This window comes from Akebia trifoliata, chromosome 14 (genome assembly GCF_017979445.1).
Source record: "Akebia trifoliata isolate Shusen 1 chromosome 14, ASM1797944v1, whole genome shotgun sequence".
Taxonomy (NCBI): Eukaryota; Viridiplantae; Streptophyta; class Magnoliopsida; order Ranunculales; family Lardizabalaceae; genus Akebia; species Akebia trifoliata.
Window position 1 is genome coordinate 29,622,450 of NC_141388.1, and position 60,019 is coordinate 29,682,468.

The 60,019-nt window shown below is 34.6% G+C and overlaps 2 protein-coding genes across 2 annotated transcripts; both read left to right on the forward strand.

Annotated features, from left to right (window-relative positions):
- The first annotated feature begins 3,551 nt into the window (after nt 1-3,551).
- Nucleotides 3,552-38,974, forward strand: OEP80 (outer envelope protein of 80 kDa). The gene is made up of 16 exons (XM_086423956.1): nt 3,552-4,335; nt 13,441-13,534; nt 13,702-13,784; nt 13,922-14,019; nt 14,127-14,196; nt 21,270-21,363; nt 27,245-27,326; nt 27,468-27,503; nt 33,163-33,316; nt 33,410-33,550; nt 35,385-35,455; nt 35,602-35,680; nt 35,794-35,909; nt 36,115-36,262; nt 38,185-38,254; nt 38,512-38,974. Exons 1-16 carry the CDS (start codon nt 3,748-3,750, stop codon nt 38,664-38,666), a joined length of 2,079 nt encoding a protein of 692 aa, XP_086280082.1. The 5' UTR covers nt 3,552-3,747; the 3' UTR covers nt 38,667-38,974.
- Nucleotides 38,975-43,959: 4,985 nt separating this feature from the next.
- LOC147386692 (uncharacterized) lies at nt 43,960-44,280 on the forward strand. The gene has a single exon (XM_086424599.1). The coding sequence runs from the start codon at nt 43,960-43,962 to the stop codon at nt 44,278-44,280; it is 321 nt and encodes a 106-aa protein (XP_086280725.1).
- The last annotated feature ends 15,739 nt before the right edge of the window (nt 44,281-60,019 follow it).

Consider the following 60,019-nt stretch of genomic DNA (forward strand, 5'->3'; position numbering starts at 1 on the left):
TTTTTATTATACCAAAATTCCATTTTGATCTCTTACCAAAGATGAAGAATTTCTTTTAAAACTAGTTTTTGTTTTGTGTTACAAATCATGTCCCTTCAAATTTCAAGAGTAGATTGACGATCTGACATCCCTAGTGAAGAACAATGTCATCCCCATGAGTAGCATTGATGATGCTGTGAGGAGGGTATTGAGGGTTAAGTTCATAATGGGTCTCTTTGAGAATCCATTGGCTGATCTTAGCCTCGTTGATCAAATAGGAAGCCAGGTCAGTTGATCCAACTCCCTAGTATCTACATTTGGAAATTTGATCTCTTAAGTTCCACTTGGGTGGACTCAGGACTCACAAAGCTAGGGTAAGTCATTCAAACTAGTAATGCAAGCACGCATGCACATATACACTAAAATTTAAAGTCACATTTACTTGAGATCTTTGAGAAAAACATAATTTAGGGAACACAAACTGCTTTGGGTCAAAAGTGGTTTGATATCCAATTGATCTTAATTTTCACAAGCTGTGTCATTCAATGCAAGTTTGATGGGGAACAAAAATATCAATTTCATGTATAAAAAAAATTCCAAATGAGACAGACTTAAAACACAAAAAAAAGAAAAAAGGATTAAATTAAGACAACTTGAGTTACTAGAAGAAAGAAAGAAAATATCAATTTACCATCAATCACAAAATCATCCAAACATTAAAACCCATTAATGGGAAGACTAAAATGGTGAGACCTAAACTACCTAGATGAGAACTGAATCAAAATAACATGTTCTCTTCCATTGAAACCCAACAAAAGAAAGAATGAGCAAATAAAGACAGCTAAAGTTACCAATAACAGAGAAAAAACAAGAAATACTTTGCTATTCTTAAAAGAGAGATTTAGATCATGTGTATTATTTCTAAGGTTCAATACGTAGAGTGTTTTGTGCCTTATAGAATCTCTAAATATGTCACAACTTGATCATCTTCCTTGCATAAACCTAACTAAATACCTCCCCTAAGTGCAATCAATACCCCTAAACAACAAAATTTCTAATTCGAGACTGTTCAACAAGACAAACAAATAAATTTTTGATTTGCATAGCATATCCTGACACCCAAAAACCCATACCCAACAGACCTGGTTTTAATACATAACACATTTTCTACAAAGAAGTGTGAAGAGCAGAACGTATAAACATTTGACCCTTAGTGTTAAAGAGTAATTGAAACTACAGAAATGTAGATTAAAAGAACTACCAGAGAGGAAAAGAAATATAAATAGGAAGGGATTTGAAAACAAATTTGATAAATCTGACGCACTAAAACAAACAATTTTACAAACAAGAAATTACTTACTTGGTTAGTCCAATTGGGGATATTCACAGAAGATTCAAAGGAAAACAAGAATAGGGACCGCTAAAACAAATAATTAAATCGAAATTAGGATTTAATTAAAAAAAAAGTGAAACCCTAAATCTAAGTCTTTTAAACTGAAATTAAACTATAAACTCATCTGCAATCTGATTCCATCCAAAACGAGGTTGAAATCAAAGCTGAAGTATCCTAATCTCAACTAATGTTGTATACTAATATATATAATCAGTAATTTAGGTTTTATGGATTTAGAATTCTAAAGTTGAAAACCCTATGATTGATGCTTTGAAACTAAAGAGAGAGACTCACCAGGATTTTAAACCTTCAACATCTGATCGGATACGCACAATTGAAATTCATAAATTATGGAAGGCAAGAATGATTGATGCTTTAAAATAATAAAACTAGGTTTGCTATAAATAAAAAAAAATGAAAAAAACACAATCAATGTTTCAAAACCAAGTTTGCTAGAAAAAAAATGAAAAAAAATCCACAATCGATGTTTCAAAACCAGGTTTGCTAGAAAAAAAAATGAAAAAACTCACAATCTATGAGATCTGAAACAATGAAGAAACCAAAATCGATGACAATTACGAGTGGTTTGTAGTTGTGTGAGATCTGAAACACGAAAAATCCTTTGAAATCCTCTAAGTCAAAGAGAGAGGGAGATGGTAGAAACCCTCAATGACGACTTTGAGTAAGTCTCAAAGAAGACGATCGCAACTTAAAAGGAAGAGAGAGATTGGGGGAAGTCTCGAAGACTTCAAAGATGATCATACCTTCGTAACTTAGAAGGGAGAGAGATATGGGGGATGTCTCGAAGACAGAGATGCGGGAGGACTTGAAGACGATCGTAGCTTCACGGGTTTTTTTTTGGTTTGTTATTTTCCTGTAGTGTATAGTGGTGCCTATTTTGGCCGTCGCGAAAAATATGTCGTCTTTTTTTTTTTTTAATAACAAAGAACATATAGCAGCCTTGGTAAAATTTCATTTTCTTGTAGTATATAGTGGTGCCTATTTTGGCCACTGCGAAAAATATGTCGTTAAAAGCTTGTGTTTTTGTAGTATTTGATAGATTTTAATATGTTTTATCTTCATTATTGAAACCCATTTCCTCTTTCCAATTTCGTAATTACCAAACTCTGTTAACACAAAATCAAGCTCTAGTACATAAACTTTAAATGAATTTTAATTTTAAATTAGGGAGTTGGCTGTTCATTTTCAAATCAATCAATTTTTTTAATTTAATTTGAATTTTTTTATAAATCCTATCTAGTACATGAACTCTAAAGGGCTATAATGTTATCAAATTAAGAGTAGATCCTCTAGAACAGTTTTTTTTTTTCCTTGTAGTTTTCTACCGTGATTTTCTTATAAACTTAATTCGATCACTCTCAAACTCAACACTAAAATCCTCTAATTTTATGAGCATAGATCATGTGTAAGAGGAAAAAAAAATCTTTTATGAGAAAGTTTCTATTGGGAATTCAACTTTTGCTAATGCCACCCCAAGATATATGCTATTCTTTGATAATTTACATATGAATTAGATGACATTAGCAAAAGTTGGTGTGGCAATAAAATCTCTCATTCTTAAAAGTTAAAACTAGGATATCAAAGCTTTTGAAAATGAATTGTCATTGAATTCTTAAATTTAAATGGTGCAATATAGTGTTTTATTGATGTGTTGATATCTCAACACTCGACACTCGAACCTATTACCAGGAAGTTCATGAAAAACAAGTACTACAAAGATCTCCTCTATATCATGATTTTAAACCTCGTTCGAGACCGAGATGACTTGTCCGATACGTCTCGATATCGTCCATCAACAAGATGGACAGACAAGTCAACATACCATATGGGATTTAAAATCATGATTCATTTTTGTCATTGTTGAACAAGATGATTCAAATGTACTAGAAAACTCGTCCGAGACGACTTATTCTCGTTCATGGGCAAGACGAGACATCAAAATGAGTTTTAAAACCATGCTCCCTATCGAATCTTAGATAGTCATACTATTATTAAACTAATGCTAATCGTAATTATGTGACAAAATATCAAATTTCCCCCTTCTTATCTTTAAAAAAAAATATAAAAATAACAATAATTACCACAGAGTGCAAAAGTTGATTTGGTAAATTATTTGGAACCATGATTGCAGGATGCCATTTCTATTTCTGCGACAAGGTTGATTGATATCTTGATGGAAGCTATGCATGTACGCCACGTGTATTCAGATTCTCAATTTGGGGCCTTCCCGCTTCTAGCTTGCAAGTTGCAACAATTTATTGCTTTTTCAATGTTTAAGAGCACAGCACATTCGAAAATGGCGGAAAACTAGGGTTTATCCCTCCACACATCAAAACCCTAGAAATTTTCCCTTTATGAGACCTCAAAATCAGTCGATAATGGCGAAAAATGAAGACATTCGATTCATCTCGTCTTCAATTAAGATCTCGCCTTACTCTATCCATCATCCTCTGTCCATCTTCTCCAACCTCCCCTTTTGTTCCCAAACCCTAACTTCAAATCTCAACAAAACCAGAGAAACAATAAATCGTTTTGTTTTATCAATTATAAATCGTGGAAAATCTCAACACGTCCTCAGCAAATCTTCTCTTCTATGTTCATCTTCTCTGGCTCTGGTTCGATCAGAGGAATCGAATCAGAATGTATCATTGGAAGGTAAAGATCATCAATTGAAGGGCTCGAAAACGAGTCGGCATGGAAGAGAATTTGAAGAGAGGGTTTTGATTAGTGAGGTTTTGATCCGAAACAAGGATGGCGAGGAGCTTGAAAGGAAGGACCTTGAAGAGGAGGCAGCAGCGGCATTGAAGGCTTGTCGTCCTAATTCAGCTCTTACTGTGCGTGAAGTCCAAGAGGACGTTCATCGGATAATGGAACGTGGATACTTCTGCTCGTGTATGCCTGTCGCAGTTGACACACGAGATGGAATTCAGTTGGTTTTTCAGGTATAATGGTTTTATTGTTAATCTTGTTTACAATATTCTCGATGAGTTATAAATCAAAAAAGAACATTTGGTAGATTGTGGTAACTTAGAGTTTGATATGACCCTAAATGATACACCAAAATCACCTAGGCATTAATGGTGTGGTATGTTAAGATCTTATCTCTTTGGAGGTATTAGCACTCCACCGAACTCCATGGTCGATGGCCCACTTTGGTACCCTTCTCTCTAATTACTCCCCCCCACCCCCAAAGAAAAAAATAAAATAAAATGGCCTTTTAGGTCTTAAAGCTGAAATGTGGCGCTGATTCTGATACCAACCTAACCAATACAGCAAATGGGCCTAGGTGTTAATGGTGTGGACAGTTAAGCCCCTATCTCTTTGGGGTTGTAGTAGAGTTTGTCAAGAATGTATAAAATTCTACCCAATTTTGAACTATGGTATGCGTAGTTACTTATCTCATAGGCTTTATTAATCTATTCAACTGCGTTGGTGCGTCCTTTTTTTTTTTTTTCTTTTCGTTAAAAAACTCTAGCATTCCTCTCCTCTCCTTCCATATACACCAACAAATAGAAAAACGAATTATGCCTGTTTTTTTGATAAGTGAGAATCATGCTTAGTAGGATTCTAAATTTAACATTAAACGCATTGAAGGCCAACTAACAAAATGGTTAGACACAGAAGTGCGCACAGTCCAACACATATGAAACAAAAAAGAAGAAGAAACAAAATAGGGACCAAAAGAGATTTTATGCAATGGAGGAGAAGGTGGTTAACGTTTTCACCATCAACTTAGCATACATAAATTGATAATGATCTTGCCACAAGAAATTAAATGATCAATAGTTAGAATTTTGTCAAGGGCAGATGTCTAAACCGAAAAAAGTTACTTTAGAAAGAATTTTCTAACCCCAAATGACAGAAATAGGGAAAGATTGATGCATTGGAGGAGAAACCAAAAAGTAGAATAACTTGAATATGAAATGAATCTTTGACTAGAAGAAGAGGTAAGCCTTAACTTTCATTATCTATTTTTTGTAGACTTCTCAATCGCGTTGAAGGAATTTGTTTTCTTCTCATTCTAAATACATATGGTGAAAGTAAGCATCCTCCTAGGAATATTTCCTTCAGAATTGTTATTGTTTAGAAGCAAAAGAGAGATTTAGAGGAGAAGCATTGAGAGAGACTCAATAGAAAAATATATTCTTTGAGTCTCCTCTTTTATATTTATTTAAGAGAATTAGGGCTACACTAAGTGGGATGCTTGGAACTGGAAAAGACCAGTTTGCCCCCACACGTCCTATACATACCAATAACACTCCCCCTCAAGTTGGAAAGTCCAACTTGGAAAAAAAAAAACTAAAGGAAATAAACTAAATAAACTATACAAAAGAAACTATTAAAAAAAAGAAAATAAAAGAAACTAAAGAAAAAAAATAACACTCTCCCTCAAGCTGTAACATAAATATAAAGTAAATCTAGCTTGGAGCAAATAAGATTGAGGCAACTACAGTTAAGTGCCTTAGTGAATATATCTGCCAACTGATTTTCAGACTTCATGAACAGTGTACTAATTTCCCCACATAAAACCTTGTCTCTAATAAAGTGAGAATCTGTTTCAATGTGCTTTGTTTGCTCGTGAAACACTATATTGAAAGCTATTTGAATTGTAACTTGATTATCACAATATAATCGCATAGGAGTAGCTATCTTAACACTCAATTCTCTGAGAAAATTCTTAATCCATGTTAGTTCACATTTCATAAAGTCATTGCTCTATATTCTACCTCTGCACTAGACCTTGCAACTACATTTTACTTCTTACTTCTCCAGGAAATCAAGTTTCCTCCCAAAAAAGTGCAATACCCAAATGTAGACATCCTATCAAATAGAGAACTTGCCCAGTCAGCATCACAATACCCCTTTAAGTCCAAATGATCTTTGGACTTATATCACAAACCACGTCCTGGAGATCGTTTAAGAAATCGAAGATTCCAAATAACATCTTCCCAATGTGGAACCCCTGGCATTTCTATAAACTGACTTACTACACTTACTGTAAAAGAAATATTTGGACGAGTGATAGTCAAATAATTAAGTTTACCAATTGATCTTTTGTATTTTCCTGGATCGTCAAACAACTCTCCACTGTCTACGATCAACTTTAAATTAGGGTCCATTGGGGTGTCCATAGGTTTACTTCCTAACATATTTGTCTCATCAAGCAAATCAAGAACATACTTTCTTTGAGTTAGGTTAATACTTTTCTTGGATTTTGCAACTTCTATCCCTAAGAAATTATGTAACTTGCTAAGATCTTTTGTTTGAAACTGTGTTTAAAGGAAGGCTTTCAGCTCTTTTATTTCATTAGTGTCATTACGTGTGATGACTATATCATCAACGTAAACTACCAGAATGATAGTCCCTGAAGAGTTGATTCGAACAAACACAAAATGATTTGTTTGACACTGTTTCAACCCAAATTAAACTATTACCTCATTGAATCTCCCAACCCAAGCTCGTGGATTAGGCCATAAATGGCTTTTTTCAACTTACACATCATGTCAGACTCCCCCTGAGCAACAAAACTAGGAGGTTGCTCCATGTACACTTCCTCCTCCAAATCACCATTAAAATGTTTGTGGAGGTAAGGAAAATAAATGACTTGAAGAAAACATAAGATAATGAGGAGATTGACCATCAAGAACATACATAGGCATACGATTAATCAAATAACATGCTGTAAAAATCACATCCCCCAGTAAGGTTTGGGAACTTGCATCTGAAACATCAGAGAACGTGCAACTTTAAGAAGGTGTTGATTTTTACGTTCATCAACACCATTTTGTTGAGGGGTGCGTGTACCAGAAGTTTGATGAATAATATCAAAAGATGAAAGATAGTCATTCAAAGGCCTAGAATCCTATTCTTTAGCATTATTACTACGGAACAACTTGATTTGCATATCAAACTCAGTTTGAATTTCAGTATGAAGCAATTTAACAATAGAAAATAACTTAGAATGATCTTTCATTAAATAAAATCATGTCATTCTTGAAAAATCATCTACAAAAGTAACAAAATACCGAAACTTACAATGGGAAACAATCCTATAAGGATCCCAAATATCAGAATGAAATAGATTAAACTGACTCGATACTCTAATAACAGACCTAAATTGTTAAGAAACACGATGATGTTTAGCCAACTGACATGACTCACAATCTAAAATAGAAATATGTCTCAAAGTGAGAACCATCTTTTTTAAAGAGGAGTAAAGGATGACCAAGTTGACAATGCCATTGTTGCGGAGTGGTTGTGGTATGAAGAGCAGGCGAACCTCCACCACCATCTAAATAATAGAGACCTCCAGATTCATTTCCCCCACCAATTGTCTTCTTCGTCTTTAGATCCTGAAATACACAATATGACGGGTAAAATGTCACGGAACAATGAAGAGATTGAGTTATCTTACTGATGGACATTAAACTGAAATTTAAGGACATATAGTATAGAAGATAAAGAAAGAGTAGAACAGGGAACGACAATTCCAATGCCATAAACCTTATAATTAGTACCATTAGCAAGAGTGACAAACTGAGACGAAGATGAAGAATGTTGAATGGATGAAAACACACCTGATGACCTAGTCATGTGATCTGATGCTCCTGAATATATGACCCAAGGGGATGAAGATGAAGCAAGACAGGATATACTTAAGTGAGCTAGAGTCGCAGTGCTGGAGGACAAGGCACCAGGTTGAGGAGGATAAAGTAACTTGGAATACTCATCATGATAGATAGTAACCATATCTGCATGGGAAGCCACCTGATGAGGAGGATCAACAAAACCACCACCATTAATATCATTAGAAATAGCTTGATTGGCCCAATTTGTGGGCTGACCATGTAAATCCCAACAGAAGTCCATAGAGTGATCATCAAGTCCACAATGAGTACACTTCTTGCGTGCACCAAGACCACGACTACTAGAATCACGACTCCCTCTACGGCCTCCGCCACGGTTACCACTACACCCATGACCACTACCACAACCAATACTGCGGCCACGACCACGATTTGTATTTTCAGAAACAGTCAATGTTAATCAGTCAGATTTAGACACCAATGATGTAGCACCAGAATCGTCAATAGAAGCTCTCTGAAGGCGAGAAAAAACTTCAGTAAGTAAAAGCAACTCTTTACTGGTCAAAATCTGAGATTTAATATAATTATACTAAAATTTCAAACCAGAAAGAAAATGAACAACATCTATCTCTTTCCGTTGTCGACCTAGTACGGCCAAATAAGTAGTAAGGGGTTGATATACACTGAACTCGTTTTGTATATTTTGAAGGTGAGAGTAATATGCTGGTAAACTTTGGTCACCTTGTTGAATGGAAAAGAATTTTTCAGCCAACTGATAAATCCAAGATATATTATTCACTCAAGAATACATCTTGCCAACCTGAATCCAAATCTCCTTCGCAGAACATAGGAACATCAAGTTGACACAAATGGTGGAATCTATACAATTCCACAATCACGTCATAATCTGAGCATTTTCTTGAACCCACTTAGAATAGTAAGGATCGTCGGCCTTAGGAGGATCATCTTTCAGATACTTCAACTTTCCCTTGGCAGTGAGGAACATCTCAACAGATTTCGACCAAGGGATAAAATTATCTCCATTTAATTTGATCGAGGTTATCTGAAGATTAAAGAACTCAGGAGGAGATAGAACGTTGGACTTCATCTCCAACATAAATCACTCTAAAGTAGACAGATTGCACCAAATAAACCAAATCTAAAATACCAATCAGATTTGTTTTTTTTATAGCAGATCTGATCATAAACCTGATCGCAATAAGCAGATGCACAAACTAGATCCTCCTAGGGAAAAAACATACCACCAAACCACAACTTGCATCACCAAACTACAAAACACCAACTTCAAACATACTCTGAGTATTCACCAACTAGAAAATTAAAACTCTAGGTTGTAATCAGAAGCCTAAGATTTTAATACCAAGTAGATCGAAAAAGAAGAGTAAGAAAAAGAAGAAAGGGAAATAGGAAGAGAAGAGAAGGTTCTTAAACTTCAAGATCTAAATCTTGCTTTGATACCATGTTATTGTTTAGAAGAGAAAAATAGATTTAGAGGAGAAGCATTGAGAGAGACTCAATAGAAAAACATATTCTATGAGCTTCCTCTCTTTTATTTATATAGAGAATTAGGGTTATACTAAGTGGGACGTGTGGAACTAGAAAAGACCAGTTTGCTCTCACACGTCCTATACATATGAATAATAAGAACCAAAGGTGAAGATTGACCAACTACCAAACAACTCTAAAACTAACTGAGGGATGGCCCAACAAATGTTGAAAAGAGAAGAAAAATGAGACCAAATACCGAAGACTTCTTCACGATGGATGAAGAGATGATTTATGATTTTGCTACTAGCCCTGCCCATGACATAAAAATACATGACGATAGGATTACTAAATGATTAATCATTAGAATTTTGTCTAAGGTTGTGTGAGAAAAACAAGGATGCTACTTTCAAAGGAATTTTTGACCCCCAGAGGAAGGATCATGAGATTTTGGACTTATGAGAATGATTAAACACAACATAAGAAAGTTTGGATGAAAAAGTTCATCCCTACTTTTCTTTCACATTGGAGAGTTCTCATTCCTAGGGATAACAACAAAAAGGTAATAAATTGGGACTTCGAAGGAACATCTCTAATTCATAGGTACTTCCTATATTGAACCTTTCTTCTGATCCACAACTTATATGACCCATTTCCTAAAATCTTCCAACCATTCTAAATATCTTTCCACACCCCGCACCCATATGGGCTTCTTGAATGCTTGACTCTCATCTTGAGTGGTACATTCCTACTTTTTCACTACTAATCGTCTTGCAAGGGATTTCACACCCCTTTTCGTATGTCTAAAGCGATTTTCTTAACATAGTTATGATCGGCAGTTGAAGTCTCCTTATTCTTGATGGGGACATCCTAGATGGTGGGCCTAGCATATTTGGGATATGGTTTAGTTTTATTTTATTTTAGGGTTTTGGAGAGTCTATTTTAGTGATTAGTGATATTATTTAGGCTTATTTTTATGTTTTATTAGTCCACGGTCTTAGCATAGATGTCCGGGGGTAGTTTGATAACTTTATTATGTCTTTTTTTTATATTTTATTTTATTACACTTATCAAAAAACAAAACTTTATTATGTCTTTTTATGAATTTTATTTAGACTGAAAATTTAAAAGAGATGATGTTACAGAAATTAGTGTAGTTTTTGTAATATTCATCTTTAAGTTAAAGGTAGTTTAGGTATTCTACTTTTTAGATTTTTTTCTTTAGTATTTAAAGACATCCTTATGTTATTTTATAGCAGATTATTGAATAAAAAAATCACAGAAGCTTCTGTTTTTCTTCTTTGAATGTTGGTGCTTTTAACTTGGTGATGCCATAAGAATCATTGGGGTGATTACATGGTAAATCTATTTTTTTTTTTTTTTTTTGTCGTTTTTAATTTCCTTATTCTCTTTGTTTAAGCACCTACACAGACAATTTTTTTGTTTCAGTCTTGAATCCCACCCATAAATCTCTACGTTCTTGATTTTCAAGAAATCTTGATTTTTTGACTGTCTTGAACTTTCAACCTAAAAACCTAAATCCCTAGTCTTGATTGTAAAAAGTCCTTAATAAACTCTGCAAGCCAACTGCTTTGGGTTTACTCTAAACCTTTATAGTAACCTTATCGTAGCCCAAATCCTTAACCCAAATCGAAACCAGGTTCAGTTACCCGTTATTTCATCTTTGTCCCTCCCATACTGCATCAATGCCCAGTCCTCTTTCTAACTTGGGAGTACAAACTTTGTCCCATTTGAGTAGGTGCTATTTATGTTACTATACACTGTCATTCCACAAAACATTCTTGCAAAGCCTTTTGATACTCTTTTCCACAGATGCTGGCAAGGAGAACAAACACATGAAGTAAATAGGAGTGCATCAAAGCAACTATTTGACATCATTATGCTACCCCTTTAGATAAATATCTAAAATTTCAAGATGGAAGTCTTCTAATCCCCTCTTTGGTAATCGGATCCTTGATATAATTAGATCTATTGGGGGCTCTTAAAGGGACACATAGCTTACAACACAACACCTCAGCCCAAGAACTTAAACCTCCAGGATTGCCTACACCAAACAACATAATCTCATTGAGGATAACTCACAACCCATAAACTGCCTCAATTTTCTTTTTTATTAATTAAATAGGTTATTTTAGCAATTATAGTTTAATAATATTAAAGATTTATTATGAGTTGTTGTAGTTATTGAGGAAAAATGTATTTAATTGTGTGGGAGATGAGGCTGGATGATGGAGACATCAAAGTTTGAAGAGTAGAATTTTTATTTTTTTGGTTTATTTTCAGCTGGGAACTGTATTGTTAGAATATTACAACCTTGGGTTTATTTACAATTATAAGAATTATAGCGGCCTATGACAAATTTGTTTTAGTTGTAAGGGGTAATACTAATTTAAGAGTGGAGTATGTTTCCATTTATCATTTGTTAGGGTCTTTGGAAGGAAAGAAATATAAGAACTTTTAAAGAAAGGGACAACAAATTCTGAAGCTCATTCTATCTGTTCTCGGGCTTTTGTTCTTTTAGGGGAAGGTATTTAAAGAATTTAGTGGGATCTTTTTTGAGGATTTTGTAGAAAGGTGGGAGATTGTTTGTAACTTGGAGGTGGACTACGAAGTTTTTTTTTCTTTCTTCTTTGATAAGTTGTATTTCTTGGGGTCATTTCGACCCCGTTCTTTTATCCTTTTTTAATAAGATCTTTGACTTATAAAAAAAAAAAACTAATTTAAGAGTTTTATTTTTGTTTTTTTAGAAACCCACGGCTAAGTATATTTAGCATTTGATTTTTATAAATCCTTTTGGCTGGTATGTGGAGATCAAATCCTTATTTGATTTGGTTTCTATTTTTATAGTCTAATCTTGTTAGGGTTCTAAGATTAAGTTCCTTAATTTGGTGTTTTAGTTTTATCAAGATTCTTATATTCTTTGTGTATAGATTGTATTAAGATTTATTACAGAGATATTTATGACTAAAGATGGTTTTCTTTGAGAATTTTCTGGGTGAAGTCTCTTTATAGAGTTTCTTAGTCTGATTCCAAGAAACAACTCAGTGTGATTCTAAGTTTCATCCTTTTATCCCTTCTCTTTCTTTTATTTTCTTCTTTCTTGAATCTTATTTTCTTTGTATCTTAGTTATATTTTTCGGATTTTCAAGAAATCTTGAATTCTTGATTGTCTTGAACTTTTAACCTAATCAATAACCTACAATTCTCAACCCTTAACCCCTTCCTTTATCTTATATCTTATAAACCTAAATCCCTAATTGTAATTGCAAAAAGTTGTAATTAAACCCCACAACCCAAACCCTTTTGGGTTTTACCCTCAACCTTTATGGTAACCATATCGTAGCCCAAATCCTTAACCCAAAGCCAAACCAAGTTCACCTACCTCTTATTTCATCTTATTTCCTCACCATCCTACATCACTGCATTGGGTGAATCTCTTTAAAATAATGATAGATATTATTTCCTTAATAATATACAAGTTTAAAAAGTTAGAAAAAATGGAAACCCATTGGGAAGAAAATATATGATGTGACTTGCGCATATTACCATGTAGGTACCAGATGCTATGATCCAACTCATTTAAAACATACTATTTTATTTAAAAATAGTTAAAAATAAAGAATATTAAATAATTATTATTTATGTACGAGCGTGCGCTCTCATGCTTGCTGTCCAATGCAATATTTTCATTGAATTTATAATCCTCGTAGAAGTAGATTCTACTGCCACATGAAAGGAGGATGGTATATCGCATGTTTATGACCTCCTTGGGTGTAGAGCACTTGTTTGTACATACAATGACATGATTATGAACATTTACATACATTGTTTACATTATCTCAACTTGAGGTAAACTTCAAGCATCTACTAGAAACTTATTGTTCCCTCGGTTTACACTGACATAAAATTTGTTTTGGTTTGCTGTGGTACAAGGTTGAACCAAACCAAGAGTTCCAAGGGTTGGTATGTGAAGGAGCAAATGTTCTTCCGTCAAAGTTTTTAGAGGATGCATTTCGTGATGGATATGGTAGACCCTTTATCGTTGCCCTTTCATTTAAGAGCTTTATTTTTTAATGAAAATCAAGTGGTAAATAATGTTTCTACCTTTCGCTTTGCTATGATAGCTTGCCATGCATTAATAACGCTCGTAGGAAGCTCTCATTGAGTTAAAACTATTGGTGTCAAGTTGTGCAGGAAAAGTTGTCAACATCCGACGTTTGAATGAAGTGATACATTCCATTGACGAGTGGTATAGAGAGCGTGGCCTATTTGGTTTGGTTGGTGCTTCATTAAATACAACAATAAATTGTCTATTTGTAATTTTAGAATTCCCAAATTAATTTCTTATGGTTGAATTGGTTCATAATGACACATCTATCTTATTAACAAACATTTCTTTTGCCAATCATTACAGGTTTCAGATCTTGAAATGCTTTCAGGTGGAATCATTAGGCTACAAGTTTCAGAAGCTGAGGTCAATAATATCGCGATACGTTTCCTTGATAGGAGGACGTAAGAATCCTATATTCAAATTACACATTTATAGTCGACAACAATTGAAAACTATGCAAGTTTGGTCTTTTTAGACTTGTTAACTTATATATTAAATGTCCTTTCAGTGGTGAACCAACTATAGGGAAAACAAGGCCAGAAACCATACTTCGGCAATTGACGACCAAGAAGGGACAGGTATGTTATTTAAACCTAGATATTTTGTGCTTACAACTTTCAGGTATTGATAGATGCACCAGTTGAATTATTGAACCAAAATAGTCCATGTTTAATAAAGAGAGCTTCTATGGCCTCACCAACTTTTGTGAACGCCACACCAAGATGTGTGTAATTCTTTGGTGATTTACATATGAATTGGGGCAGCGTTAGCAAAAGTTGGTTTGGCAATTGAATCTCTCTTAATAAATGAGAATGCATATGATCTCTCTTATCTTATGTTCCTATTTCATAAATAGTTATCTCTTTCCTATTTGTGAAAGAAGTGTTTATCATCTATGCGAGGTGTCTCCTTGGGATTTGTGTTCTGCTTATCTGTGCTGTTGTGCCTTGGTTGCATACAAGTCCACCACCTTATCCTATGCTCACCATCTCCCTAACTTCAGAATCACTCACTTAATTGCAAGTCCTCCCAGCATCAAGAAACAGTGGTAGCTCAGACCTAGCTGCTGATCTCCTCCCTTTAACCATGGAATTGCAAGCAGTTCAAATCAAGTTTTTGAGGTTCTTATGTTTTCTAAGGAATCATGAGCTACTCAAACTAGGCTTTCCTAGCTAATGACACCTAGGATTATTTAAATCGCATTATCACTGGTCTGAGGTATTAGCTCGGATTTATGTGTGCCCCCTAATAGTATAGCTCCGACTTAAGTGTGCTTTGATGAGCAATGTAGCTCGGACCTAAATGCAGACCAACAAGCAATGTAGTTCAGACCTAATTTAAAGATCTTGTCGACAATATGCATCTTGAGGAGCGTGAGACCAAAAAAGGTGCCATATTCTTTTGTATTGTCTGTGGGATCTTCGATGAATTATTCTGTTCTCTCTTCTTCCTCTTTATTGACCCCCTTTTCTAACCATGACAAATACTAGAAGCCGAACCCCCATCTGCTTAGGCAACCCATAATAATATGCCTCATGTAGTGCAAGAGTAGATGCAGAGTATTCAAGAACAACTGCAGAAGCAACAAGACGATCACCTGATGTAAATGTTTGTTCTCTGCTAGGAACATAGGAGACTCCAGTCGCGTTTGGATGGACTGGCGCCACACAACTCCATTTGCTCTCCTAGAAGGAATAATGACGAGGGCAATGTCCCCAGAGTATTTATCAGATGGATACAAGAACCCTCCATGAAATGCAGCCTCGTTGATGAGCCATTGGATGGGGCAAAGTCTAGATTGAACAAATCGGTGACACTTGAAGAAGTGCAGGGGGCAGTGAAAAATGGCCAGACATCGGCCGCAGAGTACATCACTCGAGATGAAATTGAGTCCATGCTAAAAAACGAGTGGAAGAGTTTGATGCTGTAAAATGGTATTTGGGAGATCAAGAAGGACCTAGAGGCAGTCTAGTGTTGTTATAAAAAAAAGCTAGGCTCAGGAGAGGCTTCAGATGAACATCCTTCTGCAATAAGAGAATAGCAGTTACAACCCAAATCCTTTACACCTACGATGTGGATTGAGGAGTTCCTTTCAAACTGATCAAACTGGTTGATATAAGAGATGGTGTGGAGCCTTGAGTGAGTGACATCAGCTTAATGCTGTCCGAGATGAAAAAGAAGAGTTGATCGACTTCTTGAAAACCAATTGTGAGGTGTTTTCCCGGTCTTTCGAGGACATGCTTGGGATGGATCCCAAGGTAGCCTGTAATCGACTAAATGTTGACCAAAGCTTCACCCATCAAACTAAAAAGACGGTTGTTGACCCTAGAACACCGAAAAGAATTAAATGAGAAAATCAACAAGTTGCTGAAGGCCAACTTTATCCTAAAGGTACAATGTTCGAGTTGGATTGCAAACATCGTTGCTGTTCCAAAGAAGAATGGGAAAAGCTACGCGTATGTCAACTTCACCAGCTTGAACAAAAGATTCCCAAAGGATAACTTCTCGCTCCCAAGGATAAATCAGTTTGTCAATGCCACCTCAGGCCACTAATTTCAATATTTCGTTATGCATCGAACGATCAAGAGAAAAACTTCACAGAAAGAGGAACATATTGCTAATGTATCATACCATTTGGACTTAAAAATGTGGGTGCCACATACCAAATGCTAGCAGTCACAATGTTCCGGGAGCAGATCATAAAAATCATGGAGGTGTACATTGACAATGCCTTGGTTAAAAGCCTCAAATGAGGAATTCGCATTGACCACCGAACTTTCAAGATTTTGAAGAAGTACAAGGTGAGATTGAATCTTGCGAAGTGTGCCTTTGCTATTTAGTCACAAAAGGTGGAATTGAAGAAAATCTGAACCATTGACATGCCCTCATCAAAAACCCAGAAGGATGTTCAATGACTAGGATGACAGATTGTAGCCTTCAATCGATTCAAGGAAAGGTCCTCGGACAAGTGCAAGCCATTTTTCTAGCTCTTGCGGTAGGCCGTGGCATGCTTTCCAAGCCTGAAAGAGTTAACTATCCAATCAACCTATATTCCAGATTGTTGGAAGGAGAGGTCCTTCAATTGTACCTAGTCGTGCATTCAATTGTATCTAGTTATGGTTTTAGACCCATAGCTCAGTTGGTTTGACATGTTGCATACCAACTCTGAGGTCGTGGATTCAAGTCCTGCTTACCCATACAAAAATTGTACCTAGTTGTGGCCTCTTCACAATATCAACTTGGTCCTCATTTGTACTGAGAGCAAAGTAAAAAAACTTATTTACTTCGTCAACAAGACATTTTTAAACATCGAGACCGTATTTTCAAAGATAGAGAAGGAAGTGCTTGCCCATGACCACTGCTTGGAAGCTCATGGCTAACTTTCAAGCCCACTCCATTTAGGTACCCACTCCATTTAGGTGCTCATCAAGTATCCCCTTTAAGTCTGTCCTTGGAAAGTTCAATTTATCTGGAAGAATGGTGAAATGGTCTATAAAAGTCAACAAGTTTGACATCCAGCTCCAACCTCCAACCTCCCAACTTCCAACCTCCAACCAAAAAGTGTGCTTAAAAGGTAGACAGTTGTGGACTTATTTTATATATCCCTGTGGAAGTTGGACATGTCAATATTGATAACAACTGAGATGAGCCATTTCTTGGATCAACCAACATAACATGTCCCTGGGTTCAGGATTCCTTTTGAAGGTCGTTTGTTGATGGATCCTCTTAACAATATAGGGTCAATTGCTGGTGTTGTGCTAGTTAACCTTGGCAACACCATGATTGAGACAACAATAAGACCACGGTTCAAAGTCTCTAACAATAAGGCAATTAGGGGTCAAAACCTCAAACATTAAGGCAATTTACGAGGCGATGATCGTAGGACTAATGATTGCCTTAGACCTTGAACTGATTGAGCTGGTCATCTACAATGACTTTCAATTGTTGGTTAATCAAGTTATCGGAGTCTACAAGGTTGGAGACAACATACTGGCTACCTACCTCAAAGATCATACAAGGTCAGTTCAGTGAGTTCACCGGGTCTTGATTTTCCAAATTCCAAGGATGGAAAATCTTTATGCAAATGCCTTAGCTTCCCTTGCCTTGATGATTGAGACCTCCAAGTCACACTATACTAGTCTAATCACAAAAACAAAGTCGAGTATATGCTAGGATGAAATGACAATCAAAAGATTCATGAAGGATCTAGTCTGAGTTGGGTTGATCCTATCAAGGTCTATCTCCGAGAAGAAAGATTGCTAAAGAACATAAAAATAAGGAAACTGAAGTACAAGACACTTTGATACATCTTGCACAGTGGGGAGCATTGTATAGATGATCATTTGGAGGACTATGCCTTCGATGTCCTATACCGAACAAAGCTCTTCAACTCATACATGAGATCCACATAGGAGAGTGCGAGAGACACTTAGGAAGTCAGTCGTTGGCATACAAGGTCTTCTCCTAGGGATATTTCTGATCTTATCTGTGGAAAGATACCCTCCAATTTGTTAGGAAGTGCGGTAAGTGCCAAAGACACACCTTGATAATAAATTATCTTCCGAAAGAATAAAATTCACCAAGTAACCCATGCCTGTTTGAATCGTGGGGATAGATATAGTTGGACTACTGCCTGTAACATCTGGATAAAGGAAGTTCTTGCATGTGGCAACATATTACTTCACTAATTGGATTGATGTCGCCCCCTTGCTAAGATTTGGGATGTGTAATTTGAAGTTTTGGAGTAGCATTATTATCATCTTCGGATGCCTTGGAAGCTTGGATTACTATCTCGAATAATGACATGCAGCTTGAGAGCAATGCGGTCAGCAATTTCTGCAGAATTATGGGGATCAAACATCTCTTAAAAGCTAAGCTGTGGGAACTTGGAGAATGATGATCTCATTATCACATATCTTGAATTTGCATAAAACAAGCAAGAACAAGGGCTTTAATGTGGTTAACTTCCTTCAACAACAACTAAAACAATCCTAAGATCGAAAAGTTCGGAGAATAACCTTTAAACCAAGGGATCTTGTCCTTAGAAATGTATTTGAAATGACTAAGGAGAGAAACAACAGAAAGTAGGGGGAAAACTTGGAAGGGCCATCTGTTGTGGAACAGGTTGGAGATGTTGCAGTCTATCACCTGAAGACTCTAAATGGAGATGTGCTACGAAGATCATGGAAGGCTAAGAACATTAAAAAATACTATCAGTAAAAGGGCTTGCCAGTTTTATCCACCAATTTTTTATTTTTTACCTTTCACTCAATGACCAATAACAAACTAGTATGCAAGTCTTTCCTCGTACAAAGAAAATTAGAGTTGGTAGGACTTACCCTCATTTCAGAAATGTAGTTGGATGATAACGAGTTCTATGGCTATTGTTTTGGGCCAGCCCATAACAGCACCTTAAAAATCGCCTAGGCTGCAACATGTAACAAAAGGGATCAGACATCACAAATCCTTTCTCTAAGTGAAAAGGCCTTGCTCCATCGACCATAGATGATAGAAAAGATCGAGGACATGAAGCATCAAGACTTTAAAGAAAAGAGACCAAACCCTGCTTAAAATTACAGTGGATACGCAATATCATCATTGGGGATGATGATATTGTTCAAGTTTAAGATTTTACCAAAAGCTAATAACCAAATGAAAGAAGCTATCTTGGATGGAACTTTAGGCCCTCTAACCATAGAGGCAGGAAACTCTAATGTATAAACATTGGAAACGAATTGATTGAAGGATTTATCTATGCCTAGCTAAAAAAAAAAAGATTTATCTAGATCTCTTACCCAACTATCTAAACATACCCAATGGTCCTCTTCCTAAGGATTGAAGGTCTTGATCCAACTTCAAAGTTCAAACTTTAGCTATTGTGGTTTGCCAAGACTAGAGTACTAAATCCTGACATATTTCCATGAATTATATCGAAATATTTTCATTCCACAATTATTGAAACAAAATTTAACCAACGTCCCTGTTTTTTTTTTTTTTGGGGTGTATTTCGGTGAAAATAACTATTCCTTTCATGAAATATTTTGGTGAATAATGAATTTCTACCAAAATAATCATGTTTTTGGTATAGGGGAAGATTTTGGTGGAAATATTTCGGTCACCTATAAATTTTAACCGAAATATTCTTAGCTGTAATATTTGTTCTAGTTGATAAAATTTACTAAAATAACAAAACTTCAAAATTGCTTATAAAAATAATTTGTAAAGTATACATAATCGTAATAGTCACGAATAAAAAAAGTGCACATAATATTGAATTGTTAGTAATCAATAAAAAAAATCAATTATTAGTATAATAAATTAAGATTAGTTAGGTATCTATATCATCTTATTTTGATGTGTTTTAGGCATGTTAGTATGTTCATATAATCATGCACATACAATCAACCCTGTTCTAACTAGTTGGATTTTTAAAAGTAAATTATTAGAAAACATATTTAAAAAATAAAGTATAATAATGCGTGAATATGGTACTTTATAGTTTGTTCATTAACCAAATATGTTATATTAAGGTATCTTTAGTTAATTTGACTTTATTATTCTCATTTCTATGTAGAACAATTTGTGTGTGTGTGTGTGTGTGCATGCGCTATCTTTTAGTGGAATGTTGTTGGTCTTCATCTTCACACTTTATATGTTTATTTATTATATTTTTATATATATTTTAATTTCCTACCAATATTCCTCAACATTTTTGTCATTTCCACAATATTTCCATTATTTTCGTGAAAATTATGTTAATTTTTACACTGATCAAAATATTTCCATTTCTTGGCTGATTGAAATAGACATCCAAATTGAAATGGAATACCTTGCCAGGGATCAAGTCAAGATTCAAATGTAACTCACTTTCAGTGAATTGAACAGAACCAACTTCTGGCTCATCTGGGTTGGATAAAATGCTTTATATAATTTTATTTATGCATTTACATTTATTTAACCTAATAGAAAGCCCATTAGGTGATTTCTAGCCATTGCATTTGAGCATCCTTACGTTAGGCATTTGGAACATCTATTTTTCCCTTGGGCATGCGCATGTTCATCAAGTCCATGGTAAAACAGTGCTTATATCGTTTTCTATTTTTGCTGAGTAAAGATAATTTATTAATAACAAAAAAAGAATAGGGAAATCGAGATTACCACCCGAAGAATACAAAAGAACAAAAGAAAAAAAAGAAAAAAAGGCTAACAACTCCCAAGGAAGCCCGACACAAACTGCCTTTCTTCCAGATTACAAACCTATCCCATCTCACGAGTAAATCCTCAAACAATGCTCATATCTAACACCTATATAATATGTACGTGTGTGTTTATTTGGTAATTTGTGCACAGACGTGTATTTATATTTAAATGTTTCTAATAGATTTCCTAATATTTTAGGGGATTTTTTGTGGATCGTGAGATCTATCCCAAGTCTTATACCATGATTCAGAGTTAAGCATGCTCCAAGCGAACTGTATTATATTTGCATGTTTTATCAGTACTGTATTATAAATATTTCAATTTTGAACACATGCTATGTTAATATGAAGGATTGAAAACTTAAAACTCATCAGAAACCATTTGGTTTGGATCAGTAACATCATTGTTTGTTTTAGTTAGGGTTCATGCGATATAAATTCTCCTCATGTAGGTCTACAGTTTACTTCAAGGGAAAAGAGATGTTGAGACTGTGTTAACTATGGGAATTATGGAAGATGTTAGCATCATTCCCCAGCCAGCAGGAGGTAAAGCGGATTTATTAATATATCATTAATGTGATAGTGCTATTTTCAAATCTTGTTTTTGCACTCTTAAGACAAATATTACCCAAAAATGAAAAATAGATGCATTTTTAGACGTGATAAGCTTGTTATCAAGATCACACTCATTATCAAAGCCTTGTATCAATATTTTTTTTATAAGATGCTTCTTCTAAAATCCTGAAAAAATCTTTACAATTGTTCCCCAAGTGGATTTTTCGTTTGTCTTCTATGCTCTATTATTGGCCATTTTGTCGTTTGTGAAACTGTAGTTTTCTAGGTTTAAAATCCTTATTGTCTCCTGCTTACAAGTTTTAAACTCTCGTTTCGGGGGAATGTTTTGGCCAAGGAAAAAATTAAAGCATCCACTGATACCAAATGAAATAGTCACTAAAATTGACATTTTAATGATAGATAATGTAAAAGAAAAATAATTTAGGTCATGAAATGACTTTAAAGTATGAACATATTTTTTCACTTCGATACACGCTATTAAACAACACCAATATGCTGTGATTGTGAATACACTAAGTTAGATTGCATAAAGTATGTTTAATGCTTCCATTTTCAATAAGCTATCAGATACCCATAGGCTTATGGATATGACATATGATTTTAATTAAAAGATCGTAGGTTTTTTACTTTTTGGATTTCATTTGAGAGTTGCTCCTTATAATATAATCCTTTATGCAAAAGAGAAAAAATAGAGATTTGGAAGGACTGAAATATGTTTTTGCAGATACTGTGTTTTTATGTTGAGATTCTTGATTTCATTCCTTTTTTTTTTTGATAGGTATAGGGTTACTAGTTAGCAAATGAAGTTGGGTTCAAGGGGGTTTGAACCTAGGACATGGGAACAACACTCCATTTGAACCACTGTTTTTTTCCTAGGACTTCCATTGTTTTTTCTGATTTTTTCTTTTCTGCATTTGGTTTGTCTTGAAATGTATCGGTCGAAACATTCCAACACATGCTGATACAAATCGAAACATTCTGATTCAAACTGGCGCCAACCAAAACATTTAATTCTAGGAATGTTCTGTATTGGAAAGTTAAAAAATTATTATGTGATGGCCGATACATTCCGATACTATACAATATTTTGAACCATGCTTACAAATTTTTTTTTTTTTCACGTTGCTACATGCAATTAGACATCCATATGTTGTGAATACACAAAGTTAGATTGCATTAAACTTTAATGTTTTAACTTTCTATAAGCTATAAAATACTCAGATTAATGATAAGGGGTCTCCAGAAAAGAAAAGAAAAGAAAAAGAAAAAGAAAAAGAAAAAGAGATTCAAAATGACTGAAATATCTTTTGTAGAGATTGCATTATTCTAGGAATCATTTGATTCTATGTATTTTTAGAGGTTCCATTGCTTTTTCTGAATAGATACATATTTTGTCTTTTTCTGAATGGTTTGTGTTGAAATGTTTCAGTTGAAACATTCTGATACAAACCGGCAACAACCAAAACATTTAATTTGTTGAATATTTCGTACTGGAATGTTAAAAAACCTAGACATATTGGTCGATACATTCTGATACGACATTTTGAACCATGCTTGCATATTCATTTCTTATGAATTATTATATTTATGATTCTTGCAGAAGTTACTTCTGTTGTCATGTCATCCTATGAACTCGTGTATATGGTTTTTGAGTCTATCATGTGTTGATATTGTGCTGTAGCAATTATGGAAAAAATACTTATTAATTTTGATCGAGAAAAGAACAAAGGAGGCCAGGAACTAAACTCATCTCCCGAAGGTTGAGTTGGATCAACAGGTTTAAGTCCAGTCACATGCTCTAGAAGCACAACTCCAAACATGGGTGCTCCGGCTCATGAAAATGATGGGATGTTACCTCCTTCCGGCTCAAGAAAATGTTACCTGATTCTCACCTTCAACAACGTTTGAGAAATAGGGGTGCTCTGCTGATGGGAATAAGATTCATTCATTGTGTCCCATACTTCCTTGGCCGACTCCATAACTATGAATGCCTTACTAATGTTATATTCTTGGATTCCTAATCAATGTAGGTCGAATCATCCATATCAGGTTGTCAAATGGTTCCACTCACCTAGACCATTCTCTATTGCCAGTCTATAAAATATGAGCTGATCGGTCCCGCTCCAAGTCGTTTGTTTCATCAAACCTCACGGCAGTGATCTGAATTTTTTCCATCATGGGCAGCAACATTTTGCTTTCAGAAATCATTTTTGTGCCTTTCATCATCACAAATACCCAAAATTGATTACACAATTGTTGCACCTGTCGGTCATACTATCAGGCCATCACATAAGAGGCACAACCGTTCCAAAATGGACAAATACCATGGATATAAATCAAACATAGCATCAAACTGCTTAAATACCATGGATATTTAACAATTAATCACAATCACGTTTCCAAGTCACATGTCTCATAGTCACAAAAATGATGGGAAAATTGATACAGCTCTCTCAAATCACATCCGAATCACTTAAACCATGGTTTTAAATGTCGGTTTTGTGTCTGTTTCATGAATGATACTGAGATGACTCATCCCATTCATGAACGATATTGCGATGACTTGTCTCAGGCAATTTTGAAGATTTTTTTTTCCAAATCTTGGTTTTGACATCTCGTCTCGTTCATGAATGTGACACTAAGATGACTGGGGTGAGGCATCTCAGTCTTGTATGAATTTTAAAACCATGCGTAAAATCATATTCACTAGAAAGCTTGATGCAGGACGGGAGGGAACAACATGTAATATAGGAGTAGGCAATCTGGTTTGGGTTTGGTTAAGGATTTGGGCGACGATAGGTTGACCTAAGGTTTAGGGTGAACCCAAAAGGGTTTGAGTTGCGGGGTTTAATTGCAACGTTTTGTGATTAGGGTTAGGATTTATATTTATAGGGTAAAGAAAAGGGTTAAAGATTGAAGTTTATAGGTTAACGATTAAATTAAGAGTTCAAGACCATCAAGAACTCTTGAAAATCCACAAAACATAAAGAAGATAGGAGAGAGATAAAATTCAAGAAAGAAGAAGATAAAAGAAAGAGAATCAAACCTTGGAATCACATTAAGGCGGTACTTGTAGTCACACCAAGAAACTCCATAAAGAAAACTCTTTGAGAAAACTCTTAAGGAAAATCATCTTTATTTGTAAAAATTTCTCCCAATAAATCCTAATACAATTTATATAGAAAGAAAATTTATCTAAGAGTTCTTATAAAACTCTTAACTCTTAATATCGAAACCTATCCATGGGAATGCTATATGATCCTAATCATCTTTGCTGGTCAATTTCACTATTGATACCCTAATTTTTGGAATTGATGTGTGTTCTGGTCTCCTATGCATCTCAAGTCTGAAGCCTCATTTGGACTTTATTTAATACTTTTAAATTTTTTTTTTTTTGATAGGTAAAGTGAAATTTTTTTAATATTAATGAAAAATAGATATTCTAAGGCCAAGGAGGGCACCAATAGGTACTAGAACCAAAAAACGTAAAAAAAACAACTCAGACAATACATATATTGTGCCACCTAGACAACAAATCCTCGACAAATATCCTTCTGACTCCTTGAAAAGCTTGCTACATGAGAAGAGGAGCCCTAAGATTGACAACAACACCATCTACAATGAGTGCTCTTTCCCTTCAAATACTTCATTGTTTTGGTCCAACCAAATTCCCCAACACATGGAAGAAGGATTTAAGGACCAAAGAATTCTCTCCCTTATGCTGTCAGCTTTTGAATAATTTTGTAATAAAGTGCGGGAAACACCAAGGAGAATTGAAAAAATTCAAGAAATAAGATCACACTTCTTTGGCCAAGGGGCAATGTATTATTAAATGACTAGTTGATTTCTCATAAGATTTGCAAAAGAAACTTAAATTAATTAAAAGATGATGCCCCTAGAACTAACTTGATCTAAAGTAAGAATTTTACCCAAGGCCGCCGACCAAATAAAGAAACCAATTTTAGAAGGTAACTTTGGTCCCCAAAATTTTGATAGAAGGGAAGGAAGCATAATAATTGGTAACAAAAGAGTTGAAAACTAACTTATAGAGAATAGTCTGTCCTTGCTGCCTTCCCTCTCCTGTTTAACCTCCAATGAGGGGCTAGGAGGTTTTGAGATAAGTAATACAGAAGAGTGGTCTCCTCTTGGTTCTTCCAATCATTAAGGTCTCTTCTAAACCCAAGATTCCAAGACATCATATCATCAAATAGAAACACGAAGCCTTTGACTGGGTCCTCTTTCTTAAGAGATAGAGTACATATTGGGAAAATGGTCCTCCCAAATCTCCCCCTTGAGCCTTCCCTCAGCCTGAATCTGTCGTTTTTTGAAACTCTTGCCACTAAACCCCTCTTGGTCTAATTTTTCGTTCTTTAGGTAGTGCTTCTATTGTCAAAGGGAACACCAAGGCAATGATGTGGGGCCCTAGGTGGCACCCACTTTATGTAGAAAATATAAACAAGGAATTTGGTAAATAAACTATCGCTTAATAATTAACCAATAGTTAATTATTAATGTCACTTTAACTATTGGTTAGTTGTTTTTAATTGAATATTGCAATATTTTACTTGAATATTGTTGTTTAATGTCACTTTAATTTTTAGTAAATTTAGTTGAAGTGCACTTGAATATTGTTGGTATATGTAGTTTTTATTTTTCTTACATGTTAGTGTTGAGTGTATATTTTCCTCCACTTTCAGGTGTGTCATACCCTAGTTTATCCCTGTGACCCTCTTATATTCATAGTTGGAGTTCTCCATCAGATTGGTCTTTTGGAGTAGTTGGTTGGTTAACATGGTATCAAAGCGCTAGGTTTGTATAGGTCGCGGGTTCGAATCTTTCCACCGTTACGGGTGAGGGGGAGTGTTGAGTGTATATTTTCCTCTACTCTTAGGTGTGTCATACCCCAGTTAAGCCTTGTGACCCTCTTATATTCATAGTACTCCCCTTATCCATTAGATCAGTCTTTTGGAGTAGTTGGTTGGTTAACAGTTAGTTGTTAGTTGACTAGCCACTTACTTGGTGTTATCTTGATAAAAGTATATTTATTGCTAGTTTAAAAAACTGAAACATTTTTTTTGTCGCATCAGCCTTGTTTAATAACTTTACTTATTGCTAGTTTGTACACATCTTTCTCACCTTCTCTAGCCACCGACATATTATATAGATCATCACATGCTTTGTATATAATTTTTTCTTCACCCACTATCTTCGCTTTCTTTTTAGCATTTTAATTTGATTTTTATTCACTATAATATTTCTTCCCTAATGTGCTTAGCAATTTTTTTTTTTCTTTTCCCTAATGAGTATCTGGACCTCATCATTCCACATTATTTCCTGTAATCCCATGTCTGTAACTTCTCCCCTGATTTCCCACGAATTTCTTTGCTACTCTTTTAATTCATTTATCTACTTCATCTTACATCACTCGTCCATGCCTCTTAAGTTTGACATTTCTTTCTTATCAATTTATTTAGAAAAGAAAATGCTTTTTCTCCTTTTAGATTCCACTACCTTCTTTCGTTTTCAATTTTTGAACTTGAACATTTAAAACCACTGCCTATTTGTGTGGTCAGACCCTTTCTTAGAATTATACTACAGTCTTTGCATATTGATTCCTTATTTCTTCTAAATGACTGCATGAAGCATGTTATGCATTTCTGAACTCTGGCAAACAATACCTGTGCTTGTTACTTTCTATTTCAGTTTTCATTGTGCTTCATTTTGTGTATTTACAGCTTCAATCTCTATTGAGGTGTGTATATGAGCAAATACGTGCGTGGATGCATTTATTCAGGCATTGGTGCATTGCATATATGGTTTTTAAAAGTCAGGTCTTGCTTGAACCTTGCAGATACTGGAAAGGTTGATTTGATAATGAATTGTGTTGAGCGAGTTAGTGGAGGTTTCTCTGCTGGCGGTGGAATTTCGAGTGGGTATGTCATGTTATTGTCTAGAATGATAGTACTGACTGCTTAATTATCCCACCAAATTTTAATTTATATTTAATTTTAAATTTCTATTATGATATTCATTTGGTATCACTTTTGCGATACTAATACTACGTTGATTTGCAGGATAACTAGCGGTCCTCTATCAGGACTTGTTGGAAGGTAAATATTATTGAATCTTAGTACATAGCTATATTTGAAGTTTGTTTTGAGTGCACTAATAAATTCATTGTTTGTGTTTCTGGTTTGTACATTCCGATGCATTCTATTTACTTTTAGAAAGCATGCATATCCTTTGTTCTAGAATTTAATGATTGCAGAGCTATTTACAGCTGATTTGGTCACTTTGATTCTTTCTATATACATTGAACAAGGAAGTCTTGTTTTTGGGAAGTCATGTGTTAAAAATAGAATTTTTTTTTTAAATTTAAGTCATTAGTAAGTGTTACTTGCAATTATAAATTTATAATTCCTTTGGAAATCTTTCAAAGTAAATGCATGTAAGGATTTGTGTGGTACCTTGAATGGTCAAGTCAACTTTTAGATGCCTTTTCAAGAATTTTAATGCGTTTTTAAGTCTTTCATCAAAGTGTACTGTGTCAATGGTCTTTAGAAATCTTTTGAAATTATAAGGTCTTCAAAGTGGATCTGAAAGCCAACTTTCTTTTTCTATAGCACTCTCTCGAATGGGTTGAGAATCTTTTGTGAGCACCCCATGAAATTGTAGTCTCTTCATTTTGATTGGCTGGAAGGTTGCTTTTTTGGAATTTTGGAAACCTACACTGTGATGGTCTTTACGATTTACCATGATTAGAAGCAGACCACAATGGAAGAACCCACTATCCCTAAAAATTAAACAATGGTGCAAAGAGAGGATATTCATAAGAAAGAATATAAGCTTATCGGAAATGAAAAAGAAGAATAGCAAAGAATATAAGCTTGCAAAAATGTGTTGTGTTACAACTTGAGCTCATTGCTACAAAAATAAATAATTAGTTTTGTAGACTTGAGAGCCGACAAATGATAATCTAATGCATGCTGATATTAAGGCCAAAGGAGAACACATTAGCTACACCGGTTTATTGTTGAAATGGCACCAATATGCAGTTCCACATGCCCAGTTTCAACCATTGGAGATGTGGGTCAGATTGTAGGTGCTAAACATGGACAATAAATCCAGGCCATACATGTAGAACGGATGGCATTTAAGTAAAATAATGTCACCGTTTAAATGTAGAGGCCAGTTTCTAGCCAGATCCAGAAAAAAGAAATGTTGAAAAGGAGATCAAACCAGAAAAAGCTTCTTTGGATAAGAAAACAAATGGAACAACTTGGAAGTAGTGGCCATGGATGATTCAAACCAATGTTTTTAGACGTTGAGGCATGAGTTGTGAGGCAAGGCACTCGATTGGCCAATGCCTTGGGGCGTAAAGCGTAGGCCTCATACATGTGATATTTTTCAATAGAAATATAAGATATAAAATAATTATTATTAAACAATTGAAAGATTAGGATAGCAACCACATATTCCTAAATTTCAAATACACAAACGAAATCTAAGTATTAATAGTTGAATAGTGGAAAGTTTCTATTATAATTAACTCTTTTATGTTTGTTGTAAAAATACAATTAAATATATTTTTTTAATAACTTCTATATAATTTTCTATACGACCAAAACTTTTTTATAAATCAAATAAACTAAGCAATTTTCTTTGCTTGCAACAAATAAATGGTAGGAAAGATGAAGTTTAAAAATTCTTGCTTAATTAATAAACAAAGAAGTAAAGAAGAAATATATTACAAAAGAATAGATGAAAAATATATTATTTAAAATAAAGAAAGAAAAAAAAAAAACTAGAAAGATAAATGTAAGGCGTGAAGCTCAGCCAAAAGGTGTATGCCTCATTCACGCCTTGCGCTAAGGTGCTGCCTTTTACAAACCTTTTGGTTTGAGGTGAAAGCTTTGGCTGCTTTAATGTTTCAACCTTGCACCTCAGGGCACTTTCAATGAGCCTCATTGCAAGGCGTTAGCTTCATACGCCTCTAAAAACATTGATTCAAACTATCATTGCCTAGGCATGAAAATCTGTGAAGCACCCAAGGTGCTTTGATTTCCTATGAATTGGGCATTTGAGATACAAGATTGCATTCGGACCAAGGGCAAGCCACGAAATGCATTGTATTGTGGAACAAAGTTGGGTGAGCAATCATTATGGTAGAAGTGGAAAACAAATGTTCATCATTAGGTGGACAATGAGGTTGTCTACAACAACTATTGGTGCTCGTGCACTTGAATTCCCATTTTGAAGGGAGTTGCAACCATCTAGCAATCTACGTAGTAAGTAATCAACATATTGATGGAATAGGCTCTCAGAAGTCTTATGTCCTCAATGCAACATTATATAGTCATTTTTTTGTAAGCGAAGGGAGGTGGATAATGATTGCGTCTCTCCCTCAAGTAAGGGATTTATTCTCAAGAGGGTTATGTACATGTTTTGTTGTCAATTTACGCTAAAATTAGATTGCCAACTAACTTGATCATCAGTGGCCTTCATGGATTTTTTTTTGTATGATATCTTCGGAGGAGGTTGGGTTGGGCAGTTGATTCATATATAGTAAACTCTAGGTGCAATTAATGTTGGACACAAATCAAGTCAATAGTAACGGGTTCCAACATATATATATATATTTTAATTATTTAGGTTACTACTTGTTTGGGTTTAGAGTTACTTTTTATCCCTTTTTAATTTTATTGAGATTAGTTTTAGATTAGATTAGATTATTTTATTTATTTTTATATGTCTTTAATTATTTTAGAAGCCATCTATGACTTTAGGTACTATCATGTCAATTTTCTTTAGACCATATTTTGAAGGGCCAAAACTTGTCGTATTAGATTGGTTTTTATGTTGTTTGAATGTTTATTGAGTTATTTATCCAACGATTTACAGAAAGCTTTTGAAAATGTTCATAGGAATTTTCTGAGGTATCCTATGAGGCAAATGTGCTTTGGAGTAAAATGGATAGCTTTGGTGATGAAATATGTATCCTTTATCTCATTTTCCATCTTGGTGAATGGGAGTCCAGTTGGTTACTTAAAAACTTATAAGAGTAAAAACAATGTGACTCTATCCTTGTTTCTTTTCAACAAACAGTTGCTTTGTGTGCTCTAAGAGGCTTTGGAGGAAGTGAGAAGGGTCCAATTTGTCCATTAACCTAAGAAAGAACAAGATTTTTGGAGTTGGTTTGGTTGCTTATTTGACAATCTGGGTGGAGTTTCTGGGATGTCATATTGAATCCTTCCCAACTTCCTACGTGGTGCCCCCCTGGGGGTTGCTCACAGATCCGCTCTCATTTCGGACCTGATCATAAGTAGGTTAGGAAAAGATTGGGATTTTGGAAAGCTAGATATCTTTCTAACAGTGGAACAATAATCCTGATTAAAGTACTCCTTCCAACATCTCATATCATGTCCTCTCATTGTCCATGATTCCTAAAAGGGTGGAATAGCAATCAAATAAAGTGGTGAGAGACTTTCTTTGGAATGATTGAGTTGGCAATCAAAAAATTTCACCTTGCTCATTGGAACAGACTGTTCCAACCAAAAAGGGGGTTGTGGGTTTAGGCATTTGAAGGTTCAAGGTGATGAATGCCGCCTTGTTAGGGACTTGGCTTTGTAAATTTGGGGTCGAGCCTGAGTATCTATGGAGAAAAGTAATTAAGGGCAAGTATGAGGAGAATGCAATGGGATGGGAGAGTCTTTCACTTGTTCTGTCCTATAGATGCTGTGGTATTTCTAGGTTGTCTCTGGATGATTTCACAGGTATATTCGTTTTAATATCGGAAGAGGGAATCAAGTTTGGGTGGACCAATGTTATGATATGTCGTTGCAAGAGGCTTTTCCAAGGCTATTCTTGATCTCCTCTAAGAAAGGGTTGCTAGTTTCCAGCTTCATGGATCACGATGGCGGGAACATGTCTTGGAATCTTGATTTTAGGAGATGTTTTAATGACTGGGAGATTCAATAAGTGGTTGCCCTCACCAACCTCCTATCCTTCTATGCTCTATCTTATCAGGCAAAAGATCTTTAAGTTTGGGTGGAAAGTACATTCTATTAAATCCTTTTACTTTGTTCTCGATTGGCATGGTGGGCCTAGTTTCCTTCTTTTTGTGATATGGTCCCCTAAAATCATGTCCAAAATGTCTTTTTTCATTTGGACTACAGCTTTAGGTAAACTTCTAAATTTTGATCAGCTTAGCTCAATCCTTCACCTTTTCAAAAGTTGGAGGTCCATGACTATTGTGGTTAGGGAGTGGATTTTATGGAAGCTTATGCCTTTTGCTGTCTGTTGGGGCTTATGGAATGAGAGGAACGGGAGGATCTTTGGTGAAAAAGAGCATTCCTTGCAAGTGGTTGCTATTGGATTTTATTTTGCATTGGTGTAGAATGTATAGAGATTTTAGAGGTGTGTTCTTTGGGGTCCTTTTCTTTTAATGCAACTTAGTTTTGTAAAAGCTGGATTAATCATGTTTTCTCTTCCTTTGGTGATCTTCCTGCTCACCCTCACCCTTCAATATAATTCAGTTTTATATATAAAAACAAGAAAAAGAAAAAAGAAGAAGGATTGACGACAACTCTAGTAAGAAGAAACGTCCAAGTTGAAGGCTCTAAAAGGGTGAGGGGAAGGCCAAAAAAGATGTCGATTGAGGGTGAGGAAAGGTTGAAGTCAGTTTCCATGAACAGCAGACATGGATCGAGGAACAATTTGATGAACAGTGTTTTTCCTCTCAACCCACATGTATGAGATAAGTCTGAGAATGATGACTTTATGGCATTGGTACTGGCGGTAAATTTTGTAGCTATAATTAGCTGCCCTTTATCTTTCAAAATTCTTAACTGGTTATGGTTTCGAAACACTGTTTTATATTAGTAAAAGAATATTAATAAAATAATTGAGCAGAAACCCACTCTACAAAGAGTAAAAATATGAGGATTGTAGCTAAGGATCACTTTTTTTTTTTAAGATAGCTATACAAAGAAAAGGAAATAAAGAAACAGCAAGGAGGATGAGCAGCCCTACCTAAGGAAGATCAATAAAGGGGAAAATGTGGTTAAGGAATTTACTGTCACAAGTTCACAACTAATTGAGGCATGATAGCGTTAAAATGATCTTGATTAATCGAATACATTTTCCACTCTTCAGACTACAAAATGCTACTAGCTCAGACCTCAAAACTTAGGAAGAGACGCTTTTCAAAGTTAAGACAAGGCTTTGTCATTCATTTGACCTCAAGGGATTTTGATTTGTCCTTGAAAGTTGTACTAGCTTTACTTCCATATTGCCCGACAGACTGCAAAAGAAGAATGCATGCCAAAGGATTCTTCCTCATGGAGATACAGTTTTGTATTCCACCCTAGAAGCATTTCCATCATACTCTTGGGGTGTAATCAAGCAAATCCTGGCTGAGTAGAAGAATTTCCTCCACAGCTCTTCTACAAATGCACAAAGATTGAGGTGGTCCACTGAGTCACAACTTCTTGCACATCTGACACTTTGTTGGGGGGAGTGGTCCAAATCAAGTGTTTCTCTCTTATTGTAAACTATTTGTTAGTTTATAGATTCAATAACAACTTAGCAGATAGCAATAATTGCAAAGAGTAATGGAATTGTGTTATTAATGTAATGGTGATCTCTGAATGTAGTTAAACATGTGTTTATTCTTTTCCAGTTCTGTACTAGCATCAAGTATCTGAATTAATGGTTCTAACTCTTCGTACTTGACTGTTTTACTCATATTTCACTGAATTTCTATTGCAGCTTTGCATATTCTCATAGAAATGTTTTTGGGAGAAACCAAAAACTTAATATTTCATGGGAGAGGGGCCAAATTGATTCTATCTTCCGGGTAAATTATACAGATCCATGGATTGAAGGAGATGATAAGCGGACATCTAGGTCAATCATGGTTCAGGTGATTAATGTTATTCTATTTCTGATCAATTCTATGGTGATAGAAAGCATACTAACAAAAAGAGTTTATTTTTTCTCTGTTTTTGGAATTTAGAACTCAAGAACTCCAGGAACGCTAGTTCATGGTAACCAACCTGATCATGGTAGTGTAACCATTGGTCGGGTTACAGCTGGTATTGAATTCAGTCGACCATTCAGGCCAAAGTGGAGTGGCACGACTGGGCTTATTTTTCAGGTATTTCATGGAAATCATCATATGCTATTCAAATTCTTCAATTGCTCCCTCATATCCGTATTGACAGTAGGTACATATGGGGTAGAATCTGCCTGACATGGCTCGATCACATCTAAATATTAAAGACACAATTTTTTTTAAAAAAAGCTTTAAAATATGTAGAATGTTAGCCACTAATCCTTGATAATGTGCACTGCCTAATCTACCTCAGTAAAGACTATAATTTACTTACAACAGTTTCACGTATTTTAGTTATTTTCTATGCACTACTTGCATACTAACCTTCTCTAACCTCATCTTCTTCCCCTCATTTCTCTTTCTCTCTCTCTCTTTAAACACCATTTCCATTTCCCTATCACTCGTCAGTACAATGACGTGCTAGTTGAATGAAAAATAGTTGAGGTTAGGTGGTGGTGGGGTTGCGAGTGGTGTTTTGTTTTGATCACCATTTCAATCTCATCTCCACTGCCACAACATGTTTGTTTCTTATCCCTTACTCCTACAATTTCTCGACAAGCTCCTCCTTTGCCTCCTTTGTTATTGACTTTCTTTTTCTCCGGCTTCAGGTTTTTGTGAGAGAGGGAGACTGTTTCAAGCATGTTTCTATACTTTTCTTCTCTATGTTAGCGGAGAAAGGTTTTGACCAACCATTTGTTGCCGCTGTGGAAGGAAATGATTAGTATGGAAATATTACAGAACTTTCAAAATTATAGAAATCATGGAGTAACATGGGAAAGATGCATTGTATTTTAGCAAATTTAGAAAGATACATATGAAGATACACTTTTTTTATTGTATAAACCTAGTTACACTCATATTTCAACATATAATAAACAACCATTTGAAATAAGAAAAGGTAAGATCAATAGCATTCAGCTAAACACAACCTTTTTGGTATAGGGCTTTGATGACAGTGATAGTTTTTCAATACATGATGGTGTGAGTGTGTGAGAATTGGATTGTAAGAGCCAAACTTGCATGTAAATGTCCACGATCCTGTAATTTAAGTACGTCATTGAAAAAAAACGAAAAGTAAAAAAAAAGAAAAAAGGTTGCCTTGCAACCTGAGGATGTCATAATCACATGGATTTAGGGTTTACAAGTCTTATTTCTAGTTTCTATTATATATATATATATATATATATATATATATCGTAGCCATTATAGTAAACAAGTATTAGTTGAAACTACGTTAATTTGTTTACTAATAAATTTCTAATTTTGTTAATTTGTTTTCACAATTTGGTAATAAAGAAAAATTATTTAATGGAAATTAAATTTTTTGACATGTTTTATTTTGTCCATTTCCACAGGGCTTGACCGAAAATTCTACAGATAATTTGTATTATATTTATGTGTGTGTGTGTTAAGAATTAGTTAATATTATGTGATTAATCTCATTTCCATGTATAATATAGTTGTTTTGAGAATGCTATTGATGTGTATGCTACACTCCATATGGTTGTTTATTATAGTTTTATGATTTATGGGTGTGTTTTCACGTTTATTCTATCATTTCCTACAGTTTCAATACAAACTCTCAAATTTTCATCATTTTTGAGTATCTCTACCAAATTCGATGAAAATTGCATTATATCGGCCTTTAGATATTATTTATTTAATTGTAGCATAATTCAATACATCCAATGATCCAAATACATTCTTTCAGTTGTGTACTTAAAATGAACGAAATACATATATCCCAAGATTTGGAATAAAACATTGGTTCTTGTTGTGTCAGGTTTTTAGGTATCTTTGTGCCTGACACTTCATATTGGTGTAAATATCTTTGTTACCTAAGTACTTCCTATGTAGTAATAAAAAATTTTCTCAGCGAGCTGGTGCACGTGATGAGAAAGGGAATCCCATTATTAAGGATTACTACAGCAGCCCACTGACTGCTAGGTATGCACTTGTAAACTGTGGCATTTTCCGGCCATGTTTCGAACTAAAGTATAAGTTCATTTTCAGATAATTTATTATGCTGCCATAACTGTTATATATTTACTTGTCATTTGTTCTCTGTACTCTGCTTTAATATTATTTTCCAGTGGAAATACTCATGACGATGCGCTGCTTGCCAAACTCGAGAGTGTCTATACTGATTCTGGTGACCATGGCTCTTCAATGGTTGGTTTTTGCATCTTAAACTTCTAGTTTCTGACCTTTGTTTGAATATATATATATGCAGTATCTTTAGGTTTTCTCCATCCATTTGGACTCTCACCACTATCTTCTTGCAGTTAGTGTTCAACATGGAACAAGGTCTTCCTGTTTTGCCTGAATGGCTGTGTTTCAATAGAGTGAATGCCCGTGCTAGGAAGGGTGTGGAAATTGGTCCTGCTCGCCTTCTTTTGAGGTATAATTTCCTATCTATATATTTTCTTTGAGCACGGAAAATATTTTAGGTGTGATATTTGCGCAAGGATGGTAGTAGAGAGAGAGAGACCATTAGAGGAGAGAGATGCTGCATTTTAGTTTCTTTATTGTTCAATTGTCTGTTTACTTTGAAGAGAAGAGATGGTCCTATTCTGCTGATTTGCCCTGATTTCGTTGTCATGTAGTTTGTCTGGTGGTCATGTGGTGGGTAATTTTTCTCCCCATGAAGCATTTGCTATTGGTGGAACTAACAGCGTTAGAGGTTATGAAGAAGGTGCTGTGGGCTCTGGTCGTTCATATATGGTTGGCAGCGGGGAAATTTCCTCTCCTATGGTAGGTGCTTAGCATACCTCCTTCTCTTTGCATTTCTTTTTCAGGGCATATTCCAGTCATCAAAAACTAAATGTTTTTCATTTCTTTTCTATTTACTTAACTAGCCATGTAAATTACTTTGGAAGCTTTTCAATCTATCCATGATGCGGTAAATTGCATGTGAAGTGTTTTTAACAACACGTACAAAATTGTTTTAATGAGATAAATTAAAAATCCATTTATTGCTAGAAGGCTGTCTTCTACATACATATTGCAGCTTAGATGAGATGACTTCCCAACAAGACTGAACAACCAAGTTATGGTCTGAGAAAAATAATATGTGGGGGGGAGAAGCAGCTGGCCAATCCGTGGTATTTGCTGATTTTAACTCCACTCAGGAGACCTGCCCATCGGGATTGTACTCACAAACATCCCACATTGATTGATACGGACCAACTGTCTGATTTATTGGTCGGGTTTTCATTACTACTGAGCTATGTGCAACAATAAAACAAGTACCTACCAATACAATCTTTTAACATATACTGTTCCAAGCAGCCAACTATGTATCTTGCATGGTGAAATAGTTGAGGAGATAGTGAATCAGTCCTGCCATTAGATACTTGTGTATTTTTTGTTTTGTTTTGTTTGATTGACATGTGGAATTTTTATTTGACTATGGAAAATGAAGAGACAATATGTCATGATAGAAATGTGAAGAGGACTATCGACTTTTTTTTCTCTTCTCCAAACAACCAAAATCCTCCAACAAAAAAGGCAACCAGTGATTAAAAAACAAATTAAAAGGTCTATAAAGAATGTGTGGAGTTCTCTACTCTTTGTTTACATGTCAAATTGTAAGTGCCATAAGATGAAATAAAAAGAAATAAGAGGGGAAGAAGAAACATGGAGTTGCTGGTTATTGCAAGAGAAACCAAGACTATTATGGTTCCTAACCCCTTTTACTGTTTGTTGAAACCTCTGGAAGAAGAGAAACAACTGAGTCTTTGAAGGGTCCAAGGTTATCAAATACCTTATGCCATAGCGTGCGACCAGGCATATGCCATGCACATATGCGATTTGCACATCGCATGTACGACAACTTAACATAAAAAAGATTATAAAAAAGAAAAGAAAGAAAAAAAAATGCAATTATTTCGACTGTAGAAAAATATTTTTGAAAGCTTTATTCACATTACATTTGCTTATTTAACAAGTATGCAAGAAGCCGAAAGTGTGTAAATTCAAATGGAAGTGGAATAAGAGGAAGTAGAAGTAGAATGAATACAAGAAAATTAGTGATTTAGAGAGTAAATGTGATATTTGGAGAGAAAATGTGAGCCTTTTAGAGAGCATCAGATGCTTAGAGAGTGGTAGGAATGGGAGGGGTGGGAATGGGGGTATTTATAGAAGTGGTAAAATAAAAAAACAAACAAATTTTTTATTCTTTCAGTGGCCAACAGTCAGAAATCCGAGCATTAGGATTGTATGCGATTGAATATTGGTCTATAAGGTGTAATTCACATAGGCCACTATGGCATATGTGAAAACATGTGCAGAAGTTGCATATGCTATTGCATTTAACAACAATGGAAAGGAAGGGGAATAATTTAAGGTTTTTTCTTTTTGGTATGACTTGTTATTGTAGCTATATCCGAATGTGACCTGACTATAATTTTGGCAATAAAAAAGGTGGACCTGTCATCAACCAAATCTACTTCTGGTCCTAGCAATAAAAAGAAACTTATATTGCAATTTACTGAAATACCTGGTACAAAAGAGTAGACCCAATTGTCAAGATTGTTTGTGGCACAGAAGTGCTAACTTTTGGTTTTCGAGCCCCAAACCGAAACAAGTATGTGAAGATTGAATTGTTTCTATTTTTGATTTCTTGACAACCCTTTTATCATTTCTCACTGGCTCTCTATTTCTCTCTTTTGCAGTTTGGGCCGGTAGAAGGGGCAATTTTTACTGACTACGGAAGTGATCTTGGATCCGGCCCAATGGTGCCTGGTATGTCATTCTCTTAACTCTTATTGCGGGGTTTTTTGTTTTGGATTAATTTACCAAAATAGGGATAGTATGAACCAATCAAGATAAGGCAGTGGTACTACAATTTCTTCATAATCTGGTGCACTAAGTATCATCTATTCTCGAGAGAAATCTGACAATATTGATAGAACCTAATATTGTTGTTGAGTTTTTTGGAATTTAATGAGATGTTGGAATTTTGATATACCTTCTTAACATATTACTTCTATTTATATTAGGTGATCCCGCTGGAGCGAGGTTAAAACCTGGAAGTGGTTATGGATACGGGTTTGGTATCCGTGTTGATTCACCTTTGGGGCCTCTGCGATTGGAGTACGCATTCAATGATCGACAGGCAAGGAGGTTTCATTTTGGAGTTGGGCACCGGAACTGAGGCAGGTTCTCTCTTTCTTTATTTATTTATTTGTTTCTCTGGTGTCACTTGTATCATGCTGAAGTAATGAATGCCTTGCTGTTTTATATAATGGTGCCAAGGCCTAAATTTTGCAAATCAGTTTGGCTATATTGTATTTTGGGTTGCTCACATCTCCGCCGTAGGAAAAAAAAAGGGTACTTATATCTGTTTAAAAGAACAATTTTTTCTTTAAAATTTGAGATAGTCTCGACCTAATCGTTTTGGGATATTCTGGAACATTGAAAAATTGAACCACTCCATAAAAGATTCAATGTTCTGTTTCCTCATTCACTGAAACAGGGTTGTCTTGGTTTCAACATTTCGAGATGTTACATTATTTTCAATCATGATTTTGAGTGTTGAGAATATCATTTTCCTTTAGAGGTAAGTAAGGCAGTTGCACCATATAGAAGTTCATAGAGGAGGGTTGCGAATCCTATAGGGCTAAAGCATAAATTAACTCAGGTCAGGTTCTGGCTTGGGTTGATGTTATATTGATAAAGGTTGGGATTGGAATTGCTATCCAAGGCTTGATAATGAAGTTTTTCTCCTTACTTTTTCTGTACTTCCATTTTCATCAAATGTGGCAAAACATGTTATAGTACACTTTTCAAGGATACATAAAATCAGCATGGCTGGTGATTTGTATACATTTAGTGTTTTATAGGCCAAAATGTGTGATGTTGCCACTCCGTCAGCCAATTTTTTACTAACATTAATGACTGATCTGGAGGCAAAATTTCAGCTGAACTCACAAACTTTACCAACTTAAAAAGCTACACCTTTCAATTTCTTGTTTTTATGGGCTGTTTGGTAGTCATTCTCGTAATGAATTAGGTGGTTGATAATCAATGATCAGTCCCATAATTTTTATGAGTAAATGCTCTTTTGGCAATTAATTGTATAATCAATTTCAATTATTTTAAAAATAAAAATAGAAATAGAAATTATTCCCGAATAAACAAATTTAGAGTAACAAAAGTTGTTTTTATGTTGAAATCAAAGCTCTCTCTCTTTGTGAAAAATGTTGAAGATGAGTCTGCCCCTTGTTATTTTCAGTATTATACGATTTGTTTGTCTTCAATTGTTCAGTAAAGATTGTAGGTGTTAGCTAGTTTAGTTGGTAAAGTCTTTGAGTGATGATATTAGAGACCTAGGTTAAAATTCAAAAATATAATGAAGTGTTCAGTAAAAGATTATTTGAAAAATGTGTATCACATTTATTTTTGGGCAAAAGCAATTCTTAAAAACAAAATCAGCTGTACCACAATGGTCATCAAATGGTACCTTGGAGAGTTATCGCTTAAATCATTTAAATGAAAATTACTTATGATTTATTTTTAGAGAGATGTATAGGACAAACTTATCGGTTGCATTTACATTACAAATACTCCTTACTTTATCAACTTTATTACTCAACAAACTTTTAGTTGAATTCACGTCATTTTAAATTATTAAGTATCTATAATGCCTTCAATTCTTTTAAATATTTATGATACTCTCAATTCTTTTAATAATAAGAAAGAAAAGCACTTTCCTTTCTAAGTTAATAAGGAAAATTTCAGACATAAATTCTTGGCATAAAAGTAGTAGGGGAAATCATTATATGAACATTGGAAAAAAATTTCAAAAAAAGTTAGATTTCACCAATGAATTTTAATTTTAAATTTGAGAGTTTGGTAATTGTCTATTTTCAACCTCATGGATCAAGTTCGAAAAGGATTTATTTGTTCGTAATTGTTTTATTTTGAATTTAAGTTTTTTCATGAAATCTAGAAGGTTGTGACGATGGATTGCAAATTTGATAATTTGTGTGGTCCAACAGCCCTTAGTAGTTAGTCTGTTTTTAAGAAAAGAAAGTTTGTTAAGTAACAAACTTGATAAAGGGAGTTTTTGTAATGGAATGCAACAGATAGGTCTGCTGGGTAAATCTCTCTTATTTTTATTTTTATTTTTATATTTATTATAATATTATAATATTATAATAACTATTATTATTTTACCCTTTTAGGGTGATTTAGACGTATACCTTCACATTTTAGTCAATATTAGAGATAACCCTATTTTTTGAAATTGAAGACATGCCCCTTGTCCTCTAGGTCCTTCTATAATAACTGACTGACATAAATAACACAAAACCTTCGTCTTTAACCTCATTTTCTCTCCTCATCTTCAAAATCCTTGGGTAAAGTTTGCTAACCTCTTATTTAACCTTAATATTCGATTTTCTTTAACCTTCAAATCTCATTTGCTTAAAAAATTACTTTTCCGCACCATTAACTCCTAGATATTTTTGTTGTATTGGTTGTGTTCGTATCATCAACACTAACATGATTTTGTTAAGTATCTAAACCAATGCGCCAAAAGTCCTAAACCTGTTAGTACACATCAAATTTTAGCCCTTGACTACTTATGCACGTAACAAACCATCACGTTCTACAGTCAACATCAACGGCCGCTTTCACTCTGAGTGGGGCACTTCTCTGGGTTTTTTTAAGGATTTGTTTTCATTTTCCTTAGCCCATGTAACTCGAACCTAAGACGTGAGATTAGCTCTAATACTAAATGTTAAGAACCTAAACCAATGCACTTAAAGAACTAGACTTGTTGGAAGACGCTAAAATTTAAACCTCTAAGTCATGTAACAGATTTTTGGATAAAAATATCAATAATTTCTACAAGACATTGACGACATTATATTGTAGAAAGTTGTCATCTTGACAATGACATATTTCTAAGATAAGGTTTTTACCCTTGTCTTCGACCTTAAGATTCTATATTCTTAAGTGCACACATTCCAACCAGTGGTATGCCGCCACGTGAAATAAATGAGCAATAGTGATTGGTCAATAGAGAGAAAATTTCGGAGCAGTTTAAGTGTTTTATTTTAATCTTTTTTTAATACACATGGCATCATGCCATTGGTTCATGCTCTTAGCACATAAATTTCACAATAGCACTTCTCACCCCATTTCAATTGTTGAGATCCACGATTCAAATTGAGATTAACCTTTGATACAATCTTTTGAGATCAACTCATTTTATAACGGTGAAGGGCATAAAGTAATAAAAGTAAGTCCCTATCATTGAATGAGATCACATTGAAAATTAGGAGAGTTCCTATTCCCACACTAACACTTTCTTTGAGCATCCAATTCATATGATATCAACCAAGAATTAACGTCAATCTTGGGCTGTTCTAAGTAAAACTTGGTGTGGCAATAGAATCTTTTCAAATTATAAGATGTGTAGGAGGAGTGGGGTGTGCAACTTGGCCTTGCTTGGTTTGACGACATATGTTGGTGGTGTTGTGTGTAGCTATGCATTAGTGTCTTGTCTGTGTATCTGCTCCTAATTCCCTGAAGAATTCTCCCCGTACGGATTTGAGTATGAAAGGCCCACCCGCAAAAACTAATAATCCCTTGTTTTTTGCGACCCCGATTACTTTTTTTGAAGCGAAATGCCAATCGAAGCAAATCAACCCAAAACCAAACCAAGTTTGGTTATGTTCTGTAAACCCACATGGAAATAGCATTTTTTTTAATTAAGAAATAGAAATAGAAATAAAAATAAATTATTAATCTATCCATAAAAAAAATCATTAATATATGTCCTAACTCCTATAATATATATATAGGTCCCGTTCGCTGGCTAACTTTTTGGCAAATGGATTGGCAAATAGATTTGAACCGTACGATATAGGGTCATCTGACGGACGAGATTACGTTTCACACGTTATAAAATTATTTGTGTATGTACAGCGCCGTCCCTCAATTATCTCTTATTTCGTACTTCCTCCCTCTCCTCTTTAAACCCAAGAGAACAGAACTCTCTACTCTGTTCGAACTCTCTCTTCTCTTTTCGAACTCTCTCTTCACACTCGCTCATTCTCTCTCGCTCGTTCTCTCTTCTCACTCGCTCTCGCTCTCACTCTCATCATTCTCTCTCGCTCGCTCTCTCTCTCTTACTCTCTCGTCTTATTCACGCTTAAACCCTCTTATAACTGCAAGTCTAGTGATTTTATCGACATTTTCTTTTATTAGCCCCTCGTTCTACAGGCTTCAGAAAGAATCCTGACAACGACACACTCAAGAATTCATGATGGGAAAATTGTCCTGCCCAGTGCTTTTTGTATCAAGGTATTGCTAAGATATGGCGGGTTTGGCCTGCTTTGGTAAAAAAAAAATCTAGTAGAATAAGGAGATGTTTGTGTTTGAGCTGATTACCAAAGAAAATCTTGTATTAGAAGCTTCCTTTGTTGTGCAGACTCAATTGTTTACCTAATTTGGTGATATATATCTTTTTGCATTAAACTAAATGTAAGGCTCAAATCCTTTTATCCCAAGTTCGAAACAATTTAAGAATTTGAGTTTGTGATATCTCCCATGAATTCAAAATTAAGCCTTTTAAGTCATGTTGATGCTTACTAACGTCATAATGTTTTGAGTTTCAAGAACAATGCATAAGAAATTATGTATGTATATCAACCACCTCATGTGCTACTCCCGTTTGTTGACCATCCTCACTGGACTTGGAGTTATAAGATGGTTTAAGCGTGAATAGGGCGAGAGAGTGAGAGAGAGAGAAAAAGAGCGAGCGAGAGAGAATGAGCGAGTGTGAAGAGAGAGTTCGAAAAGAGAAGAGAGAGTTCGAACAGAACAGAGAGTTCTGTTCTCTCGGATTTAAAGATGAGAGGGAGGAAGCACGAAATAAGAGATAATTGAGGGACGATGTTGTAAATACACAAATAATTTTATAACGTGTGAAACGTAATCTCGTCCGTCAGATGACCCTATATCGTACGGTTTAAATCTGTTTGCCAAAAAGTTAGCTAGCGAACGGGATCCTATATATATATGGGTGGCGTTTGGCCCTAAAGAAAGGCAAATATTGTGCCAAACATTTTTTCAATGTATGGGTTAGAAGTTTCGGACTCGACTAATTTTTAGTGAGGATGATGATTAGTAGATCATCCTCATAAAAAATCAGCCCATTTTGAAACTTCTAACCCCATCAAAAGTGATTTTATTAACCAACCAAATTAGTCAATGATCTCCCCAAATTTTCATTTATTTATTTTTCTCTTTATTGTTACAATGAGCTGTACATTCTTTCTTGCTGGATTTTTTCCCTTTCTGTTTAGATTGTAACATGTTTTGATAAATATCATTGAATATACCTCTTTTTTCATTAAGGAAGAGAACATCAAATTCTTTTTCAGTTTCTTAATTTAATATGGTATTAAAACTATAAGACCTGAACCACTGCAAAAATGGTGGAGCCTACAATCAATGATATCCAAGGATCAAACGATCCTCTCTTCATTTACCACTCAGATAACCCCACTGCGATTCTCGTTTCTCTTCTTCTCTCAAGAGATAACTATGGCACATGGCTTCGTGCCATGACGATGACACTTTGTGCAAAAAATAAGATCGGATTAGTTGACGGATCGATTAAACCACCTAAAGAAGCTAAAGCCTTGCATAAATGGGAAATATGCAACAAGTTGGTCAATTCATGGATTCTCAACTCTACAGAGAATGATATCCGTGGAAGTATACTCTATGCAGAAAACACTAGAGACATATAACTTCGTGATCAATTCACTCAAACAAATGCGCCCAAGATATATCAACTGAAGTAAGCTATTGCTTCCTTGAAACAAGAGGAATCCTCTGTTTCCACATACTTTACGAAGATAAAGGCACTATGGGATGAATTCAACTCGTTTTTAGTCGTACAACCTTGCACTTGTGGTCACGGAAAGGCAAGTGTTGCGCCATAGAATTTCTCCAAGGTCTCCATGAGTGTTATTTACCTCTTCGAAGTCAGATTTTGTCAATGGATCCATTACCGACTGCAACCAAGATATATTATCTCGTACGTCAAGAAGAAAAAGAACAAGAAATCCACTATTCATCATCTTTGGTTACTATACCAGAAGCTGCTGCACTTACAACCAACAACCCTAATCTCATTGAAACTATATCAGCAAATCGTGCTAATGTTAGCACTAACAACAAGAATTTTCGTCCAAACAAATCCTTCAATCGATAAAATAATCAATGAAATAATAATGGAGGTGATTGTTGAAGACCGAAGATGCATTGTGACCATTGTGGGTATGACAATTACAACATAGAGACATGTTATAGACTACATGGATTTCCCTCTGATCGATCAAGGAACAATTATAAGCACCCAATCTATTCAGGTCCCTCATTTTTGGGATCTTCGTGACAGAACGAACGAGCAATGGTGTTAGCCCCAATGATTACACAAAAGCAATATAGCAATATTCTGGCCATGCTTTCATCAGGTAGTACTACTGGGAATGCCAATCTAACAGGTATAGCTCTCACTACTCAATTAGATTCTGTTTGGATTATTGACACTAGGGCCACCAATCACATGTGTTCTTTTTTATCCTTCTTATCATCTCATTCACCCTACACTACACCAACCTTTGTTCAATTATCAGATGATTCCAAAGCACAAATCACTCACATTGGAACTGTGAATCTTTCTTCAAGTCTCAAACTTAATCATGTCTTTTACATCCCATCCTTTAAATTTAATCTTTTATCCATTAGTCAACTTACAAAGTCTCATCAATATTTAATAACTTTTTTTTATGATCAATTTATTTTTCAGGACCTGTCTATGAAGAAGACGATTGGAGTGGGTAGTGTGCATAGCGGACTCTACTATTTCCAAGTATCCTCCGCCCACCAAGTTATTGGGACCCCTACCATTGACATTTGGCATTGGAGACTAGGACATCCTTTTTTCAGTCGACTATCAAAGTTAGCTAAGAACTTTCCATTTATTTTTTGTTCCGATAAATATGTTTGTGATGTTTGTCCTCAAGTGAAACAAACACATTTAAGTTTTCCAACTAATTCTATTTCATCAAATAAACCATTTCAGTTGATTCATTGTGATATTTGGAAGTTTCTCTCAATCATCTTTTTCCGGTGCACATTTTTTTCTTATCATTGTGGATGACTTTTCTCGATGTACATGGACTTATCTAATGTGATTTAAATCGAACACCAAATTTTACTTAAAATCCTTCTTTGCAATGGTTAAAACTCAATTCCATTATAAAATCAAAGAAGTTTCCTTCGGTGATGGTGATATTTTCCTTCCTCAAATCCAACAAGTATGTTCTGACAATGGGACCGATTTTTTATCCAATGAAATGCAATAATTTGTTTCTCAACATGGAATTGTTCACCAATGTAGCTGTGTTTCCACACCTCAACGGGGTTGTAGAAAGAAAACATAGACACCTCCTAGAGGTTGCCCGTGCCTTGAGATTTCAAGCTCACTTACCTCCCACTTTTTGGGGAGAATGCATTCTTACTGCTGCATACTTGATCAATAAAACACCCACGTTTTTATTAAATGGAAAATCTCCTAATGAAGTTTTATTCCATGCTCTACTTTCATATTCTCGCCTTCATGTGTTTGGCTGCTTGATTTTTGCCCACAATGCTCACGTAAAGCACAAGTTTGATCAACGTGCAAAATCGCAGGTCTTTGTTGGTTACCCATATGCCCAAAAGCGAAATCACATACACAACTCATGAAGTGCACAAGATTTTATTAGATGGAAAATCTCCTCATGAAGTTTTATTCCATGCCCTACTTTCATATTCTTGCCTTCGTGTGTTTGGCTACTTGATTTTTGCCCACAATGCTCACGTAAAGCACAAGTTTGATCAACGTGCAAAATCGCGGGTCTTGGTTGGTTACCCATATGCCCAAAAGGGATATCGCATATACGACATCACCACTAAAACCATTTATGTGTCTAGAGATGTTACCTTCCATGAAACCATCTTCCCTTTTCAAGACATCTCCACCCCATCGAATCCCACTTTTCTCAGTCCATTGCCCATTGAAGATCATCCACAATTTGACTTTGCACCCCACCAAGTGGCCATTCCCACATTTTCACATTCTGTTCCAACCGCACTTGCCCCCGAATTCGCAATTTGATTCACGATCTGGTTTTGAATTGGCTAACCCATCCATTCCATTCACAAATTCCTCTACCACTCGTTCCACTTGAGAACATCACCTTCTTTCTTACCTCGAGGACCATCATTGTTCGACTTCTGCTATTTCTTCCACATGTGAGCCCAGGTCATTTTCTCAAGCAATAAAAGATCCTCGGTGGCGTGAAGCTATAACTATTGAGATTAGTGCTCTTAAAAGCAATCGTACTTGGGCTCTTACACATCTTCCGTCCCATAAGAAGCCGATTAGGTGTAAGTGGGTCTACAAAATTAAACATCAGTTAGATGACACCATTGATTGCTATAAAGCTCGTTTGGTTGCCAAAGGTTTTACTCAAGTTGAGGGGCTTAATTATCATGACACCTTTGCACCCGTTGCCAAGCTCGTTATTATTCAAGCACTTTTTTTTATTGCCACTGTCAAGCACTGGTCTCTTCACTAACATGAAGTCAATAACGCCTTCCTCCATGGTGATTTGGAAGAAGAAGTTTACATGCAATTCCCACCTGGGTTTGCTCGAAAAGGGGAGACTCGTGTTTGTCTATTACATAAATCACTACATGGCTTAAAACAGGCTTCACGCCAATGGTTTGCCAAATTCTCCAATATTCTGGTTTCTCACAATCACAAGCTGATTACTCTTTGTTCACATGCACCACTGGACGATCCTCTACCTTTATTCTGGTCTACTTTGATGATATAATCATCACTCGGAATGATGATTATGCTATTAAACACCTTAAAGATTTCCTTGCTCAGAAACTTTTCATCAAAGATCTTGGTCGTCTCAAGTGCTTCCTTGGTATTGAAGTAACTCGCTCTCATCAAGGCCTTTTTCTATGTCAGTTCAAGTACATTATGGATATCCTCAAAAACACAGGCTTACTCGATGCCAAAAATTCTCTCTTTCCAATGGAGCAACATCTTCACTTGACTCCAACCGATGGGAGTCCCTTACCGGATCCCTCTATTTATTGTCGCCTTGTTGGTCGTCTTATTTACTTTACCATCACCAGGCGTGACATCGTCTATTCGGTCCATATTTTAAGCCAATTCATGCAAGTTCTTCATACCAGCCACATGGATGCTGCCATTAGAGTCCTTTGTTACCTCAAAGGCTCCCCTGGAAAAGGCATTCTTCTTTCCTCATCTAGTTCACTACAATTGAGTAGTTTCTGTGACTTCGATTGGGCTGGTTGCCTGATAACTAGACTATCAACCATCAGTTATTGTACTATGCTCGATTCCAATCCAATTTCTTAGAAAACCAAGAAACAAGCCACCATCTCTTGTTCGTTTATCGAAGCAGAATATCGTGCCATGGCCACACTCACCTCAAAACTCCAATGGATAAAGTATTTACTCACTGATCTTAGTATTCCTCATCCATCTCCCATTACCATTTATTGTGACAATCAAGTAACCATCCACATAGCTGAGAATCATGTGTTTCACGAGCGAACAAAACACATTGAGCTGGACTGTTACTTTGTTCGCGAGAAGGTTCAATCCAAATTAATCACCCCTCGATACATACGCTATTCTAAGCAAATTGCAAACCTCTTTACTTAGTCATTGTGCAAAGACCCTTTTCACAAGCTCATTAGCAAGTTGGGCGTTACTCACGTCCACGCTCCACCTTGAGGGGGAGTATTAACCAACCAAATCAATCAATGATCTCCCAACCAAATCAATCAGTGATCTCCCCAAATTTTTGTTTCCTTATTTTTCTCTTTATTATTACAATGAGCTGTACATTCCTATTTGCTTGATTTTTCTTTTTCTATTTAGATTGTAACATGCTTTTATAAATATCATTGAATATACCTCTTCTTTCATTAAGAAAGAGAACATCAAATTCTTTTTCATTTTCTTAATTTTATAGATTTACAAAAATTGAACGATTCACAATTCTTCAACTTGTAAATTAGGGTAGAAGTTTTGGAATGAGCTGATTTTTGGTGAGGATGATTTCTTCATCATAGAAATCATACTCACAAAAAATCAGCCCATTTTAAAACTTCTAACCCATGTTTTGAAAAATGTTTAGCACAATGTTTGGCTCTCTTTAGGGCATCTGAATGTTTCCTTACATGTATACATACCAAATTTCTAGACAGTGTTTTGTCTTGTATAAGTTAAATTTTTTGAAATTTGGCGATTTTTTGTTAGGGTGATCTTTAGGGTGAGGAGACCATCCTCACAAAAAATCAGCCAATTCTGAAAATTTTAACCTTAGTTTATAAGTTAAAGAATCGTGAATTGTCTATTTTTAACCTTAAATATGCAACCATTTTTCATGGGCTTAGAAGTTTCGGAATTGGCTGATTTTTAGTGAGGATGATCTTTAACCCATGTAGGACAAAAAGTATTGGCTAATTTCTTGTGAGGATGATCATCCTCGCCAAAAATCAGCCCATTCTAAAACTTCTAATCCTATGTTTATGAGTTGAAAATTATGGATCGCCAAAATTTTAAAACCACTTTTGATGGGGTTAAGTTTCAAAGATGAGTTGATTTTTGGTAAGGATGATCTCCTCATCATAGATATCATCTTCTCCAAAAGTCAGCCCACTCTGAAACTTCTAACCCACGTAGGGAAAAATGTGTTGGCCAAATATTTGGCAACTGAATGACTCTCGATATATATATCCAACATTTTGTCCTCTGTGACTTAAAAATTTCAGATTGAGTTTATTTTTTCTGAGGATGATCTCTATGATGAGGATATCATCTTCACAAAACAATTTGAACCTTTTAACCCCATCAAAAGTATTTTAGAATGTGGACCGTCGATTTTTTATCAAAATTTTTTGATATGAGGAATATCTTCATAGAAAATGAAATAAAGATCAAGGGCATTTCGGGAAATTGAAGAAAATTTTGTCGTTTTAATTTGACTCACCACAAGATCAATTTGAAAAATACATTTTTCAGACATCTTTACAAAGAGCAAAGATTTACTCTTGCACATAGTAACTTTGGGGCAGAGTTGCTTATCCAAATGTGACTCCTCGACTTCTAGCTGCCCATAGGAGCTAGAAGTCCTCAATAAGTCATATCCAAACACCCACTTACTTTATGAAATTTGTTAGCTATCAAACCTTGGAGTGGGAATCGACATTAGAAAATTCAAATTGATGAGGATAATTTGTTACTCAACAAACTTTGCGGTGGATCTGACCACATCAATGTATGGCATTTAATAACATGATCTGATACCAAAGGGTTATAGAGGACGGAAATTTAAGAACTTTGAAAAAAAATTGAAAATAAAAGATAATTTTGACAGTTGAATTTTAGTTTTAAATTTACAAGTTCGGTAGCCATCCATTTTCCACACAAAAGATCAAGCTAAAAAAAAAGAACTTTTTTTTAAATTGTTTTCTTTGATTTGAGTTGTTTCATGAAATCTAGAAGTCTATGTATGGGATTTTCAATTGGATAATTGTTGTGGTCCCAAAGAAAAGACCCTTAGTAAGATTTGAAATCTTATTAAGTAAGTCATGCTCATGAGTTTAAAATTCATCCGAGATCGAGATGTATCACCCAAGTTAACTCGGTATCGCGGTTAAACAAGACAAACTCACAAACTTATTTGAGACGAACACATATCGTGAGATAAGTGAGATGTCTTAGACTAGATTTTCTAATATCTCGTCTGAGTTAAACAAGACAAACAAGTTAAATGTTCTCAACCCTATATTCTTTCACCCAAATTGATTTTTCTTCATCTTCTCAATTAAGTGAACAAAAAAATAAGGTTTTGGGAGAAAACTTCCTCTTCTTCATCCGATTCAAGATGAAATCGAAGTGGATTTGCTTCATTTTCCTTCAAATAAAGTAAGTCTCATCTTTTTCCTTTCTTCCTCTTAAGATTTTATTTTTTCTCTATTTTTTTTAAAATATTTTATGTAATGTGTATTTTAACTTCTAGTTTCTAATGGTTAAGATATAAAAAATGTATTTTATTTTAATGGATTTCAACTTTACAAATGATGGGTGAAGTGGATGAACTTGTGAGATGGGTTAGGGTTTATGGTATTCTTTTTTATAGATTGGGGTTTAGTAATTTTTTTAAATGATGATTTGAAGTGTTTAATTGAGTTATGTTTTAATTTGATAATTGAAAATAACATTTTTAGTTGAGAAATTGATTTTATTAGAAAATAAGATTTTTCAATAATAAGGGATAATCCTTATTTAAAAAATGATTTTTTCAAATAAGATATTATTATAGTGAATAATGTGTTGAAAATTCTAATTTTTCATTGTACGTGGCATCATATTGTTAAGAGATGGAAAATGTATTCTATTTTAATAGATTTCAACTTTTAAAATGATAAGTGAAATAGATGGACTTGTGAGATAGGTTAGGGTTTGGATTTATTTTTTCTTAAATAATGCTTTAAAGTATGTAATTAATTATGTTTTAATTTAATAATGGGAAAGAGCATTTTTATTTGAGAAATTGATTTTGCTAGGAAATAAGATTTTTTAATAATAATGGATAATCCTTATTTAAAAATTAATTTTTTCAAATAAGATATCATTATAGTGAATAATGTGTTGGTTGGAAATTTTAATTTTTCATTGTACATGACATCGTGTTGTTAAGAAATGAAAAATGTATTTTATTTTAATGGATTTCAACTTTAAAAATGAGGAGTGAAGTAGATGGATTTGTGAGATAGGTCAGGATTTAGGGTTATTTTTTTTATAAATTGGGATTTAATAAATTTTTTTAAATTATAATTTGAAGTGTGTAATTGAGTTATGTTTTAATTTCATAATTGGAAAGAGCATTTTTAGTTGAGAAATTAAATTTGCTAAGAAATAATATTTTTCAATAATAATAGATAATCATTATTTAAAAAATAATTTTTCCAAATAAGATATCATTATAGTAAATAATGTATTGAAAATTTTAATTTTTTATTGCACGTGCAATCATGTTGTTATATTTTATTTATATTAATTAATTTTACAACATATTTGATCTATATATTTGTTTTGGTTGACAGCATGGTATTGCATTTGAGGGACTTAAAGAAAAGTATAATGTAATCATTATGATAAAATAATGAGTGGGGGCATTACACGTCTTAAAGAATATTTGTCTTCTAAAATAAGAGAAGTGACAACTTGTTAAAAATGTCCTTAAGAGACTCGATTGTTGATAAGGAAGCAAATGATAACGAAATCGAAATTAAAAATAATAGAAAAAAAAAAACATCAATGAAAAGATTTCATGAAATGGCTGAAGGTGGAAAAGAGTTTGATGGTAATATACCTATAGACGACTCAAATGACAAGTCGCTCGATTCTGCTGAAAGAGAAGAAAATGCCCAGATGAGAATGACATGTGATATGAGTCGACGATTTTTACAAGAAAACAATCATCGAAGAAGACATTTAATTTCAAATATTCTTAGTAGTTCTAAAGGTTGGGGTAGATGACTTGACACTTCATTTAAGACAACGAAGAAAAGTGGAGTATTATTCCAAATTTTAAGTGTTAGGGATGGTCATGAATTACGAAAGACAGTGAGAGAATTAAAAAATGTCGAACAAGAACTAAGATTGGCAAAAAAAGATGTACATGATGTTTCGAACAGAGGATTGAATCCTTACTTGTATAGGTCAAAATAAGTCACATAGAAAAAATTGAAAGGATCATATAATGGGAAAAAATATTAAACAAGATTAACCAAGTAATTACAAAGTTTTTTTTTAACTCAGTTTCATTTCATGCAGTCAATAATCTATATTTTTAGACTATGATGGATTCTATTGTAGAGGCAGGGAGTGGCATTAGGAGTCTTACATCATACGAGATTGGAAAAAAATTTGGATATTGAAGTAGATGAATTAAGAGATTATATCAGATCCTTTAAAAATAAATGACCAATCTATGATTGTATCGTGATGTGTGATGGGTGGACATTAAAAAATACGATGTCCATCATCAACTTCATGGTATATTCTAATAGAAATATGATATTTCAAAATCAATCAATGTAACTGGAATTAGTAAGACATTAAAATACTTACTTGGATTGATAAAGAAGGTAGTAGATGAAATCGATGAAATAATGTTATTCAGATTGTGATAGACGATGAAACAACATATCAAATTGCAGGTTTGGATTTAATGTTAAGAAAATCTTATATATATTAGACACCTTGTGCCACACATACCATCGACTTAATTTTGGAGGACATGGAAAAAAGATGTATATGATGTTTTGAACAGAGGATTAGATTTTAAATCAGATCTTCATATGACGAGTAATAATTATGTGTTTTTAATATAGTTTAAGTATTAATATTTTACTAATATCATGATATTAAGAAAATTGATATTGTCATTTTTTGCAACGTATTATTTAAATCCTCAGTTTTAGTATGATAATTTCTTAATGGAAAACAATGAACTTTTTCAAATAACGAAAATTATTATAAAAAAGTTGAAACCAGATATGATTAACTAAGGGAAGATGATAGATCATGTATCAATGCATACTATTGTCAAATAATTCAAAGTTATTTTAAAAATATTATATTTATAATTTAATTATAGTATATAAATTTTTTTTTATCGTTTTTGAATCATTCTTTACATTTTAAATAGATTAAAATGTTTATTGTCACGACGGGGGAGTTCGGTGATAATCTAACTAAAAACATGAGTAAAATTTCTTTACCAAGTAATATATAAATAATAAAAATAATTTATACAATAATAAATACTAAAATATTTAACATTTTTTTTTCTTATCAGATGGTTGGTGGTATAATTATGGTCATGATGCACCTAATCTCGAAAAAATAACGATTAAAGTCTCGAGTCATACTTGCTTGTCTTTAGGTTGTGAAAGAAATTAGAGTATTTTTGCTCTAATCCACACTCGTCCTCATAATAAGTTCAAAATGGAAAAGTTAGGGAACTTGGTATTTACACATTATAACATGAGATTACGAGTTCGCAATATCATGGACTGTAGATCAGAAGATAGTTATTACAATCCTTTTGATATAGATTTCATATTTGAGTATAATGACATATTAGACTAGTAGTTAAGAGAGACGGAAGATCTTTAGATGGATAATAATGATTTTACTTGATTGGATAGAGAGATTGGTACCTAACCCGAAAGAGATACGAGTAAATCTCCATTTTTGAATGGTGGCAATGATGATGATGAAGGTAGTAAAGAGATACAAAATAGAGCATTGGATGCTTAAAAACCTGATAACGTGATTACGATACAATATACCAACCATGGTGCTAGACCATTCGATAATAGACGCAAGAAATTGGCAAAATAGATAGAGTTTTGTAGTGATGATGATGATGAAACTCAAACTCAATATTATGGTGATGGTGATAGAAGTTATGATTATTATGGATACCCTCAAGAGACGAATATAAATGAGAATGATGCATCCAATAACTATGGTGTTGAGTTTGGACATGACAGTTCTTATTATGATTATGACCAACCTATTGATGTGTATGGGTACGGATATTCTTATTTATATCATGGACAAACAAGCTCAAACTATGAATAAAGGGAGCATAATCATACTGTGAAGACGTGATTTATTCAATTTTGAATATATCAACCACTTTTTGAGGATTTGGAGTCGCCACCATTCATATTTAAAATGGGTGTGAATGGTCACCCGGATTATTTTTTTTTGAAAAATCATGTTTTTAGCATTTGATGACTCTCGTATGGATATGACTCATTTGGTCCAACTTTTGATTCAAGGTAAGGGGGTCCATTTTATGGAGTAGGGAAGGTGTTAGGCATCCTACTCCATCCACCGTTGGTAGTAACCTCAAACTTGATCAATTTAAAAAAAAAAAGAATCAGAAAATCCGATATGTGTCCTCAAGTATGAGGGGATTTGATGTTGGTTCAACCCATTGAGGGCACCCTTATTGAAAAATGGGCCCTTTGATGGTTCAAACCATGGTGGTGTGTGTGAAGGTGCATAGAAAGGGATGAGTAGAATAGGGGAGTTTGATGGGTGTTCTTTGTCCAAATCCACATTTCTCCTTTGTTGACTTTCTTTGACTTTTCTTGATGAATCCCTTTGATCTTCTTAGATTTGCTTGAGAAGAAGTTGAGAGTTAAGAATTGAAGGTAATAGAGGTGAGTTGAGAATTGAGAGTAGTGAGGTGAGTTGAGAATTGAGAATTGAGAGTTTGAGAGTTGAGAATACTGATATGAGTAGAGAATTTTTTTTTAAAGAGTATTTTTCTCAAATTTTCATTAGGTAGTGAGGGTTGAGAATGAGGGGGGTTTTATAGAGTTTGAGAGTTATTTTTAGGGGTAAGATGGGGTAAAATGAAGAGAAGTGGTAGAATGGCGTGGGGTTTAAGAGAAAGGTGGGGGTAAATTAAAGAGGATTGAAGGGCATTTGTGTAAGAAGGGTAAATGGGTTATTTTACAACCCAAATGAGTTGGATCTTTCAACCAATTTGGGTTGAGTGTTAGATGGAATAAAATGAATAAGAGTGGTTGAGAGGATGAGATTGTGTAAGAATGTAATAAATTGGTGAAATGAGTTGAGGGGATGTGATTTTAATTAAAAGAAGGGGTTGTGTAAGAGGGTGGTTGATGATATTTTAGGAGGGTGGGGGAGATGATGCCATGTGTCAAAATGGGTGAAGATGAAGGGTTGAGATAGGTTGATGGGAGAGGATGATTGTTTTATTTGAGAGGAAGGGTATGGATTTATATTGTAGATGTGGGTTTTGTAGGGAATGATGAGGGTAGATTAGGGAGAGGTATAAGTTAGGGGTGTGGGTAGATTAGATTTTATAAGAGAAAAAATGATGAGTTGATGTGTGTAGATTAGGGGATGTATAGGTTAGGGGTGTGGGTAGATGATGTTTAGAGAAAAGGTGATGGGATAGGTTGGGGATGAGGGAGGTGAGTTGGGGTGGTGACATGTGTCTCACCTTGATGATTGTGGTGATTGGTTGTGATGTTGGGTTGGGTTGAGAATTGGGTTTGGGTAATGAGTTGGGCTTGGGTAGAGTGTTGGGTAGGTAAAGTGTTGGATTGAGCTTAGGTTGTGGGTTGAATATGAATGGATTGGAATTGAATAGGCTTAGGTAATAGGTAGAATAAGAATGAGTTTGGGGATTGAGTTGAGTGGGCTTAGGTGAGGGTAAAATAAAAATGGGTTTGGACTTATGTTGGATTGAGTTGAAGAGTGTAGAAGGGTGACGAGGAATTGGGGTTCATGGGCTACGTGGGAAGCCTTATGCCATTTATTGAAAGAAATAGAGGGCTTTTGGAGGTATGGTCTTTCAGGGCCCAATTCGTTTTTTACTATTTTTTTGGGCATTTTGCGTCGAGGGCCTGATCAAATTTGGGTGTTTACATATACTAACACGAGCGACACCACAACTAACGCCTTTACTTCTTTTTTCTTCTTTGGAGACTATCGATCTCATCTGCACTTGATGAACAAGAATATAATGTTGATTTAAAATTACTTTTATGTGATTGTAGTTTGTATATTTTAACTTATTATCAAATATATCTAATTAATCATTTTTTGATTTACTTTTTTATTTAAAATATCTTTTGTATGTGAGCGGGTTACATGCTCAATCGAACATTAGTGCAAATTTCAACTCATGTCATTGTGGTGCTTCGCTTATGTGATTTCTATTTTTACAAATCTTTCTTAGTTAATATTTGTCTTAGATTCGAATTACTCTAAACTCAAATTGAGTGTTATATTAGTATTTAATTTATTTTTACATTTATGAACCTACTCGTGCATTTGCATTTTATCAAATTGTAATTAGTGTTTTGATTGATTCTTAATGACTCAATGTTTCCTTATGTTTACTTGGAACTCTAGAATGTGTGACGTCTCGCCAAACATTAACATAAAATCCCATGTCAGATCTCGAGACATTAAGTAGTGCCTCGAAATTTCGGCGTAGTCTCCTCTGTTTATGTTAGCATTCCAAGGCGTTCAACCTATACCTGATAAACGACATGCATTATCCTGCATAGATACATACAAAATATAATACCAGCGGAAGCCTATATACATCTAATAACGTACGATAGATCAGAATACGAAATAATAAATAAAATGCAGTATTATACAAACATTCATCACTCTAACAAAAGTCCTAACGCTCAATATAAGACTCATAATACTATTTGAACGAACTAACACTACTAGGGGGTATATCCCCAATACTTACCAAGTAATGAACTCTGATCGTCTATTTGACCTACCAGATAGTCTTCACTCTTGTTTTACACCTGCCTCGCCAAACTCCGGATCTGAAACTAAAAAATGAAGAAGGAAATGGTGAATAACAATGATTACCCAAGAGAGAAACAAACAATTTCTACCAATAGCCTCTCCTAACATGAACGAATAAATATACTGAATCATTTTAAAATATTTTACAGAAGAAACTATGATTAACTGATACATATTGCCAATGATGTGTAACTAAATATTTTAAACTCATATTACATCAATCAACAATACCCACTATAACATTATCTTTTTATACAAATCTAATTGATCAAATGGAAACATTAAACATGCATTTCATTTTATATATCAAAATAAGACAATAGATACATAATACACAATGGTGGAGTAGTGGAATTAGAGAGTTGGGATTCACGACTGGATCGCTCTCAGTCGGGATAATAAAGTAATAGTTCCTGATTTTGTGGCTGGTCACTGTTTACCACACTTACGGGACTATTTATCTAGCTCAGGCTGACCGTTTGACGTGATCGTAAGCAATGGGTCTCTTTTCGATGTGTCAAAATGTTTAACTACTATAGATTATTAGTGATCACTGACTAATCATCTTCGTCTGTGCCTATCAGGCGTGCATGTGATTCCCAAATATACAATCCATTCGTATACAACCACCTTTACATTACAAGTTCACTGGTAAAGATAGAGAGAAATAAACTAGAATTCTAGTTGTGACTCCACTCTAATACGCGTCACAGACCACGTATGAGCTTGGTAGTCTCTACCGTATATCCCAGGATAGTCCACCACTCCGGATGATATGACGTATTATCCCTTCAGGAATTCACAGACTCTTTAACATCTCACAAAATAACTACATATATATATATATATGGGGGCAATTCATGGGATGTCTTAGAAAACTATGCATGTCAGCCATTGGATCTAGCGTCATTCAACGGTTAGATCTTATTTTAAGGAGAAAATGCGGGCCAACTGGATGCCATTGTTGGTTTTAAAATTTTTGAGGTATTTTCAAATACCTCCTTCCATTGCTTTTATTAAAATTAAAACCCTCTTTCTTCTCTATCAATTCTAACAGTCTCTTTCTTTTATCTCAAGAGTCATAGAAATCACAAATTCAATAACTTGCCAAGAATTCATTAAATTTATTTATATAACTATAAAAAAAAGAGTAATAGAGATTGAGAAGAAGTTTTTTATTACAGATATCAGGATACTAGACAGTTTTAACTTGTGCTTATTGTATACAAGCCCAAGCATATAATAATGTAAACCTGTATATTCATGGATAGGGAATAAAACATAATTATCGTGAGCTCGTTTCATTGAGTTCTAGAAACTTATCTTAATTTACAAACATTTCAAGTTTTACCAAGTAAGACCTTCTCATTAATCCCCCATCAATCACCCAAGGTATAAAATCTCTTTTCATTCCCCTATGTTTCGGTTACAAAAATACAAAACCTATTATTGTTCATTCTTTTTCCACTAACATTTCATAGAATAAGAACTAGAAAATTAGCCACCCATTTTCAACCCCATAATCCTTAAAATTTCATAAAAATCCCAAAAATAGTCACAATGTTACATCTAAATTGCAGTCCGAAAAACCCTTCATCTAATTTATTTATTTTCAATCAAATTTGGTGTCTGGAAAATCATTCAAAGGAGTCTCAAGACCTGTATGTTTTTTCATAGTAAGAAAATTTCATTAAAAGCATTCAAAATTACTATTGAGAGAAGGCTTTTTGAATCATGATTTCTATTGCGAGAAGAGACTGTTGAGAGAAAAGACAAAGAGTCTGTTCGATTTGATAGGGAAGAAAGAGGGTTTTAATTTTAATAAAAGCATTGGAAAGAGGTATTTGAAAATACCTCAAAAATTTTAAAACCAACAATGGGATCCAGCTGGCCCGCATTTTCTCCCTAAAATAAGATATAACCGTTGAATGACGCTAGATCCAACGGCCGACATGCATAGTTTTCTAAGACATTCCATAAACCGCCCCTATATATATATATATATATATAATTTTCATTTGAAAATAAAGAGAAATTAACAATACAATGTTGATAATGGATATCCAGTTTCCTATTATGCAATTGTGGCTACCCGGCCTAAAATAAATAACGAAACCGAAAAGTAAATAGCGCTTTGCGCTAACAGAAAGTAAATAAACATGCAACTAATAACATTATCCTTAGATATCCGTTCACCAACCTACACATAATACAACAATGTAAAATGCGGACATCACCCCTCGGGTGTAATTCTGATAGTTTACCGTTTCATACAATTTTTTCTTTTTTTTCGATTTTTACAATTTTCAATCTCTCAAACAAAATATCTACTTTCTGATATTCATCAACTCAATATGAGTTTATTGAATATTAAATCATTTTTTCAATTATGAAATTCATTTTTTTCAATAACATTAAAAAATACAAAACTTATATCAAAACGGGGTTCGAACGGTGAACATGACCCAACTGACGGAAATAACCCAGTGAAATATCCTACCCACGTATAATTTGTTATAAAATACAATTAAACATAACAAATATGCAAGTTCTGGCGTGAATTTGAAATAATCAATTGAATTTTATATTTTTGAAAATATATCACAAATTTTTAATAAAATCCTAAATACAGTTTTCATAATCTACGATTATTAATAGAAATTGAAAGTTCCTTACAATCTCTAGGCGACAGAATTGAAGCATGTGTGCATAAATTGAGGTAATTTGGAAGGAAATCGAGGCATTTTGAACTTCAAGACGGCTATTTTTGAATCTAATCTGATAGTTTCGAAAATCTCGACGCTGTCGTCATTTCTTCCTTCTACGAATGAGGACAGTTTGATCCCGAAATGGATGAAATCTAGGGTCGAAAGTATGAAATCCCCCGTGTATATATATTTGGATCGGGTTCCGTAGACACATAAAGCTATTCATAAAGTTACAACGTTTTTGTCTTATATGGTTAAAAAGGTTCAAAATGGGCTAAT

Bases quoted from the DNA above. Each gene is read 5' to 3' on its own strand.
- OEP80 (XM_086423956.1), top strand. From the start codon at position 3,748: ATGAGACCTCAAAATCAGTCGATAATGGCGAAAAATGAAGACATTCGA. The intron at 27,327-27,467 runs GTATGTCATGTT...GTTGATTTGCAG, and splicing joins GGCGGTGGAATTTCGAGTGG to GATAACTAGCGGTCCTCTAT. The intron at 38,255-38,511 runs GTATGTCATTCT...TATTTATATTAG, and splicing joins ATCCGGCCCAATGGTGCCTG to GTGATCCCGCTGGAGCGAGG.
- LOC147386692 (XM_086424599.1), top strand. From the start codon at position 43,960: ATGGTGGAGCCTACAATCAATGATATCCAAGGATCAAACGATCCTCTC.